At 35.1% G+C, this 72,089-nt stretch overlaps 5 protein-coding genes and 1 non-coding gene across 17 annotated transcripts; 3 read left to right on the top strand and 3 right to left on the bottom strand.

The window, feature by feature from the left end:
- Positions 1 to 15,068: 15,068 nt before the first annotated feature.
- Positions 15,069 to 16,357, top strand: LOC131599738 (universal stress protein PHOS34). Its single transcript, XM_058872009.1, has 4 exons — positions 15,069 to 15,284; positions 15,368 to 15,483; positions 15,724 to 15,842; positions 16,125 to 16,357. The coding sequence occupies exons 1-4, from the start codon at positions 15,110 to 15,112 to the stop codon at positions 16,213 to 16,215; spliced, it is 501 nt and encodes a 166-aa protein (XP_058727992.1). The 5' UTR covers positions 15,069 to 15,109; the 3' UTR covers positions 16,216 to 16,357.
- A 7,300-nt stretch (positions 16,358 to 23,657) lies between these two features.
- On the top strand, positions 23,658 to 24,837 carry LOC131599737 (uncharacterized). The gene has a single exon (XM_058872008.1). It carries the CDS (start codon positions 23,730 to 23,732, stop codon positions 24,597 to 24,599), a length of 870 nt encoding a protein of 289 aa, XP_058727991.1. The 5' UTR covers positions 23,658 to 23,729; the 3' UTR covers positions 24,600 to 24,837.
- Positions 24,838 to 28,581: 3,744 nt separating this feature from the next.
- LOC131595277 (uncharacterized) lies at positions 28,582 to 32,525 on the top strand. Of its 11 annotated transcripts, XM_058867588.1 has the most exons (7): positions 28,585 to 29,164; positions 29,375 to 29,428; positions 29,569 to 29,621; positions 29,728 to 29,799; positions 30,695 to 30,853; positions 31,322 to 31,398; positions 31,515 to 32,525. In XM_058867588.1, the coding sequence occupies exons 2-7, from the start codon at positions 29,404 to 29,406 to the stop codon at positions 31,582 to 31,584; spliced, it is 456 nt and encodes a 151-aa protein (XP_058723571.1). In that variant the 5' UTR covers positions 28,585 to 29,164; positions 29,375 to 29,403; the 3' UTR covers positions 31,585 to 32,525. The 11 variants fall into 11 exon arrangements, 5 of the variants coding, with proteins under 5 accessions (XP_058723570.1, XP_058723568.1, XP_058723569.1 ...); XM_058867587.1 differs by having other exon boundaries at positions 28,583 to 28,987; positions 29,083 to 29,621; positions 31,515 to 32,524; XM_058867585.1 differs by having other exon boundaries at positions 28,583 to 28,990; positions 29,083 to 29,621; positions 31,515 to 32,524.
- An 11,259-nt stretch (positions 32,526 to 43,784) lies between these two features.
- On the bottom strand, positions 43,785 to 43,856 carry TRNAH-GUG (transfer RNA histidin (anticodon GUG)). The gene has a single exon. It is a non-coding gene; the product is annotated as a tRNA-His (tRNA).
- A 59-nt stretch (positions 43,857 to 43,915) lies between these two features.
- Positions 43,916 to 46,353, bottom strand: LOC131595275 (DELLA protein RGL2-like). Its single transcript, XM_058867581.1, has one exon. The coding sequence runs from the start codon at positions 45,908 to 45,910 to the stop codon at positions 44,129 to 44,131; it is 1,782 nt and encodes a 593-aa protein (XP_058723564.1). The 5' UTR covers positions 45,911 to 46,353; the 3' UTR covers positions 43,916 to 44,128.
- Positions 46,354 to 46,501: 148 nt separating this feature from the next.
- On the bottom strand, positions 46,502 to 49,285 carry LOC131595276 (NADH dehydrogenase [ubiquinone] 1 alpha subcomplex subunit 2-like). 2 transcript variants are annotated; one of them, XM_058867583.1, is made up of 4 exons: positions 49,167 to 49,285; positions 47,936 to 48,028; positions 47,682 to 47,788; positions 46,502 to 46,780 (listed from the first exon to the last, which is right to left on the bottom strand). In XM_058867583.1, the coding sequence occupies exons 2-4, from the start codon at positions 48,019 to 48,021 to the stop codon at positions 46,677 to 46,679; spliced, it is 297 nt and encodes a 98-aa protein (XP_058723566.1). In that variant the 5' UTR covers positions 48,022 to 48,028; positions 49,167 to 49,285; the 3' UTR covers positions 46,502 to 46,676. The 2 variants fall into 2 exon arrangements, with proteins under 2 accessions (XP_058723566.1, XP_058723565.1); XM_058867582.1 differs by having other exon boundaries at positions 47,936 to 48,023.
- Between the last annotated feature and the right edge of the window lie 22,804 nt (positions 49,286 to 72,089).

Genomic DNA, 72,089 nt, shown 5'->3' with positions numbered 1-72,089 from the left:
TGTAGGGAATCCAATTTCCTTCAAAATAGGCTTTGAGTGGGGGATCTTTGATGTTCCATGTGAAAGTTATGCCCAGTCAAAGTTGGGTTGACTTTCTCCTAAGAAACCCTAATTTGAACATTTGTGTATTTGTTCATCTCTGAGTTTCTATTAATGGAATCATGATCAATCTTTGATCAAATGATGGTTATACTCTTATTCACTTTATGTTGACCCAAAATTGAGAATTTCTGACTGTGCTTTGATCATGGTTGACTTTTTAGGTCAAACCAGCTGACTGTGGGTTACCTGAATCATTAAGGGAGCAAACCTCTCGATTTAAACTTTGAATCATTTTGAATGAAATATGGAAGGCAAATTTTGGGGTATGACAATTTTCTTCGAAGGGCCCGATCGAGTTGGACGCGAAACTTCAAAGATCGGCGGACGACGTTATCAAAATGTTGACTCATCCCCACCTACCCGTGTTTAACAATATGTAACTTTAATCTTATGTAATGTGATCGATGTAATCTTCATCCGATTAAATAAAGCGAATCGTTATTGTTTGTTATTTTTCTTCTGTCCAGACCTTATTTCGGAAGTACATTTCCGAATTCCTCCAAGGGGGGTGAATTCGGAGATGAACTTCCGAATACACCAATTTTCTAAAAACCAACTTTATTTCGGAGATGCATCTCCGAAATCAATATTTTATAATAAAAAAAACACCTTTTCGGAGATACATTTCCGAAAACACCTTTTTTTCAAAAAAAGTACGTTTTCGGAAATGAACTTCTGAAACTAGGGGTATTTTGGTAAATTCACCGGAGGTGGCCAAGAAGGTTAGGAGGTTCGTGAAGAAATTTCCTTAATGAAAGGCATCATGGTCATTTCAAGTGAGCCAATGATCAAGAGTAATTCTTCAAAGCATAAAATCAAACAAGGAATGAGGCAATGTATTGAGCCTTAGCCAAATGGACGCATTCGAGATAGACGGGCATGTTGAGGAACGGTTGAGGAAGGAAGATCAAGCTTGAGGTTAGAGTTGTAAGGAGATAGAAAAAGGAGCAAAAGTCATTATCATTATCTATCTATATGTATTTATTAAATTTATGTTTGCTAGTTTTGAGAGAAGGGGAAGACTTTTGAAAACGAAATTTTAAAAAAATATGGGAGAATATTTGACATTTTTTGAAAAAATGATTTTGTTTAGAATGATAAAAGAGTCATTGTCATTAATAAATTTTTAATTTTCAGAATAGTATAACAATCTAAAAGATATTTGGAAAATTTATGCAAGCCATCTAAAATCCTCCTTCAATACAATTTTTGAGTTCTTCCATTTTATGGAGTTTTTGGTATTATGGATAAAATCAAACCCTCCAAAATCCTCCTACCCAAAATCTTTTTATTCTTTTCATCCAATTCTTCCTATTTTTCAAAACTCTCTTCTCCCTTCTCCTTCAAACTCACAAACAAAGCCTAAAAGTAAAAGTAGAATAGATAAGGTTCTCTGGTAATTAAAAATTTTGATTTTAAACAAAATTATTTGTAAATTAGAGTCTAAAAATATTTTATAAAACAAATTAATAAACTAGCAACAGAAAAACAAGAAAGAAAATTATTGGAAAGTAAACGAGATAAGGGAAGAGAAATGACGCCAAAAAATTATATAAGTTCGGTCTTAAGGGATATGAGTCCATAGGGCAGGCGGAAGGGTCGACGACAGTGCAATGGCACACCACTATAGTTTCTAATCTTGGCATGTCATAGGGAGCCCAAGCGAACAAATAGATATTTCTAATGAGTTAGCTAACTAGTTTGTTTTTTTCTTCCTCAGTAAGCGAAGTTCCTTTTTCGTTACTTGATGGGCTAAGGGGCGTAAGCTTACTTCCTTTAGGTTCTTCATGGGTGTGAGCTTCTCATTGTTAGCACCCATACTTGGGATCCCAACAATTAATGTCTGCATCAAGGGCTTCGGAGAAGGGCACCCACAAGAGCGAGCTTTCTCCTTTCCATTGTCAAGCTTCTCTAGTAACACTCTTGAGCGTTTTGCTGGTCTTTTCGAATTGTTCCGACTTGCCTACTAGGCAGTGCGTACTTCAAAACCATATACAGGGTGAAGATAATCGCCCCTAACACATTGATTGTGGGGCGGCCTAATATGATGTTGTAGGGCGACATGGCATCTACTATGAGATAGATGACTTCAATCGTAATGGTGTTTGTTCCCTAACCAAAATTATTTCTAGGGTTAAATGACCCTTCACTTATATATGTTCACCTGTAAGTCCTACTAATGAACCTTGGAAAGCTTTGATGTTGTTGGGATCGAGCTGAAGCCTCTGAAAAGAATCACAAAACATGACGTCAACATAACTCACGGGATCTATCAAGACTCACTTGATATCCCAACTGCCATGTTGCACAGTGATGACCAAAAGGTCATTGTGAGGGAGGAGTTCGGTGGAATCATTGCTAGAGAAGGTGATGTCTATTCTTGATCCTACTTGTTCCCTTTTGGGGAACCTTGGGTATATGTTCGTGGTTAACACATGTCTGGTGTATTTCCTTTAAGAGGAGTTGGAACTTCATCCCCCGGTGAAACCTCATCCTATGGTGTTGACCCTGGAATATGGAGCTTTATCGGCCATCCTCGGATGGAGATGGAAAGGATGATGATGATGATGAAAGAGGTGTGGCACAAGTTATTTTTATAGGTGGCCCATGATGGGCGCAATTGTACTAGTAAAAAAATACAGTTGTGCGTGGTATCCCTACAAGTAGGAGATACTCATATGTCTTAGTAGTTTTATAACAATTAGGGTGGTTAGGGCTTGCCTGCAACGGTGAGAGGCATTGTATGGTGGTGTTTATGATGTTTACGGTGGTAAGAGATGTCAACTCATGTGAGGTGAGAGGCTCTATGATATACGTAATGCATATTAGCTTATGATCTGTCTTTCTCCCGTTCGGGGAGAAGAATTTATAGAAGCCATTGTGCCTAGGTTTTTTTTGGAAATGATAATCGTCCACTAGTCAATGGTGGACCGTTAAATCTCTCCTTTCTAGAAGGACGTAGATCAACTATAGACTCTGACTTCGCTATGACCAAGAAACATCTTTCTCCATATTTCTCATAAGTGGGCGAGTGAGAGACGCTTAGGGCGAGGCAATTTCCATTAGGGCACAACATATGGTCATCGCTCCCTTCTGAAGACTATAACCCTCACACCTTAATCTGGACCTTTTACAAATATAACACTACATAACCAAAACAAAATGAAGTCACTTACATAATTTCACATTCTTGTGAAAGAAGAGGTCAAATTTAGCCACCACAATAAGAGAAAAAGAAATTGATAACTTCAATCTTTAGAAATCTTTAAAAAAATGTTATGTAATCTTAGAACATTCTTGATCTATTTCTAAAAAATATAATAGGTCAAAACAATCTATTACTCTATTAACAATCTTAAAGAAGAGTTTAATAATTACATATTTAGTTATTGAATAGCAACAGAGCTAAAAAAATAATAATTTTACCTTATAATAATCTCAAAATAACTAATATAACCAACTTCTAACTCATCGTAATTAGGGGTTTCGCGGTGCAGTTTGGGCGGTTTTGACGTAAAAAATCAACCGAACCCCAAGAGAAAAAAGTGTGCGGTTTGGTTGGATTTTAGAAATAAAACCGAACCAAACCAAACCAGACCAATGCAGTTTGGATTGGTTCGGTTGGTTCGTTTTTTTTGTTACAAAAATTTATTGAGCCATATGTAAGTATGAAGTGCGCCTAAGAAGGGGGTGAATTAGGTTCTTTAAAATTTTATTCGGTATTATGAAGTGAAGGTGATAATTTTTCTGGTTTGGTGATGTTATGAAAGATGTAAAGGCAGAAAAATAAATGACACAAGGATATATCCTGGTTCCCCTCACAATCCGAGTGTACTCCAGTCCCGTTACACAGTAAGAGATTTTCACTATTGTTTGGTAACTCGTACAAGACTAACCAAATGCCAAGAATAATCATCTTGGACCAAGAACAATCCTCTTGGATTTTTCACTAAGTCAACCTATGAGAACAATCCTCTTAATATGACTATATTGCTTCCAATAATCCTAGACAAAAATGAGATGAAAAAATTTAAATAACAATGTTTATAAAAAAAATTACATAAAAAATAAGGTTTTCAGAAAATTTACCAAAGTGTCTTGGTTTTGCAGGACCCCCTAAAGTATGTGCCAAACCATTTGGCACATTAGTATAAATTTTCTTGAATTATCCAATTCATTTGGCATATATGTGTTTGTGAAAAGTAAAAAAAAAAAATCTACATTTGCGCCAAACCATATGGCGCATACTCCTAATTTTTGTACTAATGTGCCAATTCATTTGGCGCATACTCCAGGGGGTCTTCAAAACCTAGACACTTTGGTAAATTTTTTGAAAAACTTGTTTTTTTTGTAATTTTTTTTAAACCTTGTTATTTAAATTTTTTTTCCAAAAATGATACAACAAGTATTTTGATTTTTGTATAAGAGTTTGTAATGATAAAATAATGTATCAATCACTTGATTGATCTTCCCTATCAATCAGGCAATTTATAAGAATAACAAGGGCTCAAATATTGATGAATATGCTATAAATTTTCTGGATATAGTTTATGAGACATTGCAGAAAATTCTTTTGAAAGTTTGGTAAACACAACACTTGAATGAAAGATTTAATGATATAGGATGATGTTAAATTGCAATAGGAAGAGGTAAATTCAAATCTGAAAATATAGGATATATATATAGTGTCTTAACACCCCTAGGAATGAGTATGATTCAATGAAAAGGTGTAAAGATTGATGGATAGAAAATGATTCACGTTCAGATTTAAAACATACTATTTTTTGACTCTGGTACGCTGAAAATCGATTTACCATTATAGGAAATTGGTTTCCCTGAAGCGTTGTATCTTAAAATTCAAAAACTGACATTGGAAATCGATTTACCACCATAGGAAATTGATTTCCACAAACAAAAAACTATTTTCCAGAAATAGACTTAGTTGGGCACGCAGGGGAAATCAATTTCCAGACTGAAAATGCAGAAATTCAGATTTTTCAAAAAGCCAAAAAAACTAAGTGAATGCATATGATTTGAGGATGATTTTGAGCACTAAATTTATTTTTATAAAGAACATGTTTGTACCTAATCAAAAATTGAGCTCCATAAAGTCTTCAAGGGGTCTTGTATATTGACAATTTTCTTTGAGACTTTAATGCTTGAGTAGTACAAACTTGATACATCCTTTCTTGATATTTATGAGTGCACACATGTTGTCTTCATCAAAACACATAACATTTGGTGAAGCTTGCTATCACATTCTCCCCCTTTTTGATGATGACAACCAATGAGCTTTAAAAATGATTTTTGATTGACATGTCCTTATGCTCCCCCTATGTTGATGACTCCTCTTTTAACAAAGATTTTATCATAACTTGGATGAGTCTTGAGACAAGTTTTTCTATCCATGAGGCTGCATAACTTGGAGACTAAAAAGCAACAAACACAAGTTTCTTCCCCCCCCCCCCCTTTGTTATTATCAAAAAGGATGGGGAAAAGAGGTAAACAAGGACAAAATATATACGATGCAATATAGTAAGAGATTAGAAATTATAACACATAAACATAATATAATAATAATAATTTTGTCTAATATAACAACTCATAACCATAATCATAACATAATAATAATAATTTTGTCTAAAATACCAACTCATAACCATAAACATAACATAATAATAATAATTTTGTCTAAAATATCACATAAACATACTAAGAAAGATAAATAGAACATAAGACACACAAGATAACTAATCACTAGCATTCATCTCCTCATTTCCAATACCTTTTCTTCTCCTTCATCTTCGTAATTCTCAAGTTGTTGTTGAAGTTGATCAAAGTGAAAATTGAACTCGTTCTGGGTTTTTTGATGTTCATGAATGTTACGGATTTCCATTTGGAGAAGTTTCTTGTAGATGAGTTCCATGGTATAGCCACCATCGGGTATGTCGGGAGGTTCTTGTGCATTCTCATCATCATTGTGTTTGTAAAGACCATTACTATAATTGAAAATTCCCATATTTCTCAAACAATTGTCAATTGAAATTAAGCTTGTCTTCCCCATTTTCTTTGTGGGTTCTTTTCCTAACGGAACTCTAAAAGCTTCCAAGATTTTTGAAATTGGGCGAGCATATGGTAGCCCACTTGTCAAAGAAAAACAATATTCCATATGTCGGAGAATCACATAAGCCCAATTAATCGGCATAGCATTCTTCATGGCACATAGAAGCATCATATCTACTTCACCTACTTTAGTATAATTGTTTCCTTTTGGAACAAGTACATAAGCAAGAAAATAGTTAAGCATTTGGTCGCTTACCGACAAATTCTTTGTATAGACAAAAACCTTAGATAAACCAGATTGAACATGTTTTGCATAAAATTCCTCTAGAGACATACGACTTATGCCAAAATAGTATTCCATCATTTGATAGTTAAGTTCTCCTAATTTTTCCGGAACATAACCTCGCATAATCTTTAGTCCTTCAAAAGGAACACCCAAACATCTACCAAATTCTTCTATGGACATAACAATCTCAACGTTCTTAACCTTAGAGTGTAAAGTAAGATTATCATCAATCCTAAGATGAGCATAAAAGATTCTAACCAAATCAGGATAAAATGGGCCAACATCAGTGACAAACTCCTCAATCTTTTGAAAAGCTAGCATTTCTGGGAAATTGAAGCTAGTGTTAGGGAATGAAGCAATATTACCGAATTTGGGTCTGATGATGGATCTCTGTTTAAAGTTGAAAAAAGCTTTGCGTTGCCTTACTGGTTGAAGTTCTTGTTTAGGGTCAGTGTTATAGTTGACAACCATGGGAGCTTTTCCTCCTGATCTCTTTGGAGGTGCCATTGAAGAGCTTTGGAGAGGTGAAATTAAGTGCGAGAAAAGGTGATTTTCGTTTTTGGGGTTAGGGTTACAAAATAAGTGCTTTTTGGAATGACTTATTTTGTGGGAAGGATAGAAAATAAGGTTTTATAAAAGTTTGGATAAGTGGGTTTTAATGGAGATAATATTGGTAGATGGAGAGAATTAAGTGGTTATTGAAAATTGTGTTGAATACCTTGTATGTTATCAAGGAGAGTAGATGAAGAGTGGAAGAGAAAATGAATGCTAGTTTGACTAAAACATGTAGCAATAATGTGCAAAAGAAAATATAAAGAGTAAAAAAAATGTACAGCACTTACTGGAGTTGGGTTACGGAAATTGATTTCCTATGGGAAAGAATCGATTTCCAGTTACACAAACAGCCTTCCAGAACTAAAAAATTGAGATTTTCGCTGAAGGAAATCGATTTCTTGTGAGGGTAAATCGATTTCCATGAAATTTTTTGTCCAATAATGCTGAAATAGTAGCTTTGTAAGTTTGAAAATATTATAAAAACACTTATGGAATAATATGTATCATCAAAATAACATGTTTAGGCAATATGTGAGTATAATTAGAAATAAAAAAATATATAACATGCAAAATTATGATTTCACAAATAAAATTGTGAAAAAATAATAAAAAAACTAAAGTATAGTAAAGAATGATAACATGTACCTTGGGTCATGAATAATTTATATTGAACGAATTCATACATCATTTTCATCCAAGATGTCGAGTTCTCTTCGAATCTTGAAGAATGGTTCTCGAGCAAGCGGTTTTGTGAAAATGTCTGCGAGTTGATTATGTGTATCAACAAATGAAACTTCGACGTCTCCTTTTAGAATATGATCGTGAAGGAAGTGATGTCGAATGTCAATAAGTTTGGTTCTTGAGTGCATGACGGGATTCTTTGTAATGTTAATCGCACTTATGTTGTCACACTTAAGGGGAATGCATCCAAGATTCACGCCGTAGTCGCTAAGTTGTTGTTTTAACCATAAGATTTGAGCGCAACAACTACCGGCTGCAATGTATTTTGCTTCAGCGGTATTAAGAGCGACACAAGCTTGTTTCTTGCATGACCATGAGACTAAAGCATTTCCTAAGATGTGACATGTTCCACTAGTGCTTTTGCGATCAGTTTTGCAACCTGCATAGTTCGCGTCAGAATAACCAAGTAAATTACATACACTACCTTTTGGATACCATAATCCGACATTCGTTGTTCCCTTTAGATATTTCATAATCCTTTTTACCGCCGTGGGATGAGATTCCTACGGGTTTGCTTGGAAGCGAGCGCATAAACAAACGCTAAACATTATGTTAGGACGGCTTGCTGTTAAATACAAAAGTGAACCAATCATACCTTGATACTTGGTAATATCAATAGAGACACCAGATCCGTCTTGATCAACATAGGTTTCGGATCCCATTGGCGTAGACATTGCTTTACAACTATCCATGTCAAATTTCTTCAACAACTCTTTACAATATTTGGATTGGTTGATAAAAAAGCCATCCTTTAGTTGCTTGATTTGAAGTCCAAGAAAATAGTTCATCTTCCCCATCATAGACATTTCAAATTCTCCTTGCATTATTGATGAGAATTCTTCACATAATTCTTTGTTGGTTGATCCGAAGATGATGTCGTTAACATATACTTGAACTAATAGAGTATGGTTTTTGATTTTCTTTATAAACAATGTCTTGTCAACTTTACCTTTTTCAAAGCCATGTTCGCATAAAATATTGCTAAGACGATCATACCATGCTCTTGGTGCTTGCTTTAAGCCGTATAGTGCCTTTTTCAACTTGAATACATGCGAGGGATTCTTGAAGTCTTCAAAGCCCGGGGGTTGTTTGACGTAGAATTCTTTGTTTATGTATCCATTTAGGAATGTGCTTTTCACATTCATTTGAAAAAGCTGAAAATTTAAAGAGCAAGCATAAGCAAGTAAAAGACGAAAAGCTTCTAACCTTGCGACTGGAGCAAAAGTTTCTTCAAAGTCGATTCCTTCTTCTTGATTATAACCTTGAGCCACCAACCTTGCTTTGTTTCGAACAATTATACCATTCGCATCAAGCTTGTTCTTAAACACCCATCTTGTTCCTATGATGTGTTTATCACTTGGTTTAGGAACAAGTTTCCAAACTTGATTTCTTTCAAATTGGTTTAATTCTTCTAGCATAGCAATTATCTAATGGTCGTCTTCTGAGGCTTCATTGACTTTGGAAGGTTAAATTTGAGAGACAAACGCCATGTTTAAGCAAGCATCTTGAAGGTTTAGTCTTGTTGCAATGCCTTGACTAATGTCACCAATAACTTTATCGATTGGATGATCTCTATGAGTTCTCCATTCTTTAGGTAGATCATTGGTATTTGCATTTGGTTGTGAGACTTCTTTTTGTTGCTCCGATGGTTTGACATTTGTTTTTGGTTGTGAAACTTCTTCTTGTTGTTTCGGTGGTTCTTTATTGACATTTTTTGACGAAATTTCTTGAGGGATCTCTACTATATCATCATCATCATCACAAGTAATAATATCTTCCTTGCAGGGGTTAGATTCATCAAAAGATACATGCATTTATTCTTCCATTTTTAAAGTTCTTTTATTATATATTCTAAAAGCTTTACTAGAAAGAGAATAACCAAGAAAAATACCTTCGTCGGATTTTTCATCAAACTTACCATGATTGTCTTTGTCATTGTTTTAGACCAAACACTTACATCCAAAGATGAGAAAATACGCAATATTTGGTTTCCTTCCTTTGAAATGTTCATATAGAGTCTTCTTTAAGATAGGTCGAATATTAACTCTATTACTTACAAAACATGTCGTGCTTACCGCATCCGCCCAAAAATATTTAGGAAGTTTTGAGTCGCTAAGCATCATTCTTGCAAGTTCCACAAGTAATCTATTCTTTCTTTCCACTACGCCATTTTGTTGAGGAGTCCCCAGTGCTGAGAAATTATGAGATATTCCATGTTCTTCGCAAAATTCTTCAAACGAAGCATTTTGAAATTCTCCACCATGGTCACTTCTTATGGAGGCAATTTTTAGTGAGTTCTCATTTTGAATTTGCTTTGCATATTTCTTGAACGCTTTGAAAACATCATTTTTCTGCAATAGAAAGAATGTCCAAGTATATCTAGAGAAATCGTCAACAATAACTAAATCATATACACTACCTCCGAGACTCCTTGCTCTTGATGAACCAAATAAGTCCATGTGTAACAATTGTAGTGGCCTTGTAGTGGACACCACATTTTTAGATCTAAAAGTTGATTTTGTTTGTTTCCCTGTTTGACATGCATCACAAAGTCGATATTTGAAAAACTTTACATTAGGAAATCCTATGAATAGATCATGTTTGATTAAATTATTCAAATGTTCCATATGAATATGAGCAATTCTTTTGTTCCAAAGCCATGAGTCGTTATTGTTCGCCATGAGACATTTTACCTTCAAAGATAATTCATCAAGATAAATCATAAATATATTATTAATTCTTTTACCTTTAAGTTTAACCTCATGTGTGACTTTATCTTCTATCAAGTATTCATCTTTAGTAAACTTGATCTTGAATCCTTTGTCACAAAGTTGGCTAATACTAAGAAGATTGTGCTTTAGTCCTTCAACATAAAGAACATCTTAAATGGATGTGAAAGGTGGTGCACCAACTTTGCCTATGCCAAGAATCTTTCCTTTATTGTTATCTCCATAAGTAACATAACCCTTGGCCTTAAGCTTTAGATTTGAAAATTTGTTAAAGTCTCCTGTCATATGCTTGGAACAACCATTATTGAGATACCATAGATTTGATGTGGTCTTCAAGTATACCTACAAAACAAATTAAGTTTTGTTAGGTACCCAAACTGCTTTGGGTCCTTCATAATTAGTACCTTTCTTTATCCACATATAATGCCCACTTGCAACACTAAAGTTTCTAACATAACAAGCATTAGGTGTATGGTCACTTATACCACAATGAAAACATGTAGGAACAAAATTACTTCTATATCTAGGAACATAAGGTTTCTTTTTAGGAAATCTTTTCTTAGGATGGTGATGAACCACTTTAGGCTTGTTAACTTTCTCTTGGGATGTTTGGTCACTAGCTTTAATAAAAATAGTTTTGTTAGAATTTTATTTTGAGAACTTTGAATAACCAAGCCCACTTTTATTATTAGAATACCTTTGCTGACTAAGGACACCCTCTAAGCCAATTTGTCCTTTTTCATATCTTTCAAGGACTCTCTTTAATTGGACAATTTGAAAAGAAACTGACTCACACTTATTACATTTAGATGTTTGTTTTTCTTTGTCAACATATTGTTTCTTTTCAATTTCAAAATCCTTTTGCATAGTATCAATTTTCTCTTTAAGAGATTTGATTTGTTTCTCTTGTGTTGATACGGTTCTATATAACATTTTGCATTCATTTAATAGTTCATTTATGGCACCTTGTGCATCATTATCATAAATGGAAAATTCATTACTAACCTCATCGTTTTCATCATCGGAATGGTGTGAAGCCATCAATGCTAGATTTGCACTTTCGTCGCTATCCGAATCGGATGATGAACCTATCTCATTATCTTCCCATGAAACATAGGCTTTTTTATTCTTGAAGTCCCTTTTGCCTTTGACACCACCATTCTTGGAAATTTTAGGACAACCTGATTTTATATGACCTTACTTGTCACATTCATAACATGTGACATCTTGTGTTGAAGTGGAAGCTTCCTTTTTCCTGAAACATTTCTTTCTTTTTACATGAGAGGATTTATCATTTTTACCAAAGAACTTACCAAGTCTTTTAACAAGGAGCATGAAATTTTCATCTTCCACCGGTGGATCGTCGTACATAGAATCTCCTTTCAAAGCAATGCCTTTGGATTTTTAATCTAAACTTTCATGCTTTTGAAGTCTTCCGAGTTCCGTTTCGTATTCTTGAAGTTTTCCGAACAATGTTGCGGAAGTCATTTTCGTTAGAGTCTTCTTCTCGAATATTTTCGTTACCTTTGGTTGCCATTCTCTGGTTAAAGATCTTTGAACTTTAAGATTTTGTTCTTCGGTAGATATTTTCTTTCCCAGAGCGTCTAGATGATTTATTAAGTGAATAAATATCTTTTGTAGATCTAGAATGGTTTCTCCAGACTGCATTCTAAATAAGTTATATTCTTGACTCTAAGTATTTAATCGAGATCTCTTAACTTCAACAATTTCTTCATGAGTTTCTACTAACATATCCTATATTTGTTTAGCCATTGTACATGCCAAAACACGAAAGAACTCTTCCATGCTAAGTGCTCCTTGAAGAAGATTGATAGCTTTTTTGTCAGCGAGAACCTTCTTTCTATCGTTATCATCCAATGAAGCTTTAGATTTATCTGATCCAACACCATTGAAGACAGTTACAGGAACATGGGACCTTCTATGACAGCCTCCCACACTTCATCTCCTTGTGCTTCTAAATGCGCCCTCATGCGTATTTTCCAAAAGTCAAAGTATTATCCACAGAACAATGGAGGTTTGTTGTTGCTACCACCGTCTCGAAAAACTAGATTTTGATTTGCAGAAGCCATCTGGATCTTTTAGGAACAAGTTACCTATAACCTGCTCTAATACCAATTGTAAGTATGAAGTGCGTCTAAGAGGGGGAGGGGTGAATTAGGTCCTTTAAAATTTTATTTGGTATTATGAAGTGAAGGTGATAATTTTTCTGGTTTGGTGATGTTATGAAAGATGTAAAGGCGGAAAAATAAATGACATAAGGATATATCCTTGTTCCCCTTACAATCTGAGAGTACTCCAGTCCCCTTATGCAGTAAGAGATTTTCACTATTGTTTGGTAACTCGTAAAAGGCTAACCAAATGCCAAGAACAATCCTCTTGGATCAAGAACAATCCTCTTAGATTTTTCACTAAGTCAACCTATGAGAACAATCCTCTCAATGTGACTATATTGCTTCCAACAATCCTGGACAACAATGATACAACAAGTATTTTGATTTTTGTATAAGAATTTATAATGATAAAATAATGTATCAATCACTTGATTGATCTTCTCTACCAATAATGCAATTTATAAGAATAACAAGTGCTCAAATGTTGATGAATATGCTATGAATTTTCGGGATATAGTTTATGAGACAATGCAGAAAATTCTTTTGAAAGTTTTGTAAACACAACACTTGAATGAAAGATTTAATGATATAGGATGATGTTAAATTACAATAGGAAGAGGTAAATTCAAATATGAAAATATAGATGGATAGAAAATGGTTCACGTTCATATTTGAAACATACTGTTTTTTGAATCTGGTACGCTGGAAATTGATTTACCATTATAGGAAATCGGTTTCCCTGAAGCGTTGTGTCTTGAAATTCAAAAACTGATACTGGAAATTGATTTACCACCACAGGAAATCGATTTCCACAAACAAAAAACAATTTTCCAGAAACAGACTTGGCTGGGCACGCAGGGGAAATCGATTTCCACTTATAGGAAAGCGATTTCCAAACTGAAAATGCAGAAATTCAGATTTTTCAAAAAGCCAAAAAACTAAGTGAATGCATATGATTTGAGGATGATTTTGAGCACTAAATTTATTTTTATAAAGAACATGTTTGTACCTATTCAAAAATTGAGCTCCATAAAGTCTTCAAGGGGTCTTGTATCTTGACAATTTTCTGAGACTTTAATGCTTGAGAAGTACAAACTTGATACATCCTTTCTTGATATTTATGAGTGCACACATGTTGTCTTCATCAAAACACATAACATTTGGTGAAGCTTGCTATCACATTCTCCCCCTTTTTGATGATGACAACCAATGAGCTTTAAAAGTGATTTTTGCTTGACATGTCCTTATGCCCCCCCCTATGTTGATGACTCCTCTTTTAACAAAGATTTTATCATAACTTGGATGAGTCTTGAGACAAGTTTTTCTATCCATGAGGCTGCATAACTTGGACACTAAAAAGCAACAAACACAAGTTTCTTCTCCCCCTTTGTTATTATCAAAAAGGTTGGGGAAAAGAGGTAAACAAAATTCACCATATTTGGATAACAACTTTCCATTGAATATACAAAAATAATATTAGATAAAACTGAAATAAAAAACATAAAATAGTTGCATAAAATAATATCAAAAACATTATAATGAAATAGAAAAAAAAGAGGAGATGAAATATTAGAGAAGATGAAAAAGAAAGAGCAGAAGAGATGTGATTAGTTAAGACGAGGAACATTAAAAACGTAATTGGAAGAGAGAACAATAGAATAAAATTAATAAGATGAAAAAGAAAGAACTTAAGAGATGAAAGACTATCAAAGAATGTGTGATATGTATTTGGAAAAGAAGATGAGAAGAATGTGTAATACCGCTATGAGAGATTTGAGAAGACTTACACTGAAATCTTAAGTGTGAGGAAGAGAAAATCATTTGTAATCGTAAGTTTAAGCCATAATAGGTTTGAGTTTGGGTTGGATATAAGTTAATTGAAGTTTGGGGGATTGTAACTTAATGCGGTTTGATTCGATTTGGTTTGATTTGTAAAATACAAACCGCAAACCAAACCGAACCGAACCGCGCGGTTTGTTTAAAAAAGGCCTAAATACATCCGAACCAAATGCGGTTTTTTGCAGTTTTAGTTTAGTTTTTTTCGATTTTACGATTTTCTATTGGACCGGTTTGGTTTTGAACACTCCTAATCGTAATTAACTTCGAACTAATAAATTTATTCAATTAGTATATAATAACTGAGTAAAAAATTAATATATCTAACATCAATATTTAATAAAATTAATTTAGTAAAGTAATTATTCTCTCTCTCTTTCCTATATAATTTATAACATATTGTTAAAATGTGTGAAATCAACTTAGGTGAATAAAAATCATTGGTTTGTGTTGTATGTGAATGTCAATGTGTGAAACAAAGTCAAAGGTACGAGACAATATCTCATTCTCATCCATCCATCAATGGAGAACCACAATTGTCGCTGTCATCATTGTCCACCTCAGATATTGCTTTGGATTATGTTATGTTCCTCAAACACTCTCATTCCAAAAGAGCATGAAAAAACTTATTCACACATAACTTTACAACACAAGTGAACAATTCAATGGCAGGTTCAAGGAGATTGGGTGTAGCCATGGATTTCTCTCCATGCAGCATCAAGGCTTTGCAATGGATGGTGGATAACATTGTTAGAGAAGGTGACACCATCATTCTTATTATCATTAATCCAGAAGAGTACGAACATGGTGAAATGCAGCTATGGGCTGTTACAGGTTCACGTAAGAAATTATTAAACCTTAAACTGTATTCCAAACAAATTTAAAATTACAATATCAAACTCTTACTTCATCATTGCATGCAGCTCTCACACCTCTGGCCGAGTTCTCCGCTTCTGATTCTGTACTGTCAAAGAAATATGGAATCAATCCAAATCAAGAAGCGATTAAGATTTCCACAGCTGCTATAGAACAGAAAAAGGTATGGTTTTAACTTCGTCATATACAAAAGTCGTCTTAAGTTTTTTGAGATTTTGTATATGACTGAGGATTTAGCTGCTGATCACGGTTTAAACGTGACAATATTTTAATTTTTTTTATAATCTGTCTTGGATATTCTTAATTTATCATGGCCCTAGAGATATAGATCATAATTGTTTTATTTAGTATTATTTTTATTGTATATTTCATTATAGTAGTTTTGAGATTTTGTATGGCATAGGTTGCTGTACTTGTGAAGATCTATTGGGGAGATGCTCGTGAGAAATTATGTGAATCAATTGATCACATACCTCTTGATAGTCTTACCATGGGAAACAGAGGCCTTGGATCCCTCAGAAGGTAAGTCGTATACTACATTTGTTAACATGAAGGGACATGTCAAAATCGTACTTGGCGGCAGACAACTTTTTCTCGCACAAAATATATATTTGTTTTTCGATGTATTTAGTGCACTGATGTTGAATTCCGTTGTCGGATAAATAGACACCATTCACATTGACACAATAGTATAGTCCTTAATTCTACCACCAAGAATGATGAATATTTGAAATTTGAATAGCATGCATTACAATTTTGTAAAAGGTTTCATTAAAATTTAACCTTTTGTTATTTATTTTTCAGGGCCATAATGGGGAGTGTCAGCAACTATGTAGTGAATAATGCAGCATGTCCCGTTACTGTGGTTAAGAGTTCGGACCATAACCACCATTAACTATTTTTTATAATTATTTTGATGTATGAATTAATGAGTTTGAGACTTAATCTTTGTAATGTTGTTATCAAAAGAAAAAAGATTGTATATTTGCATGTGTATATCATTAAATAAGAGAAAATGAAGTCGCAGTGTGCATTTACAGTGGATTTCACTTTGCAATTCTATTATATATATATATATATATATATATATATATATATATATATATATATATATATATATATATATATATATATATATTTGGTATGACTATCATATTTTGTTTATTTTTTTAATAAAGAGGGCCCAAACCGAAGAAAAAAGACAAACTACAAAGAGATTAATCTTGGATAAGAAACACCCAAGACGTCAACTTCTACCAAATGAAAAATAACATGAGGGATACTATCAAGAAATATATATATATATATATATATATATATATATATATATATATATATATATATATATATATATATATATATATATATATATATATATATATATATATATATATATATATATATATACTCCACTGCATCTAAATCAAAGGGTATCCTCATACATATTATCTTCTCTATAAGTGTGCACCACTTTCATGCCCTCATGTGTCTCAATGAGGTTATATATCCGTTTAAACAACTAGTCACCATCACTATTCACAGCTTTTCCATATTCCAACATGTTTGTAATGACTTGAGAGTCATTTAACTTTACTTTTACTAACCCTAATTTCTTGGTGAGGGATAATTCTTTGAAAATTCCCCACAATTCCGCCCTAAAGCCACTATAAGTTTCAACATTCTTTGAAAAACCACCCAAGCTTCCACCATTTTTACCTCGAATAATACCTCCAGAGCTCGACTTGCTTCCGCTAGCCCCATTCATTAGTATTAAGTTTTACCCATCCTTCCTCCAGTGGCTTCCAACCTAACCTTCTCACAACCTCATCATTTCTCATAGCCTCCTCATAGTCCCGCAGCATCAAATACACTGAGCTTTGCAAACATGGAGGCCTTTGGAAACTCTCATAATGAATTTCTCTATTACGCCATTGCCAAAGACTATGACCTCCACTTTCCCAAAAGCCATCACACTTGTTATTCTCATACATATTTAGATCAATCCAACCATTCAAATCCATACTAAAAAACTTCAACTGAACATTAGACGAAACTGTATGCAACAAAAGCTTTTGTCGTATTTGCCCTTTCGTGTTTGCTACATTCCATCTAGAATGGAAAGCCAAAAGGTAATGTGATGTCCTAGAAAATTTGCGCTTTAAATGTGCCACATGCTACATATGTACTTTTTTAGATTCTATCATAATGATATTTGAAAACTGAAATACTTTTTAATTAAACGACCTCATAGATGCTACTTTTATATAAGTACATTTACGATTGCTTAACATATCGCTAAATTTGTCCCGAATCAAATTATTATCTCTAACACTAACAATTAACCATATTATTGTGCTAACTTTTACTTTATGTCTTTAATTTTTGCAATTTATTTATTGTCTTTACTTTATGCAATCTATCTTTAGCATTTCATTTCATTATACTTGTTTATGTTTATGCTATTTTTCTTTTGTCCATTTGGACATCTTTATTTTCTTTTTCCTAAAATATTAATAAAGGAAAAACCCTAAAAAATTTAACTTCTTTGGACTATGGCTACTATCCCTTGCTCAAGGACTTGGACTTTTGGACCCATGCATAGAACCTTGACTTGGAGTCTATCATCTGATACCAATGTATATGAGACATTGGAATTTCGTCGGTTGGTTGCTTGGTTTGTCTGGTTGTTTTGTCTGTGTGCAGGTGTTATATTGGTTTGAAACTTTAGAAATTAATTTAATATAATTTGATGCAAGTTCAATTTTTATCTAATACATATGCTTAATTGGATTGTTATTTTGAACTTATGGCTTCAGTTATTCATCTACTCAAGTGCTTTGGTTCATCTGATGTTATGCTTTGTGGTTAATCCAAAGGAAGGGAATTCTTGTGTTAATTTGTTTGACTTATTTTTAGTTAGGTCTTTCTATTCCTTAGCTTTTACATTGTGCTTTATGATAGTCCCTTCATTTCTTGTCCATTTTCTTAAATTTCAAAATCTTCTCTCTCCCTGTCTTCAAAATCTTCTTATTTTCAAACTTAAACTCTTTTGAAATAAACCTTAGACTTTGTCAAGTGATATCGTCAAATTTTTTCTTGAATAAATGCTAAAAGACTTAAGCATATCAAAACTCTTTCAAAATTAAGGGAGAAAATATTCAAGTACATCTTGCCTAAGGGCCCCACTTGAGATAGTTCTCCTAACAAAACACAGACCTCATTCAAATCTTTTGCCATTTGGATTTTTCCTTTTAAAATCTTTTCTTAAAAGATTAGGAATGAATAATCATCATAGTTGAGATATAATTCTCCTATCTCCATGATATTTATTGATATTATGTTGATTCTTTTCCCCTTGAAAGAGCTAGTGGCATACTTGTTGATCTTTATCCAAGTTGGAGCCCTTCTTTCATTATGAGGTAAAGATCCATCTGTTCTCATGTTTATGGTGGATAATTTAGTTTTCTCCTTTGAGATGACAAAGTGTCTCTTTATTTAAAATCAATCAACACAAACCATTGTGTTTTCTTTGTGAGAAGAACTACAAATGTTCTGACTTCCCTATTGCACCAAAGGGGTATGTAGGCACAAGATGCGATGTTTTGCCGAGCATAAATAAAAAACCATAAAAAAATGTTCTTCTCTCATCCCATCAATCTTTTGCACACAACTCTATTATTTTAACACGGGTTTTCAAAAAGGTTCCCATGGAGTACCATGGATGTGACAGGTGTTAATATCTTCCCCTTACATAACCAACCCCCGTACCCTTTTCTCTTTGTTTAATTAGTTTTTTTTTTAAAACTTCTTTAGATTTTATTTGCTCTTTTCCCATTCCTTTGGAAACAATAAAGATCGGTGGCGACTCTTGCTTTATTTTCGAGTTAAGTTAATCAATAGCTTAATCTCAATTTTCCTGCCGCGACACATAGGTCACCTAATCGATTAGAGTTTTTCTCTTCAGCCTCCTTGGTAATTTTTGGGCCTTCAGTTGAATTTTACGTTGGCACTCATACTTTTTATAACCTTTCTCAATTTGTTTGCACCCTTTTCTTGACAAAAACTAAAAAACTCATATATTTTATTTGTAAAAATATTTTTTTAAGTGAAGAACGAATATTAAAATCACTTATGTAAAGTATTAATAAAAAATGTCCGACTATTCAACAATTAAATAGTGTACTACCTTGATTAAAAAGTAATATTGATAAAACTCCTCCTTTCGAGAGAATGTATTGTCACACGTCCTTCTTTATGGATTGTTGGACACGATAGTTGGTTAAGCATGTGATAGATATACAAACTTATATTCTAAAACTACTAAGAGTTTAGTTGATCATCACAAATGAAAGATGTTGAGACCATCCTCAACGAACACTTGCTTTGATCACAATCGTTGATATAGGCAATCATTGAACATCCTTGGATCACAAGATTTAATTAAAAAACAACTATGTTGTATAATTTAAGGTATACACTTTCCTTTGCATAACTTCATTTAATATGCACTAAGGCTTCATTAAAGCTGCAAAGCATCCCTCCAAAATACACTAGGTTTTCCCCTTTGGTACCAAAAATTTATTGAGTCCTAGTGTGTTAGTAGTTCTAAGAGGTCTAGGGTTACTACCTTTGTACCTTTTTAATTTTTCAAAATAAAACGTGTCTAAATATTTAAATCTATCACAGTGTAACATTACATTTATAGATATGTTGATGTTCTTTCTTCGTATTAAATCCTTTACTATGTGTATTAGACTTAAAACCAAATCCAATTTTATTTAAGGAAGGCCTTTGACTTGATATAATCAAGTATAGGTTTTCTTTCCCCTTGGTAAATTTACTTAAGGTTTCATGAAAATATTTTACTTCCTTTTCATTAAGACACAAGTCTCACATGTTACAATTGAGTTTCAAACATTAGATATATCATGCTTAAGTGTTTCGTTACTCTTATCTAGAAACTCAAGATGTTATTTAAGGTCTAAGTTAATCTTATTAGTATTATCATTTTTTATTAACTTAACACTTAATTTGAACAACTTTTTGTATTACAACTTCTCATGGTCATCTTGTTTGTGAGATGTTTTCAAACATACTTCATCTTATTTGTTGAACGAGGATTATTTGAAGGTTCTATTTGAGGTTGGTTCTTTAAGGTTCCTTCTTGATGTTGAATCTATGAATGTGTTATTTGTAGAAGTTTTTTTCTCCATTTTCCCTCAAAAATTCCACTAGATGAATCTTTTTCTTCATAACCTCTTCTAGATGAAGTTCCTTTATTTGATGTTGAATCCTCCGAGGAAGGTTCAACTACCGGGTTGAGCTCAAGATCTGATGTGAAGATTTTTCACAGGTTATTCTCCACAAACTTAGAAGACGACATTTTCTTCATGAGGCGGATCTCACAAACCAAACAGAGGCTTCAACTGATCCCCAAAAAGGGCTTTTAACAAGTTTAGCTCTAAACGTAAAAACATATGCTTCCTAGGGAAGAATAATTTACTCAAGAAGAAAAATAACTTTTGGTAAATTTAAAATAATTCACTTTCTCGTAATAACTTCCTCACTAAATTAAAGAATGGTTAACTTTAGGAAACAACCCATGGGCTAAAGTAATGATCTAATTGATTAGGAACATGAAATTATCGATTATTACTTCCTAAATGGGAAGGTTTTAGTATAGAGTCATTACCATTCATTAAGACACTGTCATAATCATTTAAATATTTGATTCACCCTCAATTAATCGATTAGGCATTTGTTCTAACTGATTAGACAATTGAAAAACTTGTCTTAATCAATTTAACAGTTTCCAATTCATCTAGCTAGTCTCCAAAAACGTTTAAGGTGATTTTATTGGAAAAAAATAGGCTTTAAAATTAGGTTTTAGTGTTTGTGTGATTTTTCCACAATTAAGGCTTATAAAACGCCCGTGTTTTCACATACTCTGATCACTCAGACAAACACAATCAAGCGACCTTTCACTCTCACTCTCTTTCAAATTCTGAAGCTTCAAGTCTTATGATGGATATACCAATTATATGAGTACTTCAATTTAATATTCTTGTGAATGATGCTTGATATATCTTTAAGTCAGACACCATTATCAAATTATATCACTAGAGAGCATAAACCCTAATTCTTTAGCTTATATCAGAGGATTAGCTGGATCAATCATCTTGTGTATCTTTGATCACTTGAGTTAACTTTAATCATTGATTGACTTCAAGATTGTTACCATCAAGTGTTGTCATCATCAAAACCATGATGTTATTAGGGCCTAGAATATCCTACTTTTTTTATGAACTTTGATCACTTCCTTATTATACTTGCAAGCACATAATTCCATACGTTGGCAGCTTCTTTAGATATCTTGGAATCCTACTATCGAGGATACAAGAAAATATGGGGTTTTTCTTTCTCTTTGGGACAAGAGCATCTTTTTGATACCTTTTTCTCCTCTGGTCCTTCGGAGACTACATACTTTTCTAGGAGTATGGCTACCTCTTCCCCCTCGGGATTGAGGGAAAGAGTCTCGTATCTATGATGTCATTGGTAGCTTGTCGACTTTTGAACTTTTTTCTTGATGTGTTTCCTCCTGGATTGGAACTAGTTCATAGATGGCAGCTTGGTTCCTTTGTGATGCCGCTTCATGCAATATATTATTCCTCAGTTTGACATGTTGCAAGCTCTTTACAATCATGAATATTTTTTATACTAAGGCCTGAGAATTCTGTTGTTAGACCATATTATAAACATTGTTTAGTAGATCATTGGCTCCTTGTACGCCCTTATTAGCTTGTAGTAGTTGAAATCCATAAAGCATCTCTTGACTATGAATCACAATAGTAGTGGAGATTTAAGCGAAGGTTTGCCTTAGTGGAATTGTGGATTAGATCCGAAGAATGAAAGAGGTTGGGAATGCTCCTTGACCTGTCATAGGTTGGACAAGATCTTGTTGTGAATGAACAAATAAAGATGCTACCAAGACTTAATCGTTTGTCCCTTGAGGAGGATGTGATGGATCTCTGGAAGCCACAATGGCGATGACAACGGCTTATCGTTGAACGAAGGAGCGCGAGGATTTTGATGCCACCATAGTTGATGGATCTAAGGGAGGGTTTGAAATGAAAAGGTTGAAACTCGAGAGAAGTGATCGGGAAATGGAGATTTGTGATTTGAGTATAGGAAACTTGAATTTTAGATGGAGGACATTCAATTGAATTTAGAGATATTTGATCATGTAAGATTGTAAGAAACAAAATTTGTTTCCCATGGATGACGCCAATGTTTCGTAGTGGACCCAGATTTGAACCGTAAGTGAGGATGTCGAGCTTGCTGCAGTAGTTTTTAGAGCTTTCGATGTGATGAAGAGGGGGTGACCTGCAAGGTTAGATCTCCAATGCTCAAGTCAATATGAGAGTGAAAAGTAGTGTATAAATGATAATAAATTTGAATATCTAATAAATGACACACTTTCCTCATTAAATACACATAGTTAGCAATTGACAACGTGGATCACGATTAATCGTTAGATTTATATGGACGGCTAGCAAAGTTTTCACATATGAAATTGCCTACTTAGAAAAGGAAAAGAGATTACCTTAGCTTTCTTCCATCTTATTTTACTATTGAGCAATTGCCATCTGAACCTTGGGAATCGCCCGAAATAAAAACAAAAAATATATAAAATTGAACTTGACAACACCATTCAAATCCTTTAATATATATATATATATAAATATTGATTTTCACAATATAATTTTATAATTTTAAAGTTTAGATTGAATTTATAAAATGATTTTTAAATCTTCATCTATATAATTTATTTATTAAATAAATTAAACTTTAGGACTAAGTTTAGGTTAAACCGTCACTTATACTTATTGGATTCAATGACATTGCAATTTTTGTTTAAAAAAATTCCATTATTACCTAAAAAAAATACTTAATGAAGTTTATTTATTTATCTGTATTTTTTTTTTCAAATTTACTATTTGTTTAATAATGAAATTGACAACGGTTAAAAATCCTATTTAAAATTCATATATCATATTTTCACTCTCACCCATAATAGAAACTCTTGGAGTTTTTATATTTGGATTGCTCCTCACAATGCACAATGTTTTTATGGATTTACCATCAATAGAGCTTATGAGATTGAGAAGACATTAATAACTCAAACTCTATTTTAAGTGTAACTTTTTTTTTAGGTAATATAGTTTCAACCACACACAAAGTATAGTTATCCCCTAAAACATAGCCTAAACAATGGTTACCATTCCCAAATAGCATCCTATTTTCATGGAAAAATTCATATAAGATGTTCCCCTCACAAGTTAAATCAAATCATCTCACACATAATTCACCATAACACATTTCTTCCTCAACTAACCATCTACAAATAACATGAAATTCATCAACAACATGAACAACATTGACCTCAAAATTTTCTACATAGTCCTAGTATGTTTTGCAGTAGAAACATGCATGGGTCACATATTCAATGATCAACCAGCAGCAAACATTGAACCACTACCAGAGGTTGAACCACAACCAATCTTCCGTCATCACCCGGCGAATCCTCACCCGAATCGTCACCACCCGAATCATCACCAGGCTGATCCTCCCACCCATTCTGCACATTCACAATCACCTCATGAATCTCCCAGGTCATCACCAGGATCAGAAGAAGCCGAAACCGAATCAGCACATGGTCGCACCTCATTCGGCCATTCATCTTCCTTCAAAGCTGCATTCTCCGACATTCTAAAAGGCTCCATCCGCAGACCCGCTATGGCTGACTCCGAACGCTCCGAAGCAAAACAAAGCAGCCTCGGAATCGAACAGATCTGCATGCACACCGAGTACCCCGACATTTGTCTCGCAACCATCAACCCTCTTCTAACTCAAAACTTCGACATGATTAATGTCCTCGAAGCCGCGATTAAAGCCTGTTCGATTCAGATTAAGCTGACAATAGCTAAGGTGGCTAAACATGCAGCTAGGAACCCTGAGGTTGCTAATGCAGTTTTTGAATGTAAGGATCAATACAAAAATGCTATGGACAATCTTCAAAAAGCTATGGACGCTCTTCCGGCCCGTGATCTCGGAACCGTTACCGTTATGCTTAGTACTGTTATGGCTGATGTTTCTACCTGTGAAAGTGCTTTTGAGGATATGAAACAATCACCTAACCATGAACAGTCCAAGGCTGATGGTTTAGTTAGTATCACTGTTAGCAATTGTCTCTCAATTGCTAGCTTGATTCCCTATTAATTCTAATTAATAGGTGAATTTTGTGCATGTTATATGCACTGAGTAAAGTTTTAGGCGATGAAAAATTTGCCTTGGATTATATAATCTATAGTATTATGTACTATATAGGAAAATAATAATTAGTTGGTAAAGAGTACAAACTCTTGATGAAGAGATCTTTGTGTAACTGTAATGTATATGTATTAATATGCACTATTGATGCATTCTTTTGTTAAATTAAATTATATTTCTTTGGTAATGTTTTGTATGTGTTTGTTTTTTGCATCACATTAATAATGAATCTCTTTTTTGAATTGATCAAATTATAAATTATTCAAATAAATAAATTACAGAAATAGTAACAATAAGTTGCGTTACTATAGATTAGAATTTTGGATTTTTTTTCATAAGAAACTATTGTATTAAGAATAATAGTACTAGGGGTACTTCAATCCTTACAAGAAAGAACATAGAATACCTGAAACTTATAAAAGATCATAAACTCAAGAGAGGGTTTTTAAATCTCTCATAAAAGTTACATTTAATGCTGCCATTAGAACCTGATGCTAGCCACCACCAAGAGTACCATAATATCATGTAAAATAAATCCTCAATATCCAATTTTAAACTATTGAAAATTAAATCATTTTTCACTTTCCATATACACCAACATGTTGACAGCCAAATATTTTCAGCCCTATTACTTTTCAATTTACCTTTCAATAATTCTACCCAATTTAATAGGTGTCCACAACAGTCCAAGCCGGATGGCATATGAAAGTCCAACCACATTAGAACTTTGCTCCTCAATGAAGCCAGCTTGGTACAATGTAGAAACAAGTGTTCTAAATCTTCCACTTGCAAATCACAAAATACACACAGAGCTTCACGTTCTTGAGTTATGATTTGTCTTCTAAGAAATTGACTCCAGGTTGGTAGTCTGTCCCTTAACAGTCTCCATCCAAAAATCTGAATTTTCGAGGGAACAACTGCCCCCAAAATAATTCTTAATCCCTCTTTTAATCCATCTTCCAAAGCTGCTGAACCATTGTAATGGTTGATCTTTTCATACCACGACTTCATGGTGAAGCATTTGGTGGTGTCAAATGGCCAAATAAATGCATCTTGAGTATTCGCGACTGGACTGATACCAACCAATGTATAAGTCTCATATCTCAATTCTACAAGGCCTAGCAAAAGCTAAGATAGAAAAGCATTTCAAGAAATATGTTGAAATCTTGAAAAATCAACATATCAACATTCCTTTTGGAGAGGCATTATCACAAATGCCATCTTACAATGCAGAAACACGTAATTTCTGGAAACCGGTCATGAGGTCATTAAAAAATAAGCTGTCTTCGTGGAAGAGTAGATTATTATCAATTGGAGGCAGAGTGACATTGATAAATAGTACCCTCACGAATATGCCAAGTTATCAACTCTCATTCTACAAGCTTCCAAGAAAAGTTATGATAGAAATCATTGTTGTACAAAGAGACTTTCTGTGGAATGGTGCTGGGGACAAACAAGTGATTTCATGGATAAATTGGAACGAGATATGTAGACCTAAGGAGGAAGGAGGATTGGATATTAAGCATGTGGGGATTTTCAACAAAGCACTTTTGTCAAAATGGCCATGGAGGATGATAAATGAGGAGACTTCTGTTTGGAGTGGAATTCTGCGACGAAGATATGGGGATATCATCAACAGGGTATGGGGTGGTGCTTTAAAAGGTACATTATCAAAGGAATCTCTATGGTGGGGGGACATTATGGAATTGTGTGGAGAAGAAGAAGGAATAACGAGGAAGATCCAAGCAAGATTGGGAGAAGGAAAAAAGATACTGTTCTGGAAGAACAAATGGCTCGGGGCTGACCCTTTGGAAGTTCAATTCCCACATCTATTTAATGAGCTTACATCTAAAGAAAGCATTGTTTTTAGCATGGGAAAATGGGTGGAAGAAGATTGGGAATGGTCTTTGATAAAAAATGAAGAGGTTTTAGGGAGAGAGGCCACAAAGGAATTAGGTGAACTAAAAAATTGGTTGCTTGGGATCACCCCTGTAGTCAACAAGTATGACAAGTTTTTTTGGCCTTTTGATACTTCTAATTGCTTCACTGTGAAATCATGGTATGACATGATAAATGCTCAACCTGTTATGGCTCATACGACTGTTATCCAAGAGGGCCTTAGTTCTATTTGGGGAGCAGCAGCACCCTCAAAGGTTCAGATATTTGGGTGGAGGTTAATAAGAGATAGGCTACCAACGAAGTCTAATCTATATAGACGCAACATCATTACACAGCAACAACAAACAAGATGCGTTTTTTGCGAGATGCAGGAAGAAGAAGTGCACCATCTGTTTCTGCACTGCACTAAGTTGGATCTTTGAAGAATAGAGTATTTTTGTGGATTAGGATTCAACATAATGTTGTCGGGGATTGCCGTGAATTTCTGTTGGATTGGGTAGAACAAATACAGGGAAAGCTGAAGAAACAAACTGCTGCAGCAGTTTGGCTAGCCCTATGTTGGTGTATTTGGAAGGCGCGTAATGACATCATTTTTAACGAGACAAAGCTGGATTCTGAAGAATTACTCTACACGAATGTGTGGTATTCATGGTGGTGGACGGTTGCATCTAAAAACACTAAGAGTAACTTTTTATGAGTGGTATAAAAATCCACTTTTATGTGGTTGATGTATGAGAAATAATATGTAGTATCTGCTGTTGATTTTTTCTGTTCTTGTAACTGGGTTGGTGTACCCTAGTACATCTAATCTAAATACAAGATGTTGCTTATGAAAAAAAAACAAATGCCATCTTACTTTAAATTCTTTTAGGAAATTCTATCAAACAAGTGGAAATTGGAAGATGCCAAAACTATAGTGCTGACAAAATAATGCAATGCTATAATACAAAAAAGCTTCCTCCAAATTTGGAAGATCTTGGAAGTTTTTCAATGCCTAGTGTCATAGAACAATGCCACTACTACCTACCCATAACTAGGGGTGGCAAAACGGGCCCGGCCCGCGGGGAAAGCCTGTTTTACCAGCACTTTTTCGCGGGGCGGGGCAAGGTTTTAGGCCCGCTCTCTTTAATGTGCCCGCCCCGCCCCGCCCCGTTTTTTTGTGGGCTTTTGCGGGCATTTGTTTTTTCATAGAATTTTACTATTTTTAGGCCTAAAAAGCCGAATGCCCGCGGGCTTTCCCCGCCCCGCCCTCACTTTTTTGCGGGGCGGGGCAAGATTTTAGACCCGCACTCTTAAAAAAGCCCGCCCCGCCCCGTTTTTTCGCGGGCTTTTGTGGGGCGGGCCTAAACGGGGCGGGCATGCCCATTTGCCACCCCTACCCATAACCAACATTATGACCTGTAGTGCACCAAAAGGCGGCCTCGGATTCCACTTTTCTCAACTGCAGTTTTAATGGCTTTTAAATTCTCAAGTGTTATAAATGTTTTCTATTCAATTTTAAGAACTAATAATACTAATTTATCTTTATATTTATGGATTTAGGCCTATATAAAGGCTCTTAACATAGAACAAGAGGAGTCAAAGCTTTACATAATTTTACATTTTCGTTGTTTTTGAATTTTCTACACTTTGTTTTCTATAAAGTTGAGTTCTAACTACTATTTATAAAAACTTTTAGAGTAATTGTGCACGTTTTTTCACTACAACTTAATTTATTTATTTGCATTTATATTTGGTCAAATATGTTTATGTTTTCCTTTATAATCATGTATGTATAGCCAAACATAAGATTAGGCAGCACACTTTAGACAACGCTTCTTACCAAAAGCGCTGGTAAAAGTCCTTTTAAAAAACGCGGAATTTTTGACATATGCCTTAGACAGCGCTTTCTAAAAAAGCGCTGCCTAAAGGGGTAAAGTGGTTTCAAGAAGCGCTGCCTAAGGGTGGTTTTAGAAAGCGTTTTAAAAATCGCTGTTAAAGGACGGGCTTACGCAGCGCTTTGTAAAAGCGCTGCCTAAAGGGTGGGTTTACGCAGCGCTTTACACCAAGGGATTTTATATTTTTTCATTTTTCATTTTCTTTTCATTCTAACTCAAAAATCTCTCTCTTATCTCCATACTCTCTCGTCTTCTTCGTATCATTTTCTTCTCCGCCGCTATCAACAACAATCACCCTAAATCATGCTCACACTCAGAATCGACCAAGACCCACATGCAATCTCGCACCATTTTTGTTGTTCTTTCATCGTTTCTAACTACACAACGAGAAGTGGTCTTTCATCGGTTTCAATTTCCAATTTCCTTTTGTTTCTTCTTCCTTTTTATTACCTTATTGCGATCTGAGATCTTGCGATTTCTTTTTTTGTTATTCTCTCAACATTTTCCTTCACCTATGGTTACTATCATTCAAGCGAAGTTGGATTTGACCCAGCGACTATTGTTGTTAGAGTTCAATTTTATCGTAAATTCTGGTTTGCGTCATATTCCCCAATTTCTAGGGTTCTTGATTTTTGATATTGTTCAGGGTTCTGCAGATTCGATGAATAAATCAAAATAGAAGATTCAATCGCGGCTGATGATTCCGTCGACGAGCTCGATAGCTACATGTTCCAAACGGTTTGACTCTTTTCCAACTTGATCCTCTTGCTCTTTATTGGGGCTTTTGTCATGATCGCATTTTCTTGTTATTTGCTTTGGTAATTTTTTTAGATTGATTTAGTTTATTATTTAGGGATTTTGATTGTTTGAGTTAAAAAAAACAGATATGTGGTCCATGCCTTGTATGGTCTAAGATTTGTTAGAATAATATTAGTGTTGTATACATAGTTTCTGATTCTAACTCTCTTCTTTACTTCATGGGGAGTACCACTGCATCCTCTGGTGAGTTGGGTTTCTTTCAGCTTCTGTTATCCTATTCAAAATTTGAAGCTTTATTGGTTTTTACAAGTTCAATTTCTGGTTGAAACATGAGTCATTATGAATGTATAATGTTCTTATTGTATCTGTTTTGGTTGTACCAGAGATTGAAACTGATAGTAATTTTGAAGTTCATGTGTTCTCTTCATCATTTGAGGTGAGATTTCTAAGCCTCACTTTTTTGTACCATCTTTGATTACCTAACACAATCTATAAGTTGAAGTTTTACACTTTTCATTGGCTTTGAATTCTTCATTTACTAGAAAAGCTTCATCAAACATGGAGTTCAGTGGAGAAACCACCATATCCGGCTATGTATTCTAGTGTCTATGGAGGTATCATACTTGATCCAGCAATGATGGTCATCCCTATAGATGATCACATGGTACATAGAGGCCATGGTGTCTTTGATACTGTTATTATTTTACAAGGGTGTTACTATTTATTTTTTTTGTTATTCATGTATTGAACATAATCGATCGGATAGCACCCGAGTTCGACTTCTGTTTTGAACATTTATTGTCAGAATTTACTGACTTCTCTGATCTCGGTGTTTATATTGTTTGTTTTCTCAAGATATCTCTATGAGCTGGATGTTCACATCGTTTCTTGAGCGTATGATTTCTTATATTCCTTTATTTAAAGTTGAACATATGATTAAATATTAGTGAACCTAGAATTTTTTTCAAATTCGTAGCTTTCAAAAGTACCAGGGAGAATTTTTTTCATTAAAGAATATTTCTTGATCAAAGGCCAATTTTGGCCATCCATTATAACTGCATCAGTATGGTCATTAGTGACAACCCAACCAGTCCTTAAAAGAACAAACTTGATTTCATTAATTGCTATTTGACAAACCAATTTGATATCTCAAATAAATGAAGAGTTGTGATACTGAGGGTATTTATAAATGACCAGAATGGGCAGCTACTCTTTTTTTCTTTCTATTTGATAGATTTGTGAAGTTTGTTGATATAATGAAAACAATGATCTGTTTTCAATCTTTACAGGTTGGCTGTTATCTTTCTCGCATTTGATGTCTTTTTGCCATCTTCTGTGTTGTTTTGACATGCTTGATCGGCATTGCTCTCAATTGTTGTCTGCCCTGCATCATTGCTATTCTCTATGCTGTTGCAGGACAGGTGTGAATAAAAAGATATTTTTAACTGACTGAACAATAACATGGGAACCTTCTAATTGTTCTATTTGTTTCATTTTGAATGAATATAGGAAGGTGCATCAGAAGCAGACCTTAGTATACTTCCAAAATACAGATTTCGATTATTAAACAATGAGGAGAAGGCTAGCGGTGGAGCTGGATCGATGATTCCCACACAAACCTCCAGTGGATACTTGGCTAATGAACAAATACTTTTACCTGAGGATGCAGTATGGCTTCCTGAAACACAATTTATTTTAGTCCTGAATATTTATAATTTATCATTTCTGAGAAATGGAAATCAATGGTTCCCTTATTTTCTATTTTAGTCACTGCTCATGAAGATTGTTACTTTAGCTCTATGTGTTTGCATGCATATGAATCTGGTCATTTAAAGAGGAAAAACTAATGAATCAAACTTAGAAACAGCTCATGAATAAGTTAGTGATGTTACTAAATTGAGTAATATGTTGTTCTTTGTTAGAGTTATGTGGTCAATTATATGTCTAGAGCATAATATTTTCTTCTCGGTAATTGATTTTCTGACCACCATCTTGGAAGGTCTTATTCTTAGCAGTGCACTTGATATGTTTTTAAAAAAAAGCTGATTATAATATCTTATAAGAATGAATTTGGTACTGAGTAGAAAGTAGTCCATTGGTTCCATATCTATATTTCATTGCTACTTTCATTGACAGGTTAATGGGGCTGCTGATCATCTTCTTCGGTCCCTTCTTGGAAGTCAGATTCACTATTATCCAATAGACCAATATAAGTATGTATGATAAGGGTTGCATTACATTCATTTCACTATGTTTTAGTAGTATTTTTTCTTGATTCTGTGGTTGTGTATCTTCTGTAACTTTAGCCCTTTTTTTGTTGGTTTTCTAGGTGTGTTCTTAGTTACCCTGATGTTGTTGCTCTTGAAGAGTGGATTAGCCCAAAAGATTTTTTCGACTGATGAAAGGTTGATTCCAAAGTGGCATATTCCTTGTGATGAATATAAATTCATTTTGCAAACGAGCTTTTAGATATTCACTTTAAGTCTGCTTTGCAAGAGAATTGGTCTCATGAATGAAATTTTGGCTGCTATGGACACTGTAAAGTATGTCTTTTACCACAAATGATTAACTGTTTGTTTATATAATAATAATTTGTCTTATATATACTGCTAAACGAAACTTAAACAGTTAGATTGCATATCAAACCATACAAAATTAACCGACTACAATTATTAGCAGATTTGGTACATTTACCATACAAAATTTATTGGACTTTGGGAAAAGCATAAAAATGTTGTTGTTGTTGTTGTTGTTGTTGTTGTTGTTGTTGTTATTATTATTATTATTATTATTATTATTATTATTATTATTATTATTATTATTATTATTATTATTATTATTATTATTATTATTATTATTATTATTATTATTATTATGTGTGCCACTTTAAACAAAAAAAAAACCCTGCCAAAAGGGGTGCATTAGAAAGCATTTCTAAATTAAAGTGGGGAATAGACAGCGCTTTTAAAGAAAAGCGTTGTCTAAAGGGAACCAAAAAAAGAACTAAAAAAGCGCTGCCTAAAGGGGGACAATAGAAAGCGCATCTCAGCAAAAAAAGTGCTGCCTAAAGGGGCCCAAAGATAGCGCTTATGGAATAAAGCGCTGTCTAAAGTAGACATATGGCAGCGCTTTTACTTTAAAAAAGCGCTGGCTTTACCTACAACAGCGCCAGCATAGGCAGCGCTTTAAAGCGCTGTCTATTCCAAAAAAAAGCGCTGTCTAAGGTGTTTTATGGCGTAGTGGTATTTATCATTTCCACGAGGGATGTTTTCAACTTAAAAGTAAAGAAGATAAACAAGAGGTGGTTATTCAAAAATTCATATACAAAATATATAGTTTTCCCAAAACATTACCATAAAATTTGCACATTGGTTATCTTTTTTATAAGTGTGAAAAATTGAAACTCTCGAATCTCTAGAGACGAGTTTTTTTATAGTAATATGAATATATTTGTAAGCTTGAGATAGCAAGCCTTAAATCAAAGAGAAGGCTTTCCTACATTTTGATCTACAACTCTCATTTCAGTAACCAAAATTTCAAGCAAGGATTGATCCATTCATCGTTCTATTTTAATGAAAGCATAAAATATCCATAAGAAAAAAGAGCTATGGTTTTTTTTTGCTTAGTGAAAGTGGCGTGCATATGTCGGGTGTTAATGAATAATTATGTTCTAAATTGTTAAATTTTAATGTGAAAATTATAAATATTTACTCTTTAATCTAAACTCAAATTTGATTAGAATGTCTAAATCTATTAGAAGTGAAGAGAAGAAGTCAAATAAAACTTTGACATTCTTAAAATTAATATTTAAAATGGGATGAAGGAATATATTATATTTGTCCAAGTAAAAAATAATTATAGTATGAAATAGGAGACTCTAACAATACTTTACTAATAATATAAGTTTTCTTTAAGATGAGAAAAGTGAATAAATTACCTAAAAAGTATTTTTTGAAATTTTTAATCATTTCTTTAAGGACATCCTCCTCATAAAATAAGACATTATTGACATGCTCTTCAAATTTATTAAAGCTCTAAGAACTAAATTATTGGTCTTCATGTTTGTTATGAAGGAAGGAAAATCTCGCATGCAAATGGAGTAAAGCAGAGTGAAAAGTTGAAAAAAAATCTTTTAATGGATCCTTTAAAGTATATATTAAGCAATTATCTTTTGCAGCTCAAAATCATTATTCGATGGAACTAGAAAGGATTACAAACATGGTGGCTAATTGAAGAAAAAAATGTTGCAAAGCATTCACAACTCTCTTAGTATAGTTAGATTATGTTTACTTTCGTGTTTGACTAAGAAGTTCTACTTGTCGACCCAATTAAATTTGATTTGATGTAAATTATGTAAATTAATCTTAAACTTCAAATTTTTTAAAAGTGTTCGTTTATATATGATATTACAAAATAGAAAATAATAAATAAAATCCACATTTTATTTTGATTCAATCTCATTCAATCAAACAATTATATACATTTCTAAGAAGAATTGATACTTATACTCTTTGTATGTCTTGTATATGGAGTTTCCATCGCATCACTTACAAGCAAAGAATATAAACAAGGAGGTGGTTGTTCAAAAAATCCTAAACAAAGCATAGCGTTTGCTCCACACTTTGCCATAAAATCTGCACATTGGTTGCTTTCTCTATATGTATGAGTAAAAGAAACTCTCCAATCTCTAGAAATGAGTTCTCCAATAGCCTCTCTAATATGAAGATACTTGCAAGCATGAAATCCAGAATCTTGAATCATAGAGAGAGCTTTCGTACAATCCGATCGACAACTCACGTCTCTAAAACCCATGTTCCAAGCAAGAGTTAACCCATTTTGAATAGCTAATAGTTCAACTTCTAAGCTGTCTGCGAAACTAACAGGCCCACTAAATCCTATTATCCAAGATCCATTATGATCTCTAATTAAACCTCCGTAACCTGCCCTTCCTGGATTTCCATATGAACTCCCATCAACATTGAGAGCGACCTGACCTTCAGAAGGTGGAGACCAATGAACCAACTACACCACATAAATTTAATCATGATTAATTAAAATAAAAACAAATTTAGAGCTTGTTGAATATATTAACAAAATTTTAGAGAGTATATGTTTGACAAATTAGGATCCAAATTTATAAAATGTCAAATGTTTTTCTAAATCAACTAAAGTTATTAAAAAATTTCATGTGCCAAAGTGATATGTTAGAAGTATTAATGTTTTAGGTAAAGTTGTGCGGATATTTGTTAAGTTAATGTCAGAATTCTAATTTCAAAGTTGATATTAAATCGTAATTTAAATATTTTTTTTATGGATCAAGTCTCATCACTACTATATGCAAAAGTAATATGGGTCATTTTATATAGTGTTAGCTAAAGAAAATACGACAAATAAAATAAAAATTTGACATTCACATAATTAATATATTTAACAATGAGTCATTTAGGTTAAAACACTTTATTAAATGGGAGTCTCTAACACTATAATAATGAAATAAATTTAATGACAAGAAGAGAAATGACTAATAGTAAAAGAGAAATGAAGAAAAAAGTCTAACATTCGTATAATTAATTAATAACAATGAGAATAAAAGAAAATATAAAATTTATTTAGGTTAAAACACTTGCTATATTAAATGGGAGTCTCTAACACTATAATAATGAAACAAAATTAATGACAAGAAGAGAAATGACTAATTGTAAAAGAGAAATGAAGAAAAAATTTTAAAATTCGTATAATTTAATATTTAACAATAAGAATGAAAGAAAATATAAAATTTATTTAGGTTAAAACACTTGCTATATTAAATGGGAGACTCTAAGACTAATAATGAAATGAAATTAATGACAAAAAGAGAAATGAAGAATAGTAACAGAGAAATGAAGAGAAGAAGACAAATAAAGGTTTAACATTCATATAATTAATATTTAATTATAATGACGAAGGAAAATATAAAATTTATTTGAATAAAAGCCCTTACCATCTTAAACCAGAGACTCTAACAATGATATTACGGTGAAATGAAATTTCTTGAAGATGAGAGAAAGTGGAGTTAATTTTAAATTTTGCTTTAATAAATCGGCACAATAAAATAAGTTATGGTGATCTATTATATAACATGAATGTTAGGGTTTGCTTTTTTAAAATTTCAATATTTATGAGATATAATAGTCATAAATATAACTTAGATTTAGATTTGATTCATAAATATTCGGAATGTGGAATATTTAAAAAATATATATTATTAAGTGCCATGAATGTAGTTTACATTTGTGAGAATTCAAAATATCTAATATTTAAAAAATAATTATAAAATAATTGACATAGGGAAATGTTTTAAAAAAAAAATTTACCAATTGATTTTTTTATTAATTCATTTAAAAAATTTTCAAATTATTTTATGCTTATCAACTTAATAATTTATTAAACATGTTCAATTTCTAAAGAAGAAAAAAATAAAAGTTAATGGACACTTCGCAATTAGCAAAAACAAAATATTTTTTCAATATTTTTAAAATTCAACTTAAAAAAATTTCAAATTATTATATGCCTATCAACTTAATAATTTATTAAACATATTTAATTTCCAAAATAATAATAATAATAATTAATGGACACTTGGCAACTAACAAAAACAAAATATTTTTAAAAAGTGCATTAATTTTAGGAAATTTCTTTATCCACCTCTCTATCTTCTTGGTTATCCACCTCTCTATCTTCTTGGTGACCCTCAGCGAAATTTCGTATTTGCCCCTTTATTTCGGAAATGTATTTTCGAAGTTGAAAAAAAGACTGATTTCAGAAATGCATTTCTGAAATCACCTTTTTTTTACGTAAAAAAATATATTTCGGAAATGCACTTTCGAAATACCTCGTGTTCTGCAGTTTAAACAAAACAGCCTCCCTCCCAAAATCATTTACCCTAAATCATTCAAAACTCCAAAAAGTCGTCTGAACCAGTTGCATAACCACCAAAGGAAAATTCAAAGACCATCAAAGGCTACTCCAAAGGCTCTTAAACTTCTTCTAAAGCACCTCCAACAACATCTCAAATCTGTAAGTTTTTTAAACTTTCAATGTAGGATTGAAATTGATATTAGAGGTGTTATAGTGTAGTTCATTTAAGTTATTACATGTCACTGGTGTTGTTTAGATAGGAAAATTGAGGTTTTGATACATTTAGGGCAAGCTTTTGGGTTTTCTGCAAAAATGGTGTCGCAGGTGTTTTCGGAAGTGCGTTTCCGAAAACACCTCCCTGACCAGTTTCGGAAATGCACTTCCGAAGTTGACCCAGAAAGTTTTTTTTTATTTTCTTGATTGTTTCGCCTTCTAACCTGTTCGCTTATGGATTTCAATTATTTCAAAAAAATGACAGGCAACCCAGCTATAATTAGACAGGGGAGAGAGACACAGACAGCGTCGGCTAGACGCGAGCGGGCGGCGCAGCTGGCATTGACGCGGGGCCGGGGTGGAGTACGAGCATCCGTCTAGAAAGATGAGCCTGATTCCTCGTCTAGATCGAGGAGTCGGCTGGCTAGGGTATCTTCTTCCCATTAGGAGGAGGTACGGGAGGAGGAGGAGGTGAGATACTAGGAGGCGGAGGAGGAAATACCTGATGCTGATCCTCCACACGGGGAGGAGGAGGAGGAGGAGGAAGGCTACCCGGGAGGGCCTAGGGACGCGTCTGTGCTGATTTCCTACCACGTTCGACGTGTTTGGGAGGGAGAGGTATTTTTTATGATTTATCCGACTCTATTATTTAACCGTTTTTTATTTAGCTTTTTATTCCACATTTTCTTGACAGTCTAATTAACAATGTTTTTTATTTTTGTTGTAACAGGAAATGCCGACTTTAAAAATGGTGAACCACGCACGAAAGATTTTTGGTCTCTTTAAACCAGAAGCGCAGTGGTTTAATGATGCGGTGACTGCTTCTGGGCTAGGTGGGTTGTGCATGACCGGGTATACCACCATCAGCCACGGCATGCAGGGGGCTTTTGTGGAGCGGTGGCATAGGGAGACGTCTTCTTTCCATTTACCGGTTGGGAAGATGACGATCATCTTGCACGATCAGGGAGATGCTGCTGAACCATTCCTGGATCTAGAGGGTCGATGCGATCGAGTGGATGGAGATCTATCTGGGTATGGACCCTTATATGGCTGATTATGAATGCCAAACGACAAATGGGCTTCATATCCGGTTCTCCATATTGAGCGAGCTGTATGAGCACCACTTGGTGGCGGCGGTCGATTCCGAGGAGGCGGGTAACGACCTATTTATGGAGTATCACCGTGCCTGCTCTCTCCGGTGCTGGTTCATGTTTTTGATAGGCACTACACTCTTTGTGGACAAGAGATCAAGATACGTCGACGTGACCTACCTCCGCTACTTCTTGGACGTGACTACCATTCACCAGTGGAACTATGGGTCAACTATTCTGGTATACCTATACCAGAAGCTGAATGAAGCCTCCAACTGGAGGACTAGGCAGATGACCAGATCCACCACACTCCTGACGGTACGTATCATTTTAATTGTTTCACATTTATTTATGGTTTGTATTTATTTTTAATACATTATCGTGTTTGTGTTTCAGGGCTGGATCATCTCCTACTTCCCCCGCATCCACGGCTTCACCATTGATCCTGCGTACGAGGACGCCATGCCCAGGGCTGCCCGATACGTTCTCCAAAGGGGGAACAATGCAGTGGGACCATATCATGGGTACCTCGACCGCACAGCTCACAATGACATTCGTTGGAGGCCATTCAGTGACTACACTGTTATTGTCCCTTTTGACCGCATTGCGTTATATTCTGACTGGTTGGCATGCGGGACCAACAACATGGTGAGGTATCTCCCTAAGCGGTGCATGCGGCAGTTTGGACATGTGTAGATGATACCGAGGTCACCGTTTGAGGTTGCTCCCGACACAGTTACCCGAGTGGAGCTCGCTGCCATATTTGAGGACTGGGAGCGTCATTTGGTCCCAGAAGAGTATCGTCGCATGCAGGCCATCCAAGAGTGGCATTGTGTAGAGGGGTACGTCACATGGTTCTATCGGGTGTCACATACTCTGATGACAGCCGACGCTCCCGGCGCTCCTAGGCCAGCATACGAGAAGATCCTGGAGAACCAGCAGGCCGAGGATGACCATGCCATTGATCTCCTGCCGATATGTCAGCGGATAGCGATGCTTAGGCGGGACGTGTTAGAGAGAGGTATCATTGATCAGGGCGGTCCAGAGGCAGTCGCCGTGGTGGAGAGGATGGTCGGTGATGCGGGCGGTGCGGCGGCATATAGGAGGTAGAGGAGGTCCCAGGGAGTTAGGGTTAGGCATACACAGTAGGGGTTCCGGATTAGCTTTCTTGGATTTTATTGTATTCGGGGTGTATTTCGCACACTTCACGTATATTTTCGCACACTGTTACTATTTTATTCGGCTTGTATTTATTATATTAGTATTTTATGTTGATATGTCGTTTATTTTATTTGGCGGTTTTGTTTAATTAAAAATACGGGACCGTTAAGAAAACATAAAAAAAAAAACAGAATTTCTGCATAATTCGGAAGTGCACTTCCGAAAATCCCCAAAAATGTGACACTGTTTTATCAATGAGATTTTTTTTGTCATAACTCCATGTTGTTTTATTTTACAGAAGCTTATTCTTATACCAAACCATACACCTACACCGTATGTACGGACAACACCATTCATGTACAGACGACACTGTTTATGTACGGCCGACACTATTCATGTACGAGCGGAATTGTTCACGTTACTATTCATGAACAGTATTTTACAGTAGTCACCAAATTCAGTTAATGCAGCGTAAAAACTTGGTAAATGCAGTAATGAAGTTGGTTAATGCAACATCCATGTATTAAAAATAATTTTTAACAGTCACCAAACTTGGTTAATATAGTGTAAAAACCTGGGTAATGCAGTAATAGAGTTGGTTAATGCAATATCCTGATATTAATAATAATTTTTAGCAGTCATCAAATTTGGCTAATGCAGTAATGAAATTATTTAATGCACGTCCAGGTATTAAAAATAAATGTTCGTACATGAATAATATTCGTCAATATATGAATAGTATTCGTCCGTACATGAACAGTGCCGTCCAGAAATATGGTGTATGTGTATGATTTGGTGTAAGAATAACGTTTCTGTTTATTTTACTTTAACTGAATAATGTTTAATTTATGTATCCCTGAGTTTAAATGGGAATTTTTTTTTTTTTAAGAAAGCATCAAAACTATAATTATTATTTTACGTGTCAAAAAATTAAATTGAAATTTTAGTGGATCATTCTTGAGGCTGAATAATAGGGTCCGTATATGAGTCAAAATAAAGAGAAATTCTTTACCCACCTCCTTACTTTCTTGGCCACCCCTGGTGAAATCTCCAAAATACCCCCGGTTTCGGAAATGCATTTCCGAAACCACCGTTTTTTTCAAAAAAAAGGTGGTTTCGGAAATGTATTTCCGAAAACGTGTTTTTTTTATGGAAAAAACTGATTTCGGAAATTTACATCCGAAATAATGTTTTTTTTCTTCAGAAAATGGGTGAATTCGGAAGTGCATCTCCGAATTCACCCCCCTTGGAAGAATTCGCAAATGTACTTCCGAAATAAGGTCTGGACAGAAGAAAAATAACAAACAACAACGATTCGATTTATTTAACGGTTGAAGATTACATGGATGACGTTACATAAGATTAAAGTTACATATTGTTAAACACGGGTAGTTGAGGATGAGTCAACATTTTGATAACGTCGGCCCCCGATCTTTGAAGTTTCGCATCCAACTCGATCGGACCCTTCGAAGAAAATCGGTCGAAAGTTGTCCACAAAACTGCTAAATCTTCTTCGTTCTTGATCTCAAAAGGTGTGAACTCAACGTCTCCGTCGTCGTTAAGCGATGGCGAACGGTACTCGAGCTTGACAACCTTTCGATTTTCCAGATATTGCAACAGCGTGTTGAGCGACGTTATCAAGTCCACAAACGGCGTGTCGCGCGAGAAGCGGAATTGAAACGGCATCGGGTAGCCGCTGGTGAAGTAGACGAATGCTAGGTGGGGGTAGGTTTGTGTCATTTGTGTTTTGTGGTGTGAAGAGTATGAAGAAGAGTGTGTTGTATTTATAGACTTATTGGAGCAATAATGGCCCAACAAACCTTATCCTCCATTCAGTGGATGTTTCGGAAATGAACTTCCGAAACTGGTCTGAAAACATGTATATTTCGGAAGTTCATTTCCGAATTATGCAGAAACAGAGGCAAATTTCAAATTTTGTGCATTGCATTATGTTTTGTGTTAACAATACTAAAAGCATTCAAAATAGGCATAAAATAGGCAATGACAACATAAAACATACTTATATTATATATGTATTGAATCGGTCCGATTTTACATGGTAAACGACAATACATGCAAAAAAGACACGCACCGGTCATTACAAACAAAAAACGGCCCGGTAAAAACTAAAATTCTCCGAACCAATCGGTGGCGCCTAAATCTAAAATAGGTATGTTCTTCGACCGCTCTCTATTTTGCTCACGCTCTTGGCTCATCATTTCTTCAAACTCCGCCATTCTTGAAACGAAAGGATCCGGCCAAGTCTCCGCCTCGTTTGAATGATGTGTCGTCCATTGACAAGAAGTAGCCGGTATAGGACACCCCGGTTTCACAAAGACTTACACGAAGTGCAGCGATCTTAGATACCCGATGCATATGATGCGGCTCGACGCGTCCAATGGCGGTCGACTATGAAGTGGAAAGAATGTCTCACATAGTCCAAATCTCGTCAAATCGACACACACCCGATCATATGCACTTGCTATTAGATGGCCCATATCGGGGAATGACATCCACTTCGAAACCGGAGCGATACCGGTAAGTGATGGAACAAGTGAATCATGAAGTTTCTCAAAGTTTTCTTGGTTTTCATATAGTCGGTCGTAGATGTCCTGATGCGAAGTCAACTCCGAAAGAAGTTCCCATCGAATTAAAGTGTGATTTTCTTCCCCTTTACCGAGCAAACCTACAACGGCCCGATATCCACAATTGTCGTCGCATCCAACATCAACTATGTTATCGATATATTTGTGCATAAAAAGTGGCATCTCATCAATGTAGATAATGAGTGATTTTTTGATCGGCGGTGTGCGGGGTGGCTTCGAAATACGGGCTCATTTGTTACCACTACACTTGGACTTCGGTGTCGGTGAATCCGGGAACGATGCATCAACATGTTCAAAGTAGGAAGGAGATCGTTTTGTTGATGTGTCTTCTTGTGTATTTTTGGACTTTTTCGGTGCACCTTTCGTTTTAACCGGTTGAGATGGCGGTTTCAAATCGGTGGTCTCCGGAAATGCAATTTTTCGTAATTGTTCCTTTATGTGCATTTTCATTGTGTCATCCGCTTGAGCAAACTTATCCATTATCACTTCCAACTCGTCGGAGATGGTGATTTTGGAATCATTTTCTTTCGGCGGGTCAAAATCATCAAAACGAAGCTTCTTCCAATGGTCGATTACCTCATCCATGCGTATCGGTGAATTCAACTTCATTTTTTTTAGAAATTATACAAGCACATAGAAGGCCGTATGTCTTTCTAATGGTGCACCCACATTTGGAACTATCCGGACCCGTAGTCTCCGCCCGCTTCGCTTCATGAAACATAAAATTCAAACCCGAACGGGATATGTTGTAAATCAATTCGGAGAATAGAATTTGGCCCTTGAACCGATGTTCCATAACCGTCTTGCTCCGACCGAACGATGTTTGAATTTCAATGTGTTGATTTTGGAGCATTTCGTTCACGGTGTCCCATCCCCGACACAAATCTCCTTTGCTATCACCTAACCACCTCTTCAAGACCGCATGTGCGGATTCAACTCGGTTAGTCGTGGTGCAACCAAGATGTCTTACTCGATCCGTCCAAGCACATACAACTTTTTCCTTTACTTTGTCAAGGATGGTGGATTCGACATAATGACAAAAAGTCTTAATGGAAACGCACAAAGACCTAAAGTGTACCAATTTCTCGGTATACACCTCTTCGGAGTGTGCATCTAAAATCTCCCTCCCTTCAAAAGTTGTTGCATTTCCGACCGAGGGCCCATTTTCAAGACTTTAAGATTGTGTCGTTCATTGTAAACTTGCTTGATATTTGAAACGCTATCCGGTTTTTTACGCTTCAAATCGGCAAGTATGTTGCGAGGCGCCACTTTGACTATCGTTAAATCCGAAATCACATTCTTCTCTTTACGGGACAAACGACACGCCATTGGATGTCCGTGTAACTTGGCATCCAAGGCATGATCATGAATTCCACAAATTACGGTTAAACGCCACAAATCATCAACCCTCCGAGTCGTGCGCAACTTAAACGGACACCCACACTTTCTCGATCCCGTGTCTTCGTGTTTTAACACCCGGTTTGTTTGTACATAACTCCCACCCCGCTCGCAATTTAAAATGACAAAAGCTTTCCGTCTACTATTTCCATTGTCGGGCCTTAAAATAACAATTCCAAATCCAAGTTTACTAGCTTCGTTTCGAACCCAATCAAGCAATTGTTCACGACTACCGAAGCTCCGATCATTTGTAAATTGTTGTCGCACATCAACCGCATTGATCATAGATTTAACGTCGATAACCGGATCGTTATTGACGTTGACAACTTCCGGAACTACTACGTCATCGTCGGCAATGTTGTCCGGATGCACCATACCTAACATATGCAAAAATTAGCAAAATTGGCCAAAACTGTTTTTTTTAACTGCCAGGGCTTATTTTGGAAGTACATTTCCGAAATTTGTTAGGTAACTTATTTCGGAAATGTACTTCCGAACCATCTCAGTTTTCAGCAGAAATTTGTTCAATCAATGTAGTGAAATAGGGGATGAAATGAGAGATGTTTACCTCAAATTGTAGCTTACTACGCTCCCTTTAACGTGATCAACGGTTTGAAACTTGATTTTGAGACGAAAAATGGATTGAGATTGATTGAGTTTTGGAGAGGGTTTGGAGGAGTTTGGGAGAAAAATGATGAAATAGTGAAGGAGGGAAAATTGTATATGCATAATTATTTTCAGAAATGAACTTCCGAAATATTACCTGATTGTAAAAAATAACGTTTTTTTTTTAATTTTCATGCATTTCGGAAATGCATCTCCGAAAACACCAATTTTTTGGTGAATTCGAAAATGCATTTCCGAAACGTAAAAAAATCTGAAAAAAGAATTACTTCGGAGATGCATCTCCGAAGCAGGGGCAAATGGGGGATTTCGCTGGGGTTGACCCCATAGAGAGGTGGGTAAAGAAAAATTTAAAATAAAACATCAAAACTATAAAAATTATTTTGTTTATGTCAAAAAATTAAAATTGAAATTTCATATGATAATTATGAAGGTGAATAATATAATAGGGTCCGTATATGAGTCAAAATAAAACATATAAAACATCAAAACTATAACAATTATTTTGCTTATGTCAAGAAATTAAAATTGAAATTTCAGATGATAATTATGAAGGTGAATAATATGAAATCTTTGTATCCTTCTTTTAAAACTTCAACAAAATGTAAGTGTGGCTGCTGGGATTCGAGCCCAGGTCTCCACGGCCACAACGTGGAATTCTCACCACTAAACTACAGCCACATTTGTGATTGGGTTTTCATAGATATTATATTTAACGTATTTGGAAGAATGATTTCATTCAAGATATTTTAAAACAACTCTCATACTGTAATAGAAAGAAAAAAAACTCTACAAATTTCTTTTAATACTTTTGATAGTTAACACATGCAACATCCTTTAAACAAAACCTATCTCTTATATTAAGTTGAAATTATTAATATTACAATCCAACTACACACAAAATTTTGAACATTAAGACCCAAAATTTCTCCTACTTACACATACCAAACACATCAAATGAACTTCCAAACAGAAACAGAGTTAATTGGTGTTCCTTTCCACCCAATAACAAGGCACTCTCCATTCATTTCAAATGTGCAAGAATTTCCACAAGCAAATCTTTTAGCAACCAATTCAGCTTGATACAAACTCATCATACTCAATTCTGTTTCCACCATTCCAAATCTTTTAAAAAATGCTCTCCACACATCAATCTTCACATTCCTACTCTTTCTTTCGGCTCCTTCTTTCGCCACGGTATTCATTATACCGTAACTAAAATACATCGATTCTAGAATTATTCTGTTTTTCTCGTTACCTTTCATACAATCTTCTAAACAATCGAAAAAAGCGCTAAAGTAGAATAGCGCTTCGATGAAACGGTTCACAAAAGACTTAGAGTTGTGATTGGCTTCAATCTCCCCGACAACCATTACTATCGGGTTTATAGTTCTAATAACTCTCATGATTGTTTCGAGTTGGTCTGATTGTGGAATCTTGTTTCGTAACGCATATTGAGAATAAACCGCGACTGTTTCATCGGAATCTATTTTGAAATGATCTTTTCTTAGATGTAATAAATCGGATACAACAACTATATCGAAGGAAAAAGGTATGTTCAAACTTTGCGCAAAATCTTTCAATCTTTTACAGGTTTCTTCGGCTATCTGCTTTGTGGTGTCTATATTTCCGCTCGCAATAGCTGTTATCTTTAGAAGCTCGAGTGGACATTCGTTTCTCGATTGAAGTGCTTGTATTAGGATTGTCCATTGTAACCCTTTCCGAATTTCGAGATCAATAACATGAATTTTCTTTGCATCTTTAAAATTCTCTATTAAAGCTTGTACACATGTGAACATTGAAATTTTACAAAACGGAAGATCTTCGATAAACGCAAGAAGGGTCGGATTTAGAACCTTGGCGTCCTCTTCAGGATCAAATAAAGACTCTGCCTTTTGCAAACTGTCAGCACAAACTCTACCTGTTTCTCTGTCAATTCTTTGGCGGAGAGCTTTGACGAAATAATGAACCAGGCGTTTAACCGGATTACCTGTCTTCGAAGATAACGACTCGATTTGCGGTAAAAAAAATCTAGCACGTTCAAATTGTTGATATCCAACTTTTTCAGCACAAGCTAATAGCGATTCAACAAGTGAAACATCTTCTTTCTCTTCATCTGATAAACCAGAGAAACTAAAACCAAAAGGGTGATTAAGAATCAAACCTGATAATGCAGATTCCGACGAAGAAGATTGTATGAATCTCGTTCCAGCCACCTTCATGATATCCGTAGTCGACAACTTTCTCTCATTTTCATTGCTTGTGACAAAACCGAAATCATTTACTGGATGAATGATTTTTCCTTCATCCGGTAACAATAACTTCTTGAATCCTTTGCCGTAATTCTTTAATATCTCGACCGCTGCTAAAGGAGTTTGGTAGTGTTGTTTATCATTTTCTGTGTCAGGAAGTGGAAGATTTTTTGTTGTACGTAGTTGTTCATCAAAGTTAACCATGTCGAATTGTAGGTTATCGAAAGTTTCATAATCTTGAAACTTTTGTTGATCGGTGGAAAGAAGAAACTCGCCTTCATATGATGGATCATCTTGAAAGAAACCAAAATTAGAGCACAGAGACTCAGTTCCATTAAACTCTCCTAGATCTTCTGCAACAAAAAATTGAGCATTTTTTATCTCATGAACTTTCTTGGTTTCCCAGAAAATATCATTGGATGAACTAAGTTTATCTTCAACTGCATTGAAACTGAACTCACCAAAATTGTACAAGTTTTCCATTACAAATTGAAGCAAACTTTCCTTTAGTGTTATGAGTTTCAACTAGTTGTTTTCTTTAAGCACTTTATTCTCTATCTTTATATAAGAAGATTAATATTATTACTATAACTATTAGTCTTTATCGTAAGTTAATTATTAAAGTATGGTTTATGCTTATTTTAATGTGAAATTGACTGGTTCTAACACTAAATCCTTCTAGTAAAGTTAACAACTTAACATTGCTGTTGTCACCATAATAATAATTATTGTCCAGAAGGCATAGGCCAGCAAAGATAGCGTAAGTGATGACATGAAAATAAAGATGGTGTGTTTGATATGTCCGGAAAATAAGCATTTTTAAAATTGTTTTTGAAAACTTGTGAAAAACTGTCTAAAAACTATTTTTAATATACTCTCTTAGATAGTAAATTAAAATAACTTATAGTTCTCATAAAAAATCGACTTTATTTTATCTTTTATATAGAAAATGGTATGAGAAAATACAGAAAAAAAAAATATGGGTTTGAACCAGCACATTCCAGTTGAACTACTCCACGCACTCTAATGTTAAATAGTTACAAGTACATCTAACTATACTCAAAATGCAATAAGTGAAATAAACAGATTTAATCTGCAATAAATGTACTCAAAATGCATAACCTTGTCTTTCAACATAGAATTAACAGATTCATATTCTTAAAATGACTCTAGAAACACATTGTAATAAGAAGTGCAATATTACAATGTTTATTCCATTTCAGAAAGTGAATAAGCAGTAATATGAATATCAAGCTTTCAAAGATTGCCCTGCTTTTACCAGATCTTCAAGTGCCTTCAAAATCTGTGGCTCTGTCATGCCTTCCAGTTTAATGCCTTTCTCGACACCGAGATCTAGTATAAACGATTAAATTATAGGAAATGAGAGAATATCGCAATTATATAACCAGTAATAAATAATGCACAAATGAAAAGAATAAGTTACAATATATAATCAGAAATGTGCACCATTTTTTGAAGAGTAAGTATACCAAATTGACAATATATGTGACTTAATTTTCTAATTGCATTCAAGGCCATTGACGATGAGCAAATTAATCTTAAATTACAATTGATGACAAAATTTACATTAAGCACAACTTCGGGGTGGGTCAAGTTAATTTTCTAATTGCATTAAAGGCCATCCACGATAACCAATATCAAAATTGACCATATCTCTGACCAAATTTTCTAACTGCATTCAATGCCATCCACAATAGCAAATTAATTTAATTTTACATTGCAATCACAACAAAATTAACATTATGCACAACTTTAACCAGCCCATCACAGGGGAGGAATTCTTCCACCACCGATTATTCCATTCATTCGTACTTGAAGGAAATCAAACAAACAGATGTGGGTGGTTTTGTATAGTTTAGTCATACTATAATATCATCTCTTTGAAGGAGTACCCTAATGATAAAGGTCAGAACACCAAAGAAGTTTTATGTAGGAGGTCTACGATTCAATTCTTGCTACTAACAAACATCCCTCCCCCGAACAAATTAAATACCAACAATTTTCTTATTAAAACAAGAGCTGTCATATTCTCATAAATAACTTAACAGTCTTTGAAATAAAATGATTTTAAGGGAACACTGTTGATTAGCATATTATGAGTGTTAATTTCATAAAATTACCGGTTAAGGAACTTAGGAGGTAAAAGCTTGGCAAAGATGATATGGAATGCGGATGCAAATCATGGAGTGGGAAATTCAAATAAATAAAGAGTGAGATTTAAGATGCATGATACCATATCTTGCCCATAATTGGGGTTCGACTCCACTGCATTCACGGATCAATATGGGCAATTTTGGGTTCGATGTCTTTAGTTCCTTATAATTCTTTTCAACAAATGCCCTGAAATAACAAAAATAATAATAAGAGCTCATGAAAGAATAGAAACATGTATGAGAATCAATTTAATTAAGAAGCAACAAAAGATATCTAAAAAATATTGATGCAGAGTTTTAGGTCCAGAGAAAAGAAACAAAATATAGATATAACCTTGCAGATGCGCTTGCAGGTGATGACTGGCACATCAAAAGTCGAAGCTCTTTTATGTTCTTTGAAAGATTTCCTCTCCATGCCATTTCTTTCCTAGCTCAAAGTTAGAAAATTAGTAAAACTTTACCTCATCTCAAGGCAAGGAGAAAATGAGATAAAGACCTAACGTTAATAATGCAAGCTAAACTACCACTCGCATCTAGTGATAGTTTGAAAGTAAAAACCAGTCTAACTGCCTATGAAGCACGGACTCCAACACCGGGACACGACACAGACACTCCAACACCGATAATCTCAAAAACATCGATAACTGACACCGCTACATATATGATATTATTTGACCTTCATGTGTTCAACGAGTTGCAAATATTCTAATCAAAATCAATGCCTTCAATTCTTTAGTGATAACATTGTTTCAATACATGTTTAACCCATTTATATTTTTTGAAACACTTGTCTAAATTGTCCGACAAGTGTTGTATTAGTGTCATGTGGGTGTCGGACACCGAATCAAAGAGTGTTGAAACAAAGAAAAAAACAAATATTTTGGAGACACATGTCTGACTTTTCCAACACTTGTCTGACTTTTTCGAAACATGTCATACGGGTGTCATACAAGTGTCGGACGCTGACACATGTTGGACACTGCGACTCGCCTGCTCCTAGAGGTGTTTGAACTACTTAGCTAAATAACTACCACTAGATGCCACTGGATAGTTTTTCCAATGCAGTAGCAACAATTTTCCCTTCTGCGTCGCAGCTAATGAATCAATCATTGCTAGAGTTTCAGTGAGATTGAAGGAGGACTACAATTGCAACATGTAAAAACTTAACTGTAATTTGCTTGCCCTGTAATTTTACAGAATTTTGAATAAACCCTAGAATTGCAAAATGTTCATCAAAATATTCCTATATCTAAATCTATTATCAAATGCATCCATTACATTATTCACTTATCTTCGAATTCATCCCCAAAATTACCAACTTAATGTCATTCAAGTCTCTACAAATCTCAAGTAAGGCACAAATTTGATTAAAATTTTACAATTTCAGGGATCATTGTAATAATAATGTGAGGGTTAAATTGATACAACCCTAAAATTTCAAACACCGATTTGGGTATTTCCTATATAAAAAAAAAAAAAACAATTCATTTTCAAGAGAAATCATGAGAATATTTGCAAATAGAGATGAATAAAAAAATGTTTGAGGACAGAGGTAACGAAAATACCAGCAAGATACGATCTTGATAGACGATGAAGACTGAGGTCGCAACTCTCGGAAGATGCAGCTGCGGAAGGGACGAATGAGATATGGAAAACGCTAACTTTCTCCTTCACTTGTGTTGCTGATAGAGAGCTTAATAGAATCAATTATTATTAGTTTTATTAGTTTTATATTATTATAATGCTATCTAGAATATTTTTAAGACTTTTTGGGCTTTTAATAGCTTTTGGGCTTTTAATTATTTATCCATTAAAAGCATTATATATGTAGTGTCTTTGACACGATATCAATGAAATCAAAGTTATCTTTTATTTTAATTTCCTTTACTATTAGTGTTCTTCCCCTTTTAGTTAGAAAACCCTAATTTTATAGTCTTGATAGGAATCTTCCTATCAATTGGTGCTTTCATCATGTACTCAAATCCTCCCATGGATTACTCTTATCATACAACTTCATATCATCCATGGAGTATTCCTCCTATCTATCCCACAAATCATTCTTTTACATCTCCTACCACATCTTCGTTTCCATCTTTTCCATCTTCATATAAATTCTAAATTAACTTAAATATTATAATTATACTTTCTATCAGTTGCTTAAGTTTTGTTTGGTTTTTTTTGAGAATCGAAAAAAAAAAATCAGAAAAAGGGAAACAAATTTAAGTTTATTGTATTACATAGTACAAAAATAAATCTAAATATAATTTAAAGATGAAACACACAATTCATATAGATCTAAATATAATTTATATAGACCTTTTCTGAAACACACAATTCACCCTCCTCTTGTGTGTGAAGTCACATGTCTAACACCATATATCTCTTTTGTATCCAACTATTACTCATTATAAAACAAGTGTTTGTGACATATGTCATTTTGTCAAACAAAATAAATTTCCTTTCAAATCCTGTTTCTCTTATGCTAAATCAAAATATGAACTTCTGCACCTTGATATTTCTGCACCTTGATATTTGGGGACCTTTTTCTATCCAATATGTTCATGGGAACAAATATTTACTTACCATTTAGATGACTATAGTAGTTTTACTTGGATTATCCTTTTAATCAAAGATGAAGTTTCCATAATGTGAAAACCTTCATGAAATGATTGAAAACCAATACAAAATAAAACCTAAAATAGTTAGAACTAGCAATGGTCTTGAGTTTCTTTTACCTACTATTTACAATTCCAAGGCATAGATCACTAAAGATTTTATGTCAAAACTTTAAGAAACTGTTAGGATGAAGCATTTAAATGAGGTAATGTAATGTTCTGACGGAATTAAAAATAATTTGCATAAAATTTATTGTTTTGATACAAAAATAAAAAATTGTTAAAATGATGGAAATTTATTGAGTATTTTATCTAAGTTAAATTTAATCATTTTGAAAAAACAAAAGAATTTAAAATTTCTCTCATACTCCATAGAATGTATTTGTTACTATTATTTTTCAAAATTTGCAAATTGGTCCTCATGTTTTCCAAAATTACAAAATTGACCCTAAAATTTTTCAAAAAATTGCAAATTGGTCCTTAATAATTTTTAAATTTTACAATTTGGTCCTTCAAACTTTTAAAAATTGCAAATTGGTTCATACTATTCAATTTTTTAGTTTGGTCTAAAAAATTTAAATTTTATAAAAAATGACCCCAAAAATCTAACAATGAATTATCTTAATACTCCATCCAAATTCCAAACATAATAATTTAAAAATGAATGGGTTTCAATTGAATCATTTGAATTGCTTTGAATGTTAAATTCTTTTAAATTTTCCAATTACCTCATCCAAACACACTCTAAGACAAAATGAAAGAGTGGAGAGAAAATATCAACACATTCTTAATGTAGTTAGAGTTTGTATCAATATTACCAAAACATTATTGGTTATATGCCTCCAATCATGTAGTCTTTCTCATTAACAAAATTACCACACCCATACTCCCAAATAAATCTCCTTACAACCTCCTATATGAAAAAGAACTTGACCTTAATGAATTTGAAGTTTTTGAATGCCTTGTTTATACCTCTACCCTCCAACATTAAAATTAGAAACAAGGTGTAGAAAAGTTGTTTTCTTGGGTTACAAGGTAGGTTTCAAAGGAATTGTTCTTCTTGGTCTTAATACCAACGACTTGTTCATTTCAAACACACCTCATTTAATGAACACATAATTCCCTATCAAACAACAAACCATTCCCTACCATTAACTGGAATTTGCATCCAATTCCCTGATACAACTCCAACCAAACCAACTAACTTGCCTCCCAACATCACACATTCACCACCAACACTTAATTCCAACATTCCCCTTCCATAAACCATTCCCTATGATGATGTTGATGACCACATATCAAACAATGGTGTACCTTACAATATATTAGAACATATAAATCATCCCATACCAACTACTAATCATTCCTCAAGAAACAAACATCCTTCATGATACCTTAAGAATTACTTATGCAGTTCATTTACTGATTAATCTAATCAATTGTATTGAGGTAATAACTATCATATTTCAAATTTACTTATCTTATTGTTCTTTGTCTACTGCATACAATCATCTTGACATGTCTATTAATATACTCCATGATCCAAAGACATACATTGAAGCTAGCAAATTTGAATGTTGGAATCAAGCAATGCAAGCTGAATTATCATCTATCGAAAGAATAGGCACTTGGGAAATTGTTGATTCACTACCCAACATTAAACCTAATGGGTGTGGATGGATTTATAAAACCAAATTCCATGTTGATGGCTCAATTGAAAGAGTCAAGGCTAGACTAGTGAGAAAGAGGTATAATAAAATTGAAGGCCTAGACTATTTTACCACATATTCTTCTATAGCAAAGATGACTACATTCATATTGGTTATTACTTTAACAATCATCAATAATTGGTTCATCCATCAATTGGATGGCAACAGTGCATTTCTACATGGATATTTGTAGTAAAATATCCATGTGACCATACCACCAGGAACACATCATCTAAAGCAAACCAAGAGTGCAAGCTCATTAAATTATTATATGACCTCAAACAGGAAAGTCGAAAATGATGGAATCATCATTGTAGAAAACATATTGGCTGAATTTGTTAACATCAAGCAGGTTCTGTATCACACTTTTCAAATTAAAAATCTTGGCCAATTTAAGTATTTCCTTGGTCTTAAAGTTGCTCACTCAAAACAAGGAATTACATTATGTCAAAGAAAATATTGTTTGGATTTGATTTTTGACGCAGGATTATCTAGTTCAAAATTTGTCACAACACCTGCAGACTCCACCTAGAAGTTAATGAATGATACAAGCCCCGCATACACAGATTTTCCTACTTATAGACAACGTGTTAGAAGACCTTCTTACCTCACAACCACTAGAACTGACATCACTTTCACAACACAAAAAGTGAGTTAATTTCTCACCAGTCCCACAATTAATCATTACAAAGAAGCTACTAGAACATTGAGATTCCTTAAAGTTTTTCCTGATCGAGGAATATTCTTCTCAAGAGACTAAAATTTTCAAATCCATAGGTTTTTCTAATGCTAATTGAGCAGGATGTGCAAACAAACGAGGATCTATTTCAAGCCAATGTTTCTTCTTTGGTAAGTCTCTAATATAATGGTGCACTAAGAACAATTAATTGTCTCATGATCCTCATCTAAAGGCGAGTATCATGCTTTTGCAGCCGTCAGTTGTGAACTATAATGGCTTGTTTTTCTTCTCAATGATCTCCAAGTCAAATGCCACAAACCTCTTGTTCTTTATTATGAAAACTTAATTGCTTTACATATTAGAGACAATCATGTGTTATATGAGAGAATCAAACACCTTAAAATTGATTCCCACATTGTTCGTGAAAAGTTGTGGGCAATATTCTCAAATTGCTTCTCGTATCTTCTGTAACATCCCAAATCTACCCCGCAATTAACAGGAAAATCAGAGTGCAAAGTCTTAAAATAATCTGAACGAAATGATTCGAGGGTCACATTTAAACAACCAATATCATATTCACATATCATGCTCATCAACATGGATACATAACACATATAAAGGAGGGAAATATCCAATGCATTAATCATCATTTCCAAAAAGTAATCACATCGCAGCGGAAATCAAATATCATCAACAATTTAAGTCATAAACATCAAGGCCAACATGGCACAATATATCCAACAAATCTCAACATAACATAATGACGAAATCCAACAAGGAATAAACAACAAGAAACAAGACATAAGCAAGTAATCCAACATCCCCACCGAGTGCTACGTATCAGAGCATCGACACACCGACTCGAGCTATAAGGCACAAGACTACTCCTTGTCATTACCTGCACGCTACCAGCGGAGGGTAAAATTCAAACAGAAGGGGTGAGATATCATTCATTATAAAGAAACGTATGATAATATTCAAAGCGGAGAAATAATCATACATTGATCACCACTTCTCGACGTATATCACTTACTACAATTCACGTCTTTCAACGTCTTACCAACAACAATAATATCAATCTCAATTAAGGCACACATAGTCAGTTATCACATATGATCAACGAAGCAACCATCACCTCGACACAAGTTAACATTCATGTTATGCACACACAAATATCCAATTATGACTCATCATACGACTTCACTAATGTAACTCGAACAATGCAAATGCATGTGGTACCATTGGAGTAAACTCCCGTCTCAAACAGTTGCCATTGAGCCGTCTCAAACAATTGCCACAAGGGTCGTCTCAAACATTTTCCACAAGGTCCGTCTCAAACAATGCAATGGATGTGACTCAATGATGCACATTCACAATCACACTTAAACGACATAATCGACTCAAACAACATATTCCACTTAAACGACATGATCAACTTAAACGACATAGTCAATTCCAAACCTCCAACGTCAACAACAATTCAATTCAAGAATGAGAGTCCAAAAGAATTTCCAAGGATATTCATAGCATATACCAAGGAAAGACAGCAATTAAAGCTTCATGAAGGTTCAAACGACATATAGAAAAGAGTTACGGTTCAAAAGATACATCATTTCAAAGTTTGAACAAGTTTTGTATCATAGGGTCCGCTTAGCGAGGCACTAAGGAAGGAGTCCAGAAGCGAAATACAAACAAGGTCCGCTTAGCGGAGCACTAGCGACAGAAGCGAAATGCAAAGCAAGGTCCGCTTAGCGGACTAGCTCCGCTCAGCGGAGGCGCGATTGTGCAGAAACTCAATATCAGTATCAGACCTGCATAATCCCCCTCCCATCCCCCATAACTCATTCTAAACATCAATTAAACATGTATAAATACGAAATCTATCATCCTTCACCATCAAACATCAATTAAAACACATTTCAAATCATAAATTCATGCATTTTGTTCATAAACCCTAACATCTCTACACATAACTTCCATGGATATAAACATACAATCAAATCTCACCCAAAACACCATCATATATCCCTTTAGCATGAAGGAATCTCACCCTTACCTTAGGTTTGGATTGAAGCCAACTCTATGAACTTGAATCTTGGAATTCTCTCTTTCTCTTCTCTTCACTCTCCTCTTCTATTTCCCAATTTTGTGAAAAATGAGTTTCTATCCTCTAAACCTCTAAAACCCTTGTTTTGGTTAATCTTACTATCTTTCTCATAATGCTAATGAGCCTTAAATCACACCCTACACTTACTAATGTTATCTCAAGCCCAATAACTCTCCTAATTCATCAACTTATATTATTTACTATAAAAACCCAATAAATAACACCAATATCACATAAGTACCTAATTAACACCTAATTAGTAAAATAAAATACATAGCATAACATGACATAATTAAATAAAATACGCAAATTAAAAACGGGCGTTACATCTTCCAAGGATCAACTAATTGACTTATTCACTAAGCCACTCCTACCTAAGCCATTCTACATTCTCTTATCCAAATTGGAAATGATTAACAACTTTCCTCCAACTTGAGGTGGTATATTACACATACATAACTTTTATCTTGTAAGTAACAAGTTAGTTTAAAAAAAAATAAATAACTAACTTGTTACACAAGCTACCAAGGATGTCAAAGTTAGTTAGATGTTAATAGTTTGTTATGGTGGTTAAAATTTGTAGCTGTCCCGCCATAACTAACCTAGTTCATATATCTTACTAGTTAAGCTACTTTCTATCATCCTTTCATAATTAACGAAGAAGCTTTCATTTCTCATATCACCAGCTATTTCTATTTTATTAATATTCTACTTTTTTTTTTTCCCTTCACATTACTAGAGGAGAGTCTTAGATGAATACCTACTTTCACAAAAAAATATCTCCATTCTTCTAGTGTCACATTTTCTTACTATGTCTTCTAAAAGTAAAAACAAATTCAACTATTCAAAAATCAATTTCTCTGTTTATTGAAGTTTACCTCAACAACATGTATGACACATATTTGCGTGATGTGCACTTAAAATTGTTTTAACAAATTCTAATCTTCATGAAAAAGAGCCTCTAAGGTAATTATTTTTGTATGTAAACTAACTTATACTCTTCTTTCAACTCATGTACTCGGGTTAAAATATTGACATCTTCAACTACATATGATGTTGTTGGTGATTTTAGTATCATCAATGTATTTTGGTAGTAATGTGATTTGCCGATGCAATTATGCGTTAAGTTTGAAACGAGTTAGGGTAGTGCGAAGTGCACGCTCGTAGAGCCAAACGTGCAATTGAATACGAATAATAGAAACGGGGTTCCAAGGGGCGGAGTCCCTGGCGGGGTGCGGGGCAGCGCCCCGTCGGGGTCCAAGGGGCAGAGCCTCTGAACAGTTGTACCCTTTCCCAACCGACATGACCGTTTTCTGAACAGTTGTGCCTTTTCGGTTTCTGTTATTGATCTCCTATATAAGGAGTCATTTGGCCTCGATTTTGACACACGAAAATAATACTTTCTCTCTACATTCTTGATCTGTTCTCTTTTGTCAGAAACAGATTGTTCTTCGAGAATTATCTCCACAAAAATTTCGTGAACCCAAACAAGAATAGGGTCAAAATACTTTGTTCGAAAAGTGTACGAATACGATTATTCGAAGTTAGCCAGAATTATCATACTTATTTTTTCACATAGGAATGAGTCTCGCTCAATATTCTCTTTTAGCTTCAAATTTTCGAATTTTGTCAATAATAGTAGTAAACATAAGATCATAAAAGACAAGAGAGAAAACTAAAGTTGAGTTAATTATAATGAGTAGACCAACCAATTAATCCATAATTATCAATTACTTATATTTGGAATATAATATATAGTCCCACATATATTATCTCTATGTGTGTTTTTTTTTTGGTACCATTGACCGACCTTATCTTTGTAGTTGTGTTCGAATACATAGAAAAGGCAGATAAGATAAAAGGATTGAGTGTAATAAAAGTATAAAGGAAACATCATTTGGTTTTTATGTACGTGGCTTGGAGACATGTTCACATTGACTTGATACTCTTTCAATTCTTAAACCATGGTGTTTTTTAGTATTTCATTTTTAGAATACCCTTGATATAATTAAGACGATTTGTTTGTATGAGATTCTAATGAAATCAATATTTTTTCTTGACAAGGTAATATTATATTAAAATTGTTAATCAGTTTAGAATATAATTGATGATAAATACAATAACATTTGATACATATTAAGTAGGGGTGGTAATAAAAAAATTCGTTATTTTAAGCAGATTAAATAAAAAATTTCAACTCACTTTTACTAGTTGATGTTTTATGTGATTTCTTTATGAGATTTGTAGGGCACTCCTAAAATCATACATGACACCCTTGTTGGTGCACAGCGGGAAAAAAAAAAAAGAAAGGTGAACAAGATGAAGATGAAAAAAGAGAGAAAAAAATTATAATTAATTTTGGAAATTTCTCTATAAACCTCCCAACCTTCTAGTCCACCTCTGGTGAAAAACTCAAACTACCCCTGACTTCGGAAGTTCATTTCCGAAATGCAAGAAAAAGGCGTTTTCGGAGATGCATCTCCGAAAGCGCCTTTTTTTTTGAAAAAATTGTCTTATTTCGAAAGTTCATTTCCGAAAACAGCATTTCGGAAGTTCACTTCCGAAATACTGCGCGTTCTGCAGATTTAACAAAACACTCCCCCTCCCCCATTCATTTACCCTAACTCAAATCAAAACACAACCCCTCTTCAAATTTTCTGCCAAAATCAAGTGTAAGATCAAAGAGCATTCCCAAGTCTTCTTCCAAACTCATCATCAAACACTAATTGGTAAGTTCTACATTGTTTTTTCAAGTTTTAGATCTATTTGAATAAACTCTAATAGGGTGTTTAGAAACTGAAAAAATCACATTAAGATAGGTTAGTACTGATATTAGGATGTTTAATAGGCATAAAAGTAGTTTTGGTTTAGGTTTTTTGGGTCTGCCATTGGAGGCTGTATTGAAGGTCTGCGCAGGGGTGTTTCGGAAGTTCATTTCCGAAAACACCTCCATCCCAGTTTTCGGAAATGAACTTCCGAACTGTACCAGAAGTTCATTTTTTTTTTGTTTTTTCATTTGTCTCGCATATTAATCGATTTCGATTGTTTACAGGAACATGTCAGGCAACCAACCAGCACGCATCAGACAGGGGAGAGAGTCCCAGACTGCGTCGGCTAGACGCGAGCGGGCGGCGGCGCAGCTGGCGTCGACCCAGGGACGGGGGCAGGGCCGGGGACGCCGTGTGCGAGTTCCCGTGGACGTGGGAGAGGGTACATCTGGTTCAGGATCTAGGAGTCGGCTGGCTCGGGCATCTTCTTCCCGCCAGCGAGAGGAGGAGGAAGAGGAGGAGGAGGAGGAGGTGGCGGCAGTGACTTACCACGAGCCGGAGGGGGTACCGGAAGTTGACCCTCCAGCCGGGGAGGAGGATGAGCAGGAGGACGGCTATCCGGGAGGGCCCTTTGACACCTCTGTGCTGATTCACTACCACGATCACGTCGCTCGGCGGATCTGGGAGGGAGAGGTATTTTTTTTAATTTAACCGTTTAATTGTCACCATTTTTTATAGTTTAACCGTTTATTTGTCGCTTATTTAATATATGTCGCTTATTTAATATATGTCGTTTATTTGTTTTTTTTTTCAACAGGAGCGAGAGCCGTTGAAAATGGTGAACCACGCTCGGAAGATATTTAGTCTGTTTAAACCAACAGCTGAGTGGTTTAACGACCATGTGCGAGGTTCAGGGCTTTGCGGGCTCTGCATGACGGGTTACACCACCATCAGCACCGGCATGCAGGGGGCATTTGTGGAGCGCTGGCACAAGGAGACGTCCTCTTTCCATCTGCCGGTTGGGGAGATGACGACCACCTTGCACGACGTGCAGTGTCTTCTCCACCTGCCTATTAGGGGGCCACTGTTGCACCACTCCTGGATCCAGAGGGTCGAGGCCATTGAGTGGATGACGCTTTATTTGGGCATGGAGCACGAGGTTGCTCACTTTGAGTGCGTCACGACATCTGGGCCTCATGTCCGGTTCACCACACTGAGCACTTATTTTGAGCACCACCTGGACGCGGCTGCCGAGGCTGAGGGTGAGGGTGACGAGCTATTCACACAGTATCACCGCGGCTGCGCTCTCTGGTGCTGGTACATGCATGTGGTAGGCGCTGCATGCTTTGTGGATAAGAGTGCCAGGTACGTCGACGTGACCTACCTCCGCTACTTCATGGACCTGGATACCGTTCACCAGTGGAACTGGGGGGCAGCTACTCTGGCATACCTCTACCAGAAGCTGAATGAGGCCTCCAACTGGAGGACGAGGCAGTTGGTCGGATCCTGCACACTACTTACGGTACGTTTTATTTTAACACATTATCGTATTTATTTATTTATTTATGTTTCGTATTTATTTTTAATACATTATCGTGTTTGTGTTTCAGAGCTGGATCATCTCCTACTTCTCCCGCATCCACGGCTTCCGCTACGATCCTGCATACGTGGACGCCATGCCCAGGGCCGCCAGATACGCTCTCCAGAGGGGGAACGATGCGGTGAGACCATACTGTTTGTACCTGGACCGCACGATGCACGACGACGTCACCTGGAGGCCGTTCGTCGACTACGCTCAGATTGTCCCCTTTGACGGCATTGCTCTATATTCAGGCTGGTTGGCATGCGGGACCGGCATCATGGTCCGGTATCTCCCTGAGCGGTGCATGCGTCAGTTCGGATTCGTGCAGCGGATACCCAGGTCACCCTTTGAGGCAGCTCCCGACACAGTGACCCGAGTGCAGCTCACTGCCATATGGGAGGACTAGCAGCATCATGTGGTACCGCAGGAGTACCGTCTCACTCGAGTCACACAGGACTGGCACAGTGAGGAGGGGTACGTCACATGGTTCTACCGGGTGTCCCATCCTCTACTGAGACCCGACGTTCCTGGCGCTCCTAGGCCAGCACATGAGGAGATCCTGGAGAACCAGCAAGCCGAGGATGACCACGCCATTGATCTCCTGCCGATCTGCCAGCGGATAGAGATGCTTGGGCGGGACGCGTTGGATCGAGGTGTCGTTCATCAGGGCGGTCCAGATGCAGTCGCCGTGATGGAGATGATCGTCACTGATGCGGGCCGTGCGGCGGGGTACAGGCGGCAGAGGAGGGCCCAGGGTGAGAGGGTTAGGCACACCCAGTAGTGGTCGGGTTTATTTATTTTTTGTTTTCGGATTGTATCTTTAGCACACTATTTTTATTTGTTTCGGTTTGTATATATTATTTTCATCGGATTAGTATTTTTTTTTGTTTATTTATCATATTAGTATTTTCAGTTTATCTATTGCTTATTTTATTTGGCGTTTACGTTTAATTAAAATGCGAGACTGTTTTAGATAAAACATAAAAAAAAAAAAAACACAGTTTCTGCATAATTCGGAAATGAACTTCCGAATTCACCCCCCATGAGGTGTTTTCGGAAGTTCATCTCCGAAGACACCCCCCATGAGGTGTTTTCGGAGATGCACTTCCGAATTATGGAAATTTTTTTAAAAAAAAAGCGCTTCGGAAGTTCATTTCCGAAGTAGGGGTATTTTGGGATTTTCGCTGGGGGTGACCCCCATAGGGAGGTGGCTAAAGAAATTTTCTTAATTTTTACTCAATCAAATAACGGTTATAAGAATGATTCTACATAGTTACTAATCACAATGCAAAACTGCTATATATAATAAATCCAAATTGAGTCAAACTAACTAAAGCCCAACACAAGGCCCAAAACAAATTAACAGCTAACACACTCTGAATGTGCAATTACACTTCAACATCATCCTTTAATTCACGTTCAAAGCTAAAATCAACAACACCAATTCCATTCCTCAAATTGATGAAGTGTTCAGTATTGACAGCCTACGCCAGAACATCTACAAGTTGCTTCTAGGTGCTACAGTGCACAACTTCCAGCACTCCATTCTGGACTTGATTCCTCAAAAAATGAAACTTTGTGTCAATATGCTTGCTTCTCCCACGCAGCACCGGGTTCTTGGCAAGGCTTATGGAAAATTTATTGTCAATCATCAACTTCAAAGACTTCAACACCTTGAACTTCAGATCATGCAAAAAAATCAGCAGCCAAATAGCTTGACACATAGACAAAGCACCTGGAATGTATTTAGCTTCACAAGTTGAGAACACAACCACTGGTTGCTTCTTGGAGCACCAAGAAATATGACTTCCCAGATATTTGAAAAATATCCAGAAGTACTTCTTTTGTCAACTCTGTCTCCACACCAATTAGAGTCTGAATAACACATCAGTTCTGACTCACATTCAACTCCAAACGGGAACAAAACTCCATACTTCACAGTCCCTTTAATATACCCCAGATTCCTAATAGCAGCTTGATAATGTGACCATTTTGGTTTGTTCATAAACCTACTCACCATTCCAACTGCGTAGCAAATATTAGGTCTAATATTATAGAGATATCTCAGCGAGCCTACCAATTATTTGAAAGTTGTAGCATCTACATCATCACCCTAATCATCAAAATTTAGCTTGTGGTTCGTCTCAACATGTGTGACTGGAGACTTGCAATTTGTTAGCTCGAATCTCTTTAGAAGCTCAAGTTCATACTTCAGCTATTGTAGAATGATACCCTTCTTAGAGTAAAAAATTTCCACCCCTAGAAAGTATACAAACTTTCCTAAATCAGTCATCTCAAATTCATTCATCAGCACCTTCTTGAACTTGACTATCTCATCTGAACAACTCCCTTTCAACAATATCATCTCACATTTCCGAAAGCTCTACTTTATAAAAAATTGAATCAATCTTCAAATTCCAAGCTCTTGGTGCTTGCTTCAATCCATACAAAGCTTTATGCAACTTGTACACCACACTTCATGATTCTTTTTCACAAATCTAGAAGGTTGTGACACATAAAATTCTTGTAAAGGACCGTACAGAAATGAAGATTTAACATCCATCTGTATCATAGACCAATTCTTATTAGCAGATATAGCAATCACCAACTGGATTATTTCATGTCTAGCTATAGGTGCAAACATTTCAAAGTAATATAACCCAGGTTTTTGAAGAAAACCACTAGCTACTAACCTTGCTTTGTGTTTCCCAATTGATCCATCTGTCTTTAACTTCACCTTGAAAAATCATCTGAAGCTGATGGATTTCTTCTACTTTGAAAGCTCAGTCAACTCCCATGTCTTGTCTCTTTCTATAGCCACAAGTTCTTCTTTCATGGCATTCAGCTAGACTTTCTTCTTGAATACTTCTTTTGTACTCACAGGTTCATAGTCCACTAACATGGCACACTGAATTACTTTTCCTTCAAAGTCTATTTCAGTATCGCAAGATTAAGAACCATATACTCAGGATCATACAAAAACACCTTATATAGGTAACAAAGATATTTCATTCAATAATGAAATATTTTCTATTGCAAATTACTATCAATTAAGTACTATATAAAAAAACTCGACAAGGACCCCGACATATATACTTCTCCAGAGATAAGATCTTCCCATCTATAACAGCTTGATCCGACCATATTTTCTCCCTAGAAAGTGTCAAAGGGTGGTATGAATACTCTACTTGATCTAAAGAATTTTCAAACGACTGCAAAACTGCCTCAAGGGTTGAACTCGTATGATCAGCCACCTTTCTGGTTAACAAAGTATTTTAAGAGCGCAAGAGCTCTAATTACTAATTTGAACGAAACACAGAGTTTGGTATTTAATCGCCACAGTCCTTACCAGCTGAGTTATGTGTTCAAAAAGAGAACCAGCGAGCTTCAAGGGAAGCAAAGCATTATTTACCCTAGAGAGAGGTAGAAGCTTCCATTACTTCATGCAGGTACATATCCCGTTGAAGCTTCAGGTCGTGGACTCTTTCATCCATCCTTCCTTTTTAGAACGGTGCCAGTCGGACCAGAAAGCCTCTCAATGACCAGATGCACCAAGGGCCAGAGTAGCTGAGGTGCACCAGGTATACCTGTCCAAGTTTCCCATTTATTACTCAAAAATGGGCCCAAGAAGTCTAGCCAAGTAAGCAAAGTTATCATCTTAAAGAGGGGGTTATCGACCTTCAGCAGAGTGAGATCCGAATCCCATCAGTAAGAGGCGAGCAGTCTGACTGGGGGAATTCGATAAAGTCTGTCAGTTTTTAACAAAAACATTATTTTTTGACCAGCCTTACTCCTCTCCTAAGAAGCTGGAAATGTTCTTCTTTACACATGAATTCTGCACAATAACGAGTAAAACATATGCCTTAGAGGCGTTCATTACCCATGAATTCTGCACAATAACGAGTAAAACATATGCCTTAGAGGTGTGCAGACTAAGAATACTATAAAGGTAAGACGCTTTAAACGTTTCTTATCAACCTCCTTACACACACACACACACACACACACACACATATATATATATATATATATCCCATATTCTTGATAAATTTCACCAACAAGCATTTTTGATACTAAGCCTCTTTGGAGAGATAATTTTCTATATAAACAAAAAAATTATTCCTAGAAGAAAATGACCCTCAGTCCAATACTCGGAGAACAGGTCAGTACATGTATCCTCCACTCCATTACCGACATTACAAATAGCAGCTTGAGCTTTAGGGCTGACTAGGGTTACCAGAAAAAATTGATCTTCAAAGAGAGGGACCTCTATAAGAGGTTCTAACTCATGAATAGCCAACTTGAGGCAGAGAAATCTTCCTCCCCTTGTCTTGGATGCCAATTTATGAAGAAATTTAAACTGGTGAAAAAGGAGGAACACACAAGTTCTTCCATTCACATACTCTCACCATTACTTGTAGTATCTCATATATACCCAACATGAAGGGTGAAGTTGCGAAGGAGCCATGGCTAGGTGTTTCCGAACCTCTATCTTAAAAGTATGAAAGGTATATGAATGACCATGGTGGAAAAAGCATATTCATAAAAGGGAGTGACACAAGCGCTATATATGTAACATATATTTTTGTCCTCAGAAGGACCCGCGTTTCCCAACAGAAGATAAAAGTACCATCCAGACCACCTGGTTTGGAAGAAACATAAGCAATGGAAGAATAAACATGATCCATTCAAGAAGATGAAATATCCTTTTAAGATGTGTGAATACTTTTATGTGATTTCTTGTTCATACTGCACTAACTTTGCAGTTACAGGAAATTAAATGCAGAAGAGCGGAATAGTTAAACTATTAAACTAGGGAAAGAAAGACTCAGAAAAAGGAAGAGGGTACTTATTCCCTTAAAATAAAATTACGTCCGGGAAGGAAAAAGGGATTTACCAAAGATGTCTAATTAGTCGCACACAACACTAAAAAGGTATCAATTACCAAAACTGTAATAATGATATTTATGAAAAGGCGTTTGAAGTAATGTGCATTAATGCATGGTTGTTTAAAGAAATTAAACAATTGTCATTTATATTTCTCAAAAGTAATCAGGGGTGATTGGTATCCAGGGGTGATTGGTATCCAGGGTTGTAATGTCAAACCCATGCCTACCTACATGACAGCGAGGGCTTGAGGGGGAATTATTATGGGCTGACTAGAACAGCCCTAGATGGAGTTAAGGCTATCATACCATACCATACCATACCATACCATACCAGTCTCGTTCCTTCAAGAATCTTCCTAATTCATAAAGATTATCAATCTAGTAATTGTCAAAGATACAAGCGGTAAAGTGTCCAATGACTCTCCATAATTCACTCCTAACTAATAGGAAGTTAGTTATTCCCTGTCTACAAGATATATACAAAAGGCGCCAAAATCAGGTAAGAAGTTTCAAATACAATTTAATTTCACTCTTTTTCCTCATATACTGACTTGAGAATTGGAGTGCTAACCTTGCACCCCTCCGCTCCACTACATTGAAAGACATGATCCACTATCACCGCTTTTGATATACAAATAAAATTTATTCCACATGTGCCTACAAGTTGTTCTCACCAATTGAGAACAAGGCGGTGATTAGTAGGGATGTGGAATTTGATGAAAGTAAAGGAATGAACTGGTTCAACTCAATGTAGGAGGTGAAGTTTTAAGTCACATAAGAACCATTCTTCAACATAATGAACAAGAAGTAGAGGTTGAGACTAAACATATACAACCTCAAAAGGAAATAAGATCAACAATATCCATAACTCAGTCGGGCATACTGAATGATTATGAGAGGTTTCCTGGTCAAGCCATAAGATAAGATGGTGAATTGATTGAAGAAGCCATGATGACCAAGTAAGAACCAACTAACAATGTTTAAGCCATGAAAGATGATAATTGGAAAAATGCAATGAATAAAGAGAAAAAGTCCATAGAAAAGAACAAAACCTGAGAGCTAGCCAACTGTCACTACGCCAAACAAGTAAAAAGACAGCGCTTTTTTTGGCTTTAGGCAGCGCTTTAAAGCGCTGTCTATTCCACCGCTGCCGTAGGTAAAGGCAGCGCTTTTTTTCACCTTGAAAGCGCTACTAAAGACCCCCTTTAGCCAGCACTTTTACTTAGAAAGCGCTGCTAGTAAAGGCCCAATTTAGGCAGCGCTTTTTCTAAAAGCGCTGCTAAAGGCCCCCTTTAGGCAGCGCTTTTCTCAACTTTAGACAACGCTTTTCATTAAAAGCGCTGTCTATTCCCCCTATATAAAAATTGTTTTCACTTAAAACAAAGCGCTGCCTATTATAAGTCAGCATATATGCACCATATTTTCACCATTTTTGCACCAAGTTTTTACTAGAATTTGCACCAAAATTTCATAAACTTGAAACAAATTTGTAGCTTCAATATAAAATTTGAAACAACAACAACATCAATATACATCTTCAATCCATACACTAAAAGAATACAATAACTCATACAAAATCTCAGAACCTAAGTTATGTCAACATGGATTCTATACAAGAGGATTCAATTTTTTTAAAAAAAAGAGCCTAAGTTATGTCAACAATTACAAGCATTTTCATGGTGCATTCTTCCTAAGAGCTAAGACAAGTCGTTCATTCTTGAGAGTATTCAAATGCCTTCTTCATAAGATAAGGGTACATCAAAGTATCCTCACACCACAACGAAGTTTTTGCATAATATTGACATTCTCAAAAACTGCTGGCTTGAGGAGGTTGTTTGGTTTTGCACATCTAACATAATGAGGCTCCGTTGAGTTTAATGTCTCCATTAGTTGCTGTAGTTGCAGCTGCACAATTCAGTATACAAAAACATGGTTTGTTAGCTTCCAGATAGTACGAGTACAGTCTAGTTTTGTAAGCTATGACACGGGTACATGTTGAAGCAAGAATGAGAAATATTTCAAACAACGCAAACACGGGATCATATAACCAAAATGAGAAAGCTAAACATCATCTAGCAAGCTATGAATTTCCATTCTCTTGATGAATAAATTAAGGGAAACAATATTTCACCTTCACCCCTTATCCCTTGTCCTGCTTTTCTTCCTTCTGTGCAGTTGTTTTATAATATTTTAGTTGATTTTTTCAAATTGAGTTGATAAATTTTCCATCACTTATAGTCACATAAGATAGAATGTATGAAGGTATTTAAACAATAAGATAGTTATATAAAGCATCAACATTTAAATCATCAATAAGCATGCTAGAATTAACAATTCATTTCATTAAGATTCAGTCGATCTGTTCCTTCGTATATTCTTCTTGTTCCATTTTAAACACGTGCTGAAAGTCATCATGAAAAACATATTAAACAGGAAAATATATGAATTCACACTCATGAATAGAAAAACCTGCTCTTTTTGACTTGTTCCAACAATATCCATAGCTCTCCTGGTGGCAAGATACTCACGAGAATCACTTACATCAGCCAATTCAAAGCACTTTGACTGGTTAAGGTAATGAAATGTTTTAGGATGTCCTAATTTGTATTTCTTAATTTCCTATAAACATAAATTGTAATGAGTTCACATAATTAAAAGAATAAAGAAAAAGTAGATTGTGCAGAAGGTAACCTCCTGTGGTGCAGCACAAAGAAGATAAAAGCAGTGGTAGTTGCGTTTCGGATCATTAACTTGGCAAACCCGAGATCTCTCAAGAAGGTACACACATCAATCATATGTTTAAAAAATGTTTAAGGACAGATAACAAAAGAAAAATAAGAAGAAATTCAAAATATCAAAAAGTTCATACCGAAATGTTTAAGGACAGATAACAGTGCAAAGAACATCATCTGTTTAAAAAAAAGATGAAATGCCACCGATTCAAAGGCTTGCCTTGAGGATCCCTGTATTCGCCACCTAAATAATGGCAATCCCATACATTCAACATAGTTAATAATAATCTGATGCCCAACCTGCAGAAAACATTGTGCAGTCCATTATAATTTCAAACAAGAATGGTGAAACACACACACACACACACACACACACATATATATATATATATAGTAAGTATAAGCAGAGGTAACAACAAGGCTCTAGCAACTTTGTTTAACTTTTATACATAAAAAATTACCAAAGCAAATAACAAGAAAATGCGATCATGACAAAAGCACCAATAAAGAGCAAGAGGATCAAGTTGGAAAAGAGTCAAACCGTTTGGAATATGTAGCTATCGAGCTCATCGACAGAATCATCGGCCACGATTGAATCTTCTATTTTTATTTATTAACCGAATCTGCAGAACCCTGAACAATATCAAAAATTAAGAACCCTAAAAATTAGGGAAGATGACGCAAACCAGAATTTGCGATAAAATGGAACTCTAACAACAATAGTCGCTGGGTCAAATCCATCTTCGCTAGAATGATAGTAACCATAGGTGACGACCTTCATCTTTGCAAGCAACTTCTGCGATGACTGTTTGGCTTCAACAGTGTGGCTGGGTTTTAGGGTACCACTTCTCGCTGTGTAGTTAGAAACGATGAAAGACCAACAAAAACGGTGCGAGATTGCATGTGAGTCTTGGTCGATTCTGGGCGTGAGCATGATTTAGGGTTAGAATTGTTGTTGATAGCGGCGGAGAAGAAAATCATAGGAAGAAGACGAGAGAGCATGGAGATAAGAGAGAGAGAGAGAGAGAGAGAGAGAGAGAGTTTTGCGTTAGAATGAAAAGAAAATGAAAAATGAAAAAAATATAAAATCCCTTGGTGAAAAGCGCTGCGTAAGCCCACCCTTTAGGCAGCACTTTTACAAAGCGCTGCGTAAGCCCATCCTTTAGCAGCGCTTTCTCAATGCGCTTTCTAAAACCACCCTTAGGCAGCGCTTCTTGAAACCACTTCACCCCTTTAGGCAGCGCTTTTTTAGAAAGCGCTGTCTCAGGTATATGTAAAAAATTCCGTGTTTTTTAAAAGGACTTTTACCAGCGCTTTTGGTAAGAAGCGCTGCCTAAGGTGTGCTGCCTAATCTTATTTTTGACGTAGTGTGTCCAGGCAAGAAGGAAATATATGTTAGGTGGATTAGAAAACTGAAGTTGAAGCCAAATGGTGAAATTGCCAAGTATAAGGCTAGATTGGTGGCAAATAGATTTTTCCAAAATCCTAGCTTTTATTTTAATGAAGTCTATGTACTAGTTTCTAGACTTGAAACAATAAGATTAGTTGTAGTCATTGCAGCATATAGAGGTTGGAAGATGCACCTATTTGATGTAAAGCCATCCTTCCTCAATGGACCTCTAAAAGAAAAATTTATGTGGACCAGCCACCCGATTTTGAGGTGAAAGGACATGAGAGGATGGTGTACAAGTTGAGAAAAGCATTGCATGGATTAGAGCTATCACCTAGGGCATAAAATAAGAGTATTGATATCTTCTTGATTAAGCTAGGTTTCAATAAGTGCACTTCAGAACATGAAATGTATGTAAATGGCCCAAGTTAATAAGACCAAATCATCATAAGCCTCTATGCAGATGATTTATTAGTCACAGGTTCTAATTAAGAAGAATAAAAAAATTTCAAGGGAGACATAGATATTGAATTTGAGATGTCAGACTTAGGAAATTTCGCCTACTTCATAGGAATGGAATTCGTGAACATAAAGCATGGAGTTTTCTTGCATAAGAAGAAATATGTAAAAGACATCCTGAAGAAGTTAAAGATAAGCAATTTCAATCTTGCAAACAGGCCCATGGAGGCCAACATAAAATTAAAGAATGGGTGAGAAGGAGAACTAGTGGATATCACTTTATACAATCAGATCATTGACTCATTAAGGTATATTTGCAATAAAAGGTCTGATATTTGGAATAATTTGAGATTGGTTAGTAGATTCATGGAGAATCCATGGTTTTGTCATTTACTTGCACCAAAGATAATCCTAAGGTACATTAAAGGTACAACTGATCATGGAGTACTCATGCCAAATCAACAAAACACAAGAATGGAAGCGAAGATGTGTGATTATTTTTGTTCATATTGGAGTGGTGATCAAGATGATAGAAAAAACACATATGGTTACTTGTTCATGCTTGAATTAACACCAAACTCTTGGAGTTCAAACAAGCAAGGAATTGTGGTTTTCTCTTCATGTGAGATATAGTATGTTGCTACCTCCTATTCTACATGTCAAGCACTTTTGTACGAGACGTTGCTTGAAGAGTTGAATGTGAGCAATTGTGTGCAAATCAAGGTGCTAGTGGGCAATCAGTCAACAATTGATTTAGCAAACCATCCTATGAACCATGGTAGGGGAAAACACATAGAAATAAAGTACCATTTCCTTAGAGATCAAGTTGGTAGAGAAATATTGAGCATTGAGTATTGCAAGACTGTGTTGCAATTGGTCGACATCTTGACAAAGCCCTTGAAGCATACAAGATTTGAATATCACAAAGAGTTAAATAAGTTTAGAAAATTTGAATTAAAAAGGATATTAGAAATTATTTCAAATTTGTATATGATTGTTAATGATAGTTAGAAAGTGTTGCAAGTGTTACTTATAACTAGGGTTGTTCATGATATAGCTCATTAAAAGAACCAAACTGTATTGAACTGAACCATAATTAAAGTTTGTATGAACTGAACCGAACCGTTTAAATTAACTAAAAAATCATTTCTATAAGTATTTTTTATCACTAATATATAATATATAGTATTTAAATTCAAATCAATTTAAATTAAAATCTCAAATTTATTAAAAAATTAAAAATTATATACCAATTAAATATTATTAAACGTAATATTGTTCAAGATTAATTTTTCAAACTCTAACAATATATATAAACTAACAGTATTGTTACGCTTGATTGCCTAAAGAAAGATACGTTGATTTATTCATATTCAAATAAGATAGATATGTTAAATGCAAGATGAAAAATCATAATATTCACATAAAAATAGTTTTTTCTTTTTTACATAATTAACCTTCAGTTTATTTTTTACTACACGATCATTCACATAAAAAATTTAATATTAAATATTATTAAAAAGTTAAGTTTTTCATATTTGAAATGAACTTTAATATTAAAAAATTAATTTAGAGAAAATATCACTTAACTAAAGTTCTAACATAACCAAGTAATACCATAATTATGGTTTAGTTAATAATAGTTCAGTTTGGTTAGTTTTGGTTCGATTAACGATTCAGATATTTAACATCTATTCGGTTCAGTTTTGTGGTTCAATACACTTTTATGGATTTTTTGAACAACCCTATTTATTTATTTATTTTGCTATTCGCACCGGTTTTGCCCCATCACAGGTGGGCCACTAATCTGGCTCGTGCGTAGAGGCATGCGCACTGGCCAAACAAGATTGTTCCGCCTGGAAATCGAACTCGGTATTCCCCGAGTACGTCCTTGAACGGGGCTCCTTGCCAATAGAGCTCAACCGCTTGTTGAACAACCCTATTTATAACACAAGCAAAATATCACCTTTTTAACTTTTGGTTAGTTAGTTAGTTAATGCTTTCTTATAACCATATTATTAGCTTTCTTCTTCGTATGTGTGATTAAATTCCATTCTAATAGAAACTTTTCTCTCAATTTCTCTTTATTTCCTTAATTTGCAAGTAACTTAGAATCTAAGTTATCAACATTATTGTGTGAAAAACATTAAATGACAAGATACATACTATTCGATAAGTCCTATTAGATACGAGTCCAAATAGAATCTCTGGCGTGTCCAACCATCCAAGTGTTTATATTTTATTTCAACACACCAATTGCCCAAGTGTCTACACACCAACATTACGAATCAATATATTCCCAGATATGGTTATCGTAAATGAATATAACATGAATTTAGAAAACGAACATGATTGAAAAAGGAAAATAACATAGATATTTTTGTAAAGAGAATATTTTCTATTAATAAAATAGTCAAAACTTTCTTCCTAAGCTTCGGCAATAATGCATAGAGATATTATTCTTCCTTCATCTATAAACCTGTTCCATGATATTCGTATAAATAGCATCAAAGTAAGATAACAACTCAAAGAAAAACCACTTTCTTCCTTAAAACATGGCTGATCAATCCAAGAGATTTGTTATTGGTGTACCAAATAGCAATAATGATGGTGGTGAAACACAGAAAACTACTCATCCAAAAATGCCACCTTCTTATCTAATTCCTTTGCCAGGAAGGAATCGCCATAATAGTTACTACAATTATAATAGGAGTTGGAGGCATAGGTTTCTTCAATTAGGGCAGAACAAAGGCAACTCCCAAGGTGAAAATGAGCAATCAGCTTTGAAGACCTAGAAAGATAACTCAAGGAAGATAACACTAGTAGAAAATAATTGTCTTGTATATATTATAAGCACTTTTATTATAGATAAATTTCATGCTCTTGCATGAATCTAGGGCAACGCAAGGTAGAAAATAGACATATAGAAATGTGTCATGTGTTGATAGAAGAATACTTCTCTTCCATTAGATAAATATGGTGTATTTGTATTTTAAGAGCCTTAGAACTTGTTTGTAGTTTCTTCTTAATTGTTTTCCAGTAGAGGGCCTAGCTCGTGTTTTTTTATTTTAAATTTAAAAAAATATTAAAAATCATTTCACATATTTAGAGTTTTGAACACTAGATTTGATAGAAAATACAAAAAAAATGATTTGAATAGGATTAAAAAATTTTACTTTATTTTTTAAAAAATATTTGTTAATTTAATTTAAACATGAATTATCTGAAAAATATTATAAAAGTCATTAAATTAAAATGTCAATAAAATAAAGAGAAAGAACAACACATGATACACAAAATAAATTAATATAACCTATTGATTTTTATTATTAGTTTTTAAATATAAATAAATATAATCTATTTTAGCGAGATGGTGAAACAGGAAGTGCAAGAATGATCTTAACTAAAAGTCGGGTTGATACCTATGTGCCATGGTTGTGCATAACCCCGGATATCTTCCTCTAGTAGAGGCCGGTCGTGCAGGACCCCAAATATCCTCTTCTGTTAGAGGTCGAACGTCAGGATCCCGTACTCATGCTTATGTATCTCGTTCTTGGG

Source organism: Vicia villosa, linkage group LG4 (assembly GCF_029867415.1).
Source record: "Vicia villosa cultivar HV-30 ecotype Madison, WI linkage group LG4, Vvil1.0, whole genome shotgun sequence".
NCBI classification, from domain to species: domain Eukaryota; kingdom Viridiplantae; phylum Streptophyta; class Magnoliopsida; order Fabales; family Fabaceae; genus Vicia; species Vicia villosa.
Note: the sequence above shows the minus strand (reverse complement) of the source record. Positions and strands in the feature narration are given on the sequence as shown.

Coding starts and splice junctions, on each gene's coding strand:
- LOC131599738 (XM_058872009.1), top strand. CDS start 15,110: ATGGCAGGTTCAAGGAGATTGGGTGTAGCCATGGATTTCTCTCCATGC. Junction 15,484..15,723: donor CTGCTATAGAACAGAAAAAG/GTATGGTTTTAA, acceptor TGTATGGCATAG/GTTGCTGTACTTGTGAAGAT. Junction 15,843..16,124: donor GGCCTTGGATCCCTCAGAAG/GTAAGTCGTATA, acceptor TTTATTTTTCAG/GGCCATAATGGGGAGTGTCA.
- LOC131599737 (XM_058872008.1), top strand. CDS start 23,730: ATGAAATTCATCAACAACATGAACAACATTGACCTCAAAATTTTCTAC.
- LOC131595277 (XM_058867587.1), top strand. CDS start 29,529: ATGTATAATGTTCTTATTGTATCTGTTTTGGTTGTACCAGAGATTGAA. Junction 29,622..29,727: donor TGTTCTCTTCATCATTTGAG/GTGAGATTTCTA, acceptor TTCATTTACTAG/AAAAGCTTCATCAAACATGG. Junction 29,800..30,694: donor GTATTCTAGTGTCTATGGAG/GTATCATACTTG, acceptor GAATGAATATAG/GAAGGTGCATCAGAAGCAGA.
- LOC131595275 (XM_058867581.1), bottom strand. CDS start 45,910: ATGGAAAACTTGTACAATTTTGGTGAGTTCAGTTTCAATGCAGTTGAA.
- LOC131595276 (XM_058867583.1), bottom strand. CDS start 48,021: ATGGCATGGAGAGGAAATCTTTCAAAGAACATAAAAGAGCTTCGACTT. Junction 47,789..47,935: donor CCTGCAAGCGCATCTGCAAG/GTTATATCTATA, acceptor TTGTTATTTCAG/GGCATTTGTTGAAAAGAATT. Junction 46,781..47,681: donor CCAATTATGGGCAAGATATG/GTATCATGCATC, acceptor CGTTTATACTAG/ATCTCGGTGTCGAGAAAGGC.